This window comes from Brachycentrus maculatus, unplaced genomic scaffold (genome assembly GCF_059751285.1).
Source record: "Brachycentrus maculatus isolate JH-2025_06_01 unplaced genomic scaffold, ASM5975128v1 h1tg000068l, whole genome shotgun sequence".
Taxonomy (NCBI): Eukaryota; Metazoa; Arthropoda; class Insecta; order Trichoptera; family Brachycentridae; genus Brachycentrus; species Brachycentrus maculatus.
The window spans coordinates 715,308-787,396 of NW_028280822.1; the positions used below are offsets into that span (position 1 = coordinate 715,308).

General features: G+C 30.2%; 2 long non-coding RNA genes across 5 annotated transcripts; one reads left to right on the forward strand and one right to left on the reverse strand.

Annotated features, from left to right (window-relative positions):
- Positions 1-18,325: 18,325 nt before the first annotated feature.
- On the reverse strand, positions 18,326-32,467 carry LOC148311293 (uncharacterized). 4 transcript variants are annotated; one of them, XR_015837280.1, is made up of 6 exons: positions 32,393-32,467; positions 26,904-26,934; positions 25,545-25,658; positions 23,391-23,519; positions 22,703-22,804; positions 18,326-20,881 (listed from the first exon to the last, which is right to left on the reverse strand). It is a non-coding gene; the product is annotated as an uncharacterized LOC148311293 (long non-coding RNA). The 4 variants fall into 4 exon arrangements; XR_015837282.1 differs by having other exon boundaries at positions 22,703-23,519; positions 26,904-26,929; positions 32,393-32,460; XR_015837281.1 differs by having other exon boundaries at positions 22,703-23,519; positions 26,904-26,950; positions 32,393-32,459.
- A 30,627-nt stretch (positions 32,468-63,094) lies between these two features.
- Positions 63,095-64,035, forward strand: LOC148311294 (uncharacterized). The gene is made up of 2 exons (XR_015837284.1): positions 63,095-63,288; positions 63,698-64,035. It is a non-coding gene; the product is annotated as an uncharacterized LOC148311294 (long non-coding RNA).
- Positions 64,036-72,089: the final 8,054 nt, after the last annotated feature.

Sequence of the window (72,089 nt, forward strand, 5' to 3'; positions counted from 1 at the left end):
TGACATCAAGTTACCAGGATAACATGTTGATTGAAGTTGAATATTTTCTCTCGTAACTTATGATAATATTCAGATAATTCACCACTAACGTCTCAGAATATCAAGATTTTTATTGAAATACTTTTATTTAATATGTATTAGTACAGAAATTTAACTTTTTTAGTTAAGTTAAGTCTAATAGTTAAGTCAGAGTAACAGTTAAACTGTTAATATTGACGTTAGGCTACCAGGAAAACATGCTTTGGTAAGTTAAATGTTTTCTCTCGCAAGTTATAATAATATTAAGATAACACCACTATAGTCTTAGAATGTAAATAAGTACAGTACGTCCTATTTGAAATAACCTTGTGAATAAAAGATTTTATTGGGCACATAATATTGTGTCCATGTAAATCAACGAAATGTTTTTATTTGATAATTTTAAAAAATATTAATAAAAATTGGTAGCCCTACACCATATATATTTATGTGAGTTAAGTCACTACCGGCTAGGTCCGCATAGGGGTGTGTCCCCCAAACCCCTTCAGGAAGATGTAAAGAGGGACGAAAGGGGAAATGGTCGAACTGTGTGAAGCTAGAGTGGATGTAGAGAAAATTTGGACACTCCAAGAATATAGTACAAATCTAATTTTATATTAATTTTTATATTCTATGCGCTACATATCTTAGGTCAGAGAAAATTTAAAATTTACAGTAAACAATAAATTTATTGTGTTTAAACTTTTTTCATTCTCAGTTCCTTTTTTTATGAAAATTAAAAATGAGTGTTAAATTTTGTCATAAAATGTACAAACTATACACACCATCACATCGATATATTGTTGTCCTTATACATCATTTCCAAGCAAATGTTAGCGGCAATTCGGCGGCTATGTACACAAGTTGATGCCATCTGTTATAGTTGACCGAACGTTATTTATATTTTCCAAATATATTTTGAGATAGACTTAACCTTCTCATGTAAATAATTCATTATTGTAAATTCGTCAAAGGTGGTTGACCAGATTCCTACTTTGCGCAGTTCACGTACAACATTCTTGCTTTTTTTCTTCTTTTTCTTAAATTAGCTTATATTACACTAATATTAACTATTATTTACACTTAATTTACATCATACACATATATATATATATATATATATATATATATATATATATATATATATATATATATATATATATATATATATATATATATATATATATATATATATATATATATATATATATATATATATATATATATATATATATATATATATATATGTATATATATATACTCTTTTCATTCTTCATACCTTCAGGCATCTAATCACACATTTAACACTATTTCGTCCTTAAAATATTTGGGTAATTTAATAAAAATTTATATCTAAAGATCAGCATATTTAATTTTAGTTTTTTTTATAGATAACTAGTCGAGCTTTTCTCTCATTTTTTCCATATTATTATATAATGTGGATATTATTTTTTGGTATCTCAACAATAGTGAAGAAGAATATAAAAGTCAGGGTATTTACAGGGCTTACGACCGTCATAGGCTGGTTTTAGTGATCACTTTATACACGTGTAACATTCATCAATTCTACTCGTGATTGACAACCACACTACTCAAATTATTGGAAGTTCTACACAAGTATATGATTCAATTTTTGAAACATAGTGCTCTAATCTATTTAATTTCACTAGAGATATCTATTGGTGAGACGAAAGAAGCTTTTTATTGAACATAAACTTTTTCATTTGTTTGTGAGGTTTGAATCCTGGATTGTAAATTAGCCTAATAACTGCCCAGACATGCATATTCTTCTTCATCTATGTTAAGATGTCAAAAAAAAACATGAAAAATAAATGTTGTAATTGTAGGCGATCCAGATTTGTGAACAAGTATTTGGACACACTCAAAACGTTGTTAGGCAATTGTATATGATTAATTTTTTCATGTTTACCTATAAAAAATCTCACGCATGACGGACGAAATGTTTTCCCCCTGAACTGAGAAGATAGATATAACTAGATATAAAAAAGGGTAAATGAAAATAACGAAAATTTTTGGACTAATATTTTGCCAAAGAATTTTAATAAAAATCGCTGGAACGTTATTATATTTTATCAGACACATATTTCTAATATTATCGTCGGAAAACTGAACACAAATAAGTTCACTACACACATACGTATTAGATACATATGTACAAACATTACACAATATACAGTAGATGTAAACGCATAATCTATATTTCCCGGCGCTTTCTCGTATCCTAGCTATACTCCAAACTCTTTACGGTATTCTGCCCTACTCCAAATTATACAGGGTGGTCCCTATGTAAAGCAGGAGAGCCAGAGTTAGTGGGTAGTATGTAGTTACCTATCCCCACTCATGTAAGTTCACTTTATAAAAGAAGTACGTACAATGAAAATAAAAGTCCATCTCGTCGACTAATATACACACTCACACACAAACATGGATATGTATTTATGTATATATTGATACATAAAAAAATATATAAATATATATATATATATATATATATATATATATATATATATATATATATATATATATATATATATATATATATATATATATATACATATATATATGTGTGCTTAAATGGTCAGCTGGAGTGTCCCTTAGGGACACTCCAGCTGACCATTTAAGACATGAGCACCTTATCTCTGATATTATTTAGAGAACTAGAGAATAAAAAGGTGTTTATTATTTTACAAAACGTTATTAATGTTAGTGTATAACACAACATTTTGAGTGTATCCAAATACTTGTTCACAAATCTGGATTATCTCCAATAATATGAGTTATTTTTCATATTATTTTATGACATCTCACCAAAGTTGAAGAAGAATGTGGAAGTCTGGGCATTTACGGGGCTGACGACCGAATTTGATTCTTCAGCCCCGTAAATGCTCAGTTTTCTATATTCTTCTTCATCTTTGTATAATCATTCACCAATATTTTAGTCTACATAGCATTTCTTTATCAGGACAATCACCATACTATTTTTTTATGATTTGCATCCTGTTGTAGTAATTGTCCTGACGAACAAACGGGTACGTCTTAAAACCGGTGGATATAAACCTCGGCGAGTGGTTAACTAGCATTACTAAAAAAAAATTTTTTTTTTAGTTGATTATTATTTATTTTTTAATCATAATGCGCTTTTGATTCTTATTGATATATTTTATGTATCTCTAATTATGAAATTTCATGATTATTTATTCAAGATTATTCATGATTATTTCGTGATTTCAAATTATTTCTAATTATGAAATTTCACGCAAACTTTTTTATTTTTATTGCATGGTTATCTCAAACTTTTTCTCAAACGTCTCAAAGTATTTTGATTAATTAAGATTTTTAGTTGTTTTTACTTTTTAGAATGAGTATGCATTTGAAACATCAGGATTATTGTGATGTCCACAAACAAAATTATTTTAAAAACATATTATTTCATGTAGAATCATCTATTAAAGTGGCATTACAGAAAGTGAACAATGTATCATTCATTTTATATATCACACTCTCCTTATCAGGAGAGTGTGATATATTGGATAGAATACGTGTGGAATAGAAAAATACCTAACGTAATATGATTTAAGATTATCACAGTTAAAAAATGGCAGATCTTCTTCTTCTTCCGGTATCATATATGGTCCTGCCGACATTGGCGATGACTCTGGAGGATGCTTCTCTATCCTTTGCTGCTCGAAAAAACTCCTCCATTCTTGTTATTCCGTTCCAATCTCTTAGCCAGGATATCTGCTTTCTTTCAACTCCTAGTTATCCTTTAATTTACCCTTTCATAAGTTAGAAGAAGGCATATTTATCACCTCCCACTATGTGTGCCAGGAGATCTTGCTTTTTTTATTAATTAAGGCTCAGCAAGTCGCATTCATTCCATCGGAGACCACCAGAGAGGTCATTTGTCTGCTCACGCCCGATTTTTTTCAAGAATGTATGTTGGATATTTTTATTTGTTCTTTAGAATAAAGATCTTTTTTCTTTTACCCTTTCAATAATTGTTTTCTTTTCAAAACCATATAATTATTTCGAAGATAAATTTATTTCTTTCAATGCAAAAACGGTGATTTAAGAAAAAAACAATTACGTTAAGTGTTACCTGGATTTGGAGAAAGTTGAGTTGCGACTTAACGAATGCTGGGCATTAATTATTCACGGTCTACTCCGGCTCTGTGAATAACTTTTGAGTTTGTGACTCTATCCGTCTAAAATAATATGGAGCATGCGTCTAGGCAGCCAAGTCTCGAAGGCTTCTAGTCTGTTTATCCTACTTACTTTCAGAATCCACGCTGTACAACAGTACTGACCACACGTAGCATTTGATCATTCTCATGTGATCATTATCATTTGAATGATCAAATGATAATGATCATATTTAAAACATAGGTTTATGAAAACCTATGTTTTAAATATGAATCATCGTTACAGAAAAATGTTTTGATTTTATTTAATGCATTTCAGGCCTTGTTCTATTCGGCATCTCCGTATCTGGGTACAGAGATAATGCTGGGCAGATAAAAAAAACTACATTTTCTGACGACTTACATAAATAACCCAAAACATTTTGAGTGTGTCCAAATATTTCACAAATCTGGATTATCTTCAATTAGGAGTTGTTTTTTTGCATCCCACCATAGATGTCTCTAGTGAAATTCTAGTGAAGTCAAACACCATGTTTCGAGTTTGATCAATATATCTAGGAGTTGCAAGAATTTGAGTAGTGTGGTTGTCAATCAAGGGTAGAATTGGTGAATGTTACACGTGTGTAAAGTGATTTCTGAAACTAGCCTTTGCCGGCTGTAAGCCGCGTAAATGTCCAGACTTTTCCATAGTCTTCTTCATCTGTGCTGAGATATCAAAAAAATAAAATCATGTAACTCAGATATTTATGAAAAAAATCTCACTGATAGATGATTAGTTAGCTAAACTGTCGGATTTTATGATTATTTATTTTTTTATTGTGAGTACCTACATCCTTCAAGCTCTTAACTACATCTGTAGCTTAATACTGTACATACAAAAAGAGTTGCTATTTGTTTTATCTTCAAAAGTCGTGATTGAATATAGAATTGTTATTGTTTAACTCATTGTTTACTGCTTGAGCTTACACATTCATTAATAGCGTATGCCGACACGTCTAGTGAATAATTTCAGATCTGCAAAAGTGCTAATATTAAGTCGCTGCGAAATTGAGCTGTCATGAATCTTTACTGTAAAATCAAATTCCTGATGGCCTTTACTATCCCTTTGCTCCGAAATTTCCTACGGTGACCCATCAAACATTATTAAAAGTGTGTTAAGATTTTTTTCTGCAGCAAAACCTCAATTTCCCTTGTTTTTTAAAATATTTTCTATACCTTTCAGTCAATTTATCAGTCAGTTAATAGGTGAATATCTGTGAATTTGTGTTAAGTAAACTAGTGAATGTAATTTTGAGGGGAGATTCGATAAAAATTAGGATCCGGTAACTCGATTAATAAAAATGAGATTGATCGGTCGTTGAGATCTGGTAATTCGCGAATGATTTGCATCTAGCCTCTATAAGACGATACTTTTAAATGTTATAAATCATTTTCATGCAATTTTTCTTTACAAATGAGATCCGACAAATACTTATGGATATTTTTATTCAAAACTGGATACATGATAGAAAAAAAATCTAATAATGTTAAAACAAGTTACTTATTTTACAATACTTTTGATACTTTTTTTTATACTATGCATATACGTTTAGTGTATCTGGGGAAAGCGTACAATAAATAACTTTATTGAATGAGATGATTTTGCATATACGACTTTACTCGTTGGAAATGGTACGTTGATAAGTTTTATATCACTGTTAGGTAGTCTGTGTGTGTTTTCTACCAGGAGAACATGAAGCTTCTTTAACTGTAGGATGATTGAGAGACATATGTTCCGTCTTTATCATATATGTAGACCCATTTTCAGCGCGACGAGAGAGACAGATATAGAGCATATTGCTTTCGTCTAAACAGTCTCGCTAAAAACTGTTCTTGTATAAACTATGTCTGTTTCAGTTGATGTAGTGTGATACTCTTCATTCGTCGACTGACCAATTTTACCCGACACTCATTATGCTACCCTGGTATTTTCTCATATAAATGCGAGTGCGTTACGCACTTTTCGCAGTGCGAGCTAATCAGCAATAAAATTAGTTTATTATAAAAATGTTGATGTCGGTATTATAAAATGTGCGTATTATATATTTTTATTTATATAAAAAATTAATGGGTTGCTTAAAAATGTGAACGCAGTCTTACGTTTCGTGGGGTCGTTGTAATTTTAAACAATTTATCAATTTTATGGAAAATTGAGTCACGTTTCATGATAGTGTGGCATATTTAATAGTAATGTGTAAGAATCCCAACTTTCAATATAATGAATGATATGTGGCAGCTAAAATATGTTTAGTATAAGTTCGCAAGCCATAAAACACAGGAATAAATACAAATTCCCTGTTTCTCGAATAAAGGTATTGTTGTTTTATCTCTAATTAAGATGGGGCATATGATGCAACGTGGAAACGAGGCTTCAGTCGGCTCCACTACCTGGAGACTAATTTCGTTATTTTTTCGTTATTATTGTTTTATGCTTTTCATCCCTCTACAAATGAGAAAAAATCAATGCGCACCCTTACTGCCCACGAAAATTAAAATCTCATCCCAGCCCCGAGTTTTTGAGGGAGTCTGACGTCTATATATAATTAGTTATCTGTGCGACACCAAACGAATGAACGCAAAAGCGTAGAGACCTTCTTTAGAATTAGCCGATTTCTATAAATTTTCGTCCGCAGTGAGGGATTATCCCTTTATTCTTAATTTGCCAGCTAGAATAATGTACAACATTTAAAAAAAAGAAAAAAAAAGATAAAGCTCGTCAGGTACTTGCATAGAGGAAAAATAATGATAATTAGTACGTTGTTTACCTGAAAACATTATGCGTACGGAAGCAAATGCATCCTCGTCATCATGATCACTCCCCTAGTCGCTTTAGCGGTTTGGAGATCTTATTCAGCTTCATTCTCCTTACATACTATGCGTAAGACTGCTAAGAGGCAAATAAATGATGAGTAATAAAATTTTAGAGTAATTTCGTTGAGGTCAAATTAAAATCAACGAAAATATGCTAAGAGCCTCAAAAACGGATAGTAAATTAAATCAGTTTTGATTAATGCTTATTAATTAAAGAAATTGGTTCTTTATAAAGCCGATTATGAAATTAGTTCTTTATGAAGCAATTGCTACTATCGATTTTTTATGGCGAATGATAAGAATTTTAATAATGAAACATATATTGTCAATTTTCATATTTGACTTTCTTCAAACAAACGAAGATTTACTCGTGTCGTTATCATGATCGACCACTTGTACCTGAGTATATTATTTAAGATAATAAATTTAATATTAACGTATTTTTTATCTCTATAGTTATGACATTTATTATATAAGTACGGAGTATTTTATCACACCATAATAACATATTGTTACTTTAGTTTAATGATGAGTTTACATAAATATATTTATTTTATTTCAATCACTTACTACACATTCAGGTTAGTTGGTTAATTTATATCTTTTATACTCCAGCTATGGTAATATAATTTTATTATAAAACATCGACCAAATTTGCCGCAGAATTGTCTAGAACAATTTTACTCTTTTTGGTATGTAGTTCTCAGATTTATTCCATAACCTTATTTAACTCCACGTCGTGGATTACTTTGGTAGACGCTTGACTGCGAATCTGCTGTCAAGGCTTAAATTCCCGCCAATCGCTAAATTAATTCATAAACTATTTGTTTTTATCTGCCCTTTATGTTTGTGATGTTTGTGATAAACAGCCATAGCATATACACCTTGCAGGTTATTCCTTATAAAAGTGAAATAACGATCGATACTCCCATATATTTACACCAAGACTGCAATATTGCATTCTGATGAGTATTTTTAAAAATAAACAACATGCAAAATATTTGTTTTTCAAGTAATGAAGTATAAAAACATCATTTTTCCTGTTATTGAAATGTCGTTACCCCGTATCGAAAGTTATTAGCCGGTCTTTGAAAATATTGCACATATTGTTGAGAGTTTCCTCGTTCGCTGGACTTTGAGTTTGAAAATCACTAGGCCTTTGAGTCTACCCCTCGCCCACACTGCCTTAAATCTGGTTATGGTTTGAGTGTGAAGCAAAGGGGTAGGTTTTCTCTTCTTCTCCCCCCTTCAACCCCTCCTCGTGAATGTCAATCTCCATCCCCTTCACTTCAAAACTGAACTGTTCTACATTAATGGATCAGCGTGTAGTTTATAGAATGGACCTAGTGGATATACGTATATATCTACTATATACCAACTTGTACATAGCTCTACATATATCGGGCCCGGGCCCGTATTGATTTTACAATGAAATTGGACCGTTAAAATGTACATTCATCTCTACATCTCACGCTTGTCTTGCTTATATATCACGCTCTGTCAAAATGATTTAAGATTTACATACGTTTCTTTACGTCTTTTAGAATATGATGTATCAATTATCATTCGACTTCAACGAAAATATACAATACCCATGCAAAACTAAAACAATAAATATAATTTACGCTCTCGAGTAAAATTATCGTTTTTTCCACCTATTTTAGATTGATCCTTCAAATTTAATATTTAAATCTATTACCACAGACTCTACATTTGTAATCAACCTATTACTCAATACTGTACTTATAACCCTTATCCGCACCCAATGGTGCATAGGGCACTGCATCGAATTGACGCAGTGTTATCTTGATCATTACTCACATGAAGGCAAGGTGATCACTCTTGCGCTTATTATTATTATTATATTGTACTTGCATTCAATTATTAAGTATAAAGTAATAAATCTGACATGATGTCATTTTAGTTGTGGTATTTTTATATTATATGCTTTCACTTTTCACAACTGTCCGCTTAGATAAGAGATAAGATAAGGTATGATAATATTTAAAAATTAACAGTTTATGTTTAAAAAATATATATACTTATACCTATAAATTGCATCGATATAAATAATGTTTCAACAAATAGTTACCATGTTTTTTATCAGTATAATTTGTTTTATTTTAGAATTCCAGGTTCACTTAATTTGCATTCCACATCATTTTCAAACACCGTACGTATGAAAATGATGCGGAACGCATCGAAACACGTGACACAATAGGTTTTAAGAAATGGTGGTATTTACCAAGTAAAACATAAATTATTATTTTTGGAAGTACATATTTTCTAATATAGAATCAACATACAGGTAACATTTTGAGTGTGTCCAAATACTTTTTCACAAAATCTGGATAATCTCCAATTACAGGAGTCATTTTCATATTATTTTTTGACATCTCATCAAAGATGAAGAAGAACATGGAATTCTGGGCATTTGCGGGGCTGATGACCGTCATAGGCTGGTTTAAGTGATCACTTTACACACGTGTAACATTCGCCAATTGTATATTATTGAATTTTTATAATTATTTTAATATTATATTCGCAGCTATGATGTAGACTATTTTTGAACAGTTGCCTAGTAAAATAAAATGTTTTCGACAAAAAAAAAGATGTGTTATAATATTTACTAACAAAAAATGAGTGCTGTTAAAAAGTTTTACCGCACGTGAGAGATTTTTTTAATACTATTTTTCAACCTCTCATATGCTTTCTAATCTTTTTTAGTTTTAAAGAAGCGGTTAATTGAAAATCATCACACAATTTATGATTGCATTACTTTTACAATATTTTTAAAAACAAACAGGTACAAAAACCTCAAAATGAAACCGTGTTCTTAAATTTTAAAACGTTATTTTTTGTTTGGAAATTCGTATAAAATGAGTCATTTAATTGCGTTTTAAATTTACATCGCATTAAGTTTGTAATATTAGTAATATGAACATGAAAAATGAGGACGTTTCTACATTAAAAAATCTCAGATAAAATGCTCATTTCACTCACTCAACTGAGCATTTCTGTGATTTCCTTCGGGTGAATTTTGCGTGATAAATTTAAACTGGTTTTGTTGCTTAATAGTGTAGAAATTTGAATAATATTGACCCATAATGATCATATCGAAATATGAGACTCAGCGTTTTGAGATACTCTACAAAACCCTATTAAATAATTTACATTAACTGAGCAACCTAACTATATGGCTGCTTGGAATATTGAATTAACGATTCGATAACGAAATATTTAACATTATTATGTTTTTTTAAAAATTTATTATAGTGCAGTTGTTAAAAACATTCACGATTTTGATAAAACTGCGACTCCACGACCCTTAAAAATTTAGATAGAATGTGACACACAATGATTCGTAATAATAATTATAAAAACGTATAGGAATTTTGTAATGCATCATACGATCATTGAAGTATAAAAACAATTTGATAATATAAATATGAAAAACCTTGCCACCCACAAATTCCGAAGAGGTGAAAATTATCATTTATTATATGTACATATGGGGAACCTTCCTTTATTCTTGTAAGAAAAAAAAGTAAAGTTATTTAAAACAGCTCAATTATCAGAGTTTACAATGAAAATGAAGAAGAAATTTAACTCAGGTTTGTAGATTTTTTTTATAAACCTAATCTGCATCCAATGGTGCATAAGGCACTGCATAGTATTGAAGCAGTGGTACCTCAATTATTAATAATATTATGGCTATATGGTTAGTCCTGCGCATCAAGTACAGACTATGATTTTATAAATATAAGAATTATTAGTATTATTTATATTATAAAAATAAAAAAAATAAAACGGGATTCGCACTTATACACCCAGCACCGTAGCCAAATGCTTCATCCATACTGCGGAGATAATTTATTATACTAAGTAAAGATATTTAAAATTAATTTTACTTTTTATACTCAAATTATTTATACCAAGTGATCTTATATTTCTTCAACACACACACATATATATATATATATATATATATATATATATATATATATATATATATATATATATATATATATATATATATATATATATATATATATATATATATATATATTTATAAAACAATCTTGTGAATGAGTTAGTTGTTCGTAATAATATTTAAACTTTGAAGGTTTAAACGATGTGCAAACGGTTAAGAATCCGACGGAGAAAGTTAGTTTAGATTACGAGTGATATTTAAGTTCCTAACGAGCTGTCATTACGGACCGCCATGAGATCTGTTGGGACCATTTTCTCTCATTAGACAGTAGTGGAGATACTACTTCTAATGAATTACGAAAATTTTCAGCCTTCTAGTTTTGTCCTACAAATTAAAGAGCAGTTTGTGCTAACTGACATTTATTTATCTTAAAATTACGCAGGCCAGTTTCTGAAAGATATATGTAAAACGTTATTCAGATATTTTATAAATTTATTTCTCACTAATCTTTTTGCTTTTACTGAAAAGAGATATAAAGATTTTTTTTTTGATAAAAAAAATCTTTAATTCTTCTCTATGTGGTGCATTTAGAGTCCAAAACTGCAATTTCATTCTCACCAATCTATTTGCTTTTACTGCAGAGAGATATAAAGATTTGATTGTTTTTTATGTATAAAAAACATCTTTAATTCTTCCCGGTGTGGTGCATATAGAGTCTACAAACTGCATCCAAGCTCTTTTATTGAATGCCAGGTTCTTCGTATTCTCTCAAATCAGGACCACATACCAGACGAGAATTGGCGCCGAAATATCATATATGGACTTCCTGGGTGGCGGGAACCCTGATGCATTGTAAAAAAGACAAACTTGATTGAGACTCTCGGAACTTAAAACATAGGATAAAAATCACCATTTTTTAATTTTATTATGTATGCAGGCATGGTAAGAAACTTAATAATATATAATAAAAAAATATATATAGGCATGGTAAAAATTATTTGTTGATTATTAAGTTTAGTATTATGTCTAAGTGAAGAGACACGATTCGATAGTTTGGTCCTTGTATAAATTACATCGTCGAAGGCATGATAAATATTCTGAACTTCAATGCGAGAAATTTCACGTATTCATACATACTTCACCGTGTTACTACACCTATGTACACGAGCAGGTTTATGACAAGAAATATTTTAGGTTAGGTGGTCCATCTCTTACCGTATACCACGCCAAGTATTCCTTCCCTTGTACTTTCATATCTACCCTTAACAATACCTAGGGCTATCCATATGTAAAGCCTATCTCGGAATGGGGTTGTTAGGTAGCTAGCAGAGGTGATATAAGGTACAACTATTTAAAAGGGACTTAGCATCTTATGCACTGTTACAAAGTTATTAAAATATTATTTGTAAACTTTTTATCTATATTTAACTGTATTGAGATCAGTGTGACTCAATATGTTATCTCACGTATGCTAATTGGTAATACTTCCTACTATATATATAAATATATATATATATATATATATATATATATATATATATATATATATATATATATATATATATATATATATATATATATATATATATATATATATGTGTATAAATATATATGCTTAAATGGTCAGCTGGAGTGTCCCTTAGAGAAAAATGAAAGTTTCATTAATTGAATCGGCAGTCACTTTGTGGCAAAATCTATTCATTTTTAATTAATGTTTTACTTAGTAAATATGTACCACTATTTCTTAAGACTGTGACACGTGTTTCGATGCATTCCGCATCATTTTCAAACATGACGTCACAAAATATTTTGAGAAATAGTGGTATTTACTAAGTAAAGCATGAATTAAAAACAAATTTAGGGTGTAACTTACATTAAAAGTAAGGTAGGGGAAAGGCAATTGAGATGATATGGATACATTGGATGCAGAGGAGAACCTGATTATACTGCGAACCGGGAAATCGCCATGGGTCTTCCCTGAAAGACATCTAGAGGAAGACCAAAGAATTCATGGATGCTAAAGAAAGATAACATGTATCGAAGGGATAGCCTAGGTGACGTTGTCAATGATTGTAGGTCCTATAACTATATTGAAATATTTCTATTTTAACAGTATTTTTTAAAAATAAGTGATGAGTAAGTAATAGAAAGATTTAGGAATTTATGTTTATTTTTATTTTATCAAATATTTTGTTCATTATAATCATTTGTTCTTCGCTTAAAGTATATAAGAATTACTATTAAAAAAAATTAAAAGTTTTTTTTTCGCATGTTTTAAAAGTATTTTAGTTTTTTAACAGTGCATTAAATTTTTGCTGTCTTTGTTCACCTTCTTCGGTGTGTGCCAATTTTACATCCCTTACTTCCTGCTCTGTTCCTTGAAGAGCTCGTGTGGAGAGTAGAGCGAGGGGGGTGAGAGGAGAGCGAATATGAATACGTAAACATGTAGGTGACTGTAGGTGTAGGTACACATCTGGGGGCGGGGGGTGGGAAGTGCGTCCCCAACCCTCGCCGCCGGCCCCTCGGGTCCCCAGAGGAGCGGGCAGGGCAGCGGTCAACCCCCTAGGCAGGGGGATAACGGATCCAATTTAAGGGGCTCGCGGAATTTAAATTATTTCACGAAATAGTTTGCCTTACAACGGTCAATGACGGTGTTGACATGGAACTTCCCAAATTTTTGCCAATTAAAATATTCCAGAATAATTTAGTTTTTAAGAAATTATATTTCTTAATATTAATACATATTGTAATGGTCAGCACTCTCGGCTACCGTACTGGAGGTCCAGGTTCGATTTCCAGGGGGGGGGTGAAATAAATAAAAGTGACTTTTAACCTCTAATATTTATTCAATATTACCCTGGACTAGTACTTGAAGCAGTGCGTTGATCACCTTTCCTTCTAGTGTTAATAATCAAGATACGCTTCGTTTTATATGATGCAGTGCCTTATGCACCATCACATGCCTATAAGGGTTTGAAGAAGATTTTTTTTTTAATTGTATTTACCGTTATTAAAATATTTGATCAGTAATGAATTGTATAAGCGTTTTGTCCTAGTTCTATCTAATGAAAGTGTATTACAAATTCTGCTTCTTCTACCTTTATTCTTACCCAATGGTGCATAGGGCGCTGTATCTTATAACAGTGTTAAGAGTTATCTAAATCGTTAACCACTCGGAGGAAAGCTGATTGGTTCTTCATTTAAGGTACTAGTCTAGGATAATACGAGATGCATATAAGAGTAAAAAATCATTTATTTTTATTTTGACCCTTCTGGAAATCGAACCCAGGACCTCCAACACAGTAGCTTTACGCTCTAATCACTCACTATGGAGTCGGACAAAACTAGTAACTCCAAAGTAAGTTATTTCAATCAAAATCAAATACATATTTAAAAAATAAATTTACAGTATTTAACGTATACGTCCATATTTTAATAAAAATTATATATGTATAATATGTTGTTAGTGAAATATTAACTTTTTTTCAATTATATCAGAAAAGTAAATTTGACCAAACTAAAGTAACTTTATTTTTTGCAAACCGTAGATGATAATTTATTGCGGAGAGCATAAAATCAAAAGTCTTCAAGACCTTTACATGCTGATAGTGAATTTAGGAATTATTTTACCGTTTGTTGGTGTTTGGTGTTGATGTGATGTCAACGTTTCGACCTATGGCGTCGAAATGCGTGAATAAAAATGTGTTAATTATGAAGTGCAATTAAACACTGCATAGTCACTAAAAATATATTCTAAAATTTTAATATAATACATAAAGAAAGATCGTTCTTTATATGTTTAATTAATTTACAAATCGTACTTTAAATACATGTCGATGTCCATTGGTGGAGTTGACATGTATTTCATTTGCATACTCGAATATTTTTCAATCTAGATCAATTGAACTTAGTATTTATTAGCCTTTTATTATTTTAGAGTAAAGAAATGTAAGTTTAATGGTGGAAGAATACATTTTATAAGGCGTGAGAATTCAGAAATTAAGAAACCGCTTATTTTATTTATTGTTTCGGCATTCACATTGTGGTAAGACATGATCAAATTGTAAATAAAGTCACTTATTTATTACCACTTAAAAATTATATTTATTTTTTAACGACTAATTTCAGAAGCTACAGATGCTTCCATCTACGGATTTGAATATAATCTTTTTTATTTAAACCCGGAAATGGAATCATCTGTAGCTTTCGAAAGTAGTTGTTAAAAAATTAATGTAATACTCAAGTGGTAATAAATAAGTGTATTTTGTATATTAAAAGCATTGATAACTTTGTGGTATTGTAATAAAACACTCTCCTTATCATCCATTGTTTACTTTGTGTAATACCACCTTTACAAACATTTATTCGTGACTACTGGTTTCAGAAAATCATTCCGATTTGACAAATCGTAATAATTTTATTTTAATGACTTGATGATGGAATGATTTTTTGAAACCAGTAGTCACGAATTAGCGTTTAGTGGTATTACATAAAGTTAACAATGTGGAGTGAGTTTTATAAACAAGCGTATTTATTTACAATTTAAGAAACCGCTTAATTCGTCTGCGGTTCGTTCGCCACTTCTCTCGCCGCAAGCGGAAAATCCCATCTCTGAAGATGCGGTTTCCTTGTACGCTTTCCACTTCAAAACGGGCCCGCGTGAATTTTGGAAAATGTACTCCTCACCCTCCCCGGGGCCGGGTCCAGGCCGCCCCACACGCGTGTCCTTCGATCGATCCTGCTTTGGACCACTATCCTATCCTATCGGAGGACTGTAAGTTGGCCGCCCCCTCCGCCCGCGCTGGGTAACGCTCGCCCCCTTCGGGTTTTGAATATCGACTCGTGGACCCCCTGGCCGACATAGTTGGCGATAATCTAATAAGGCACACCGAAAACGTCAGCCGGACGGCCATTGTACGCGTAGATTGGCCGACCTATTTGCCAACCCGAATCAAAATTATACATTATAACATCACGTACAATGGAAGAGAGAAGAAGAATAGCCGGCGTTTTACTTGCCTAACGACGTTATGCTAACGAAGACGTTTACTAACGTGTCACCCGTGCCTACCGTGTAGTATTCAATATTCCATTCTCACGTATCTTTACAAACCTACTTTCATCTCTCTAATGCATTTTTTATTTTTTTTTTATTTAAGTTTTACTTTGTAAATACCACTATTTCTTAAAGTCATACGTTTTTTATGCATTCCGCATCATTTTCAAACACGTACAGTATACAGTATTTGAAAATGATGCGGAATGCATCGAAACACGTGTTTCAATAGATTTTAAGAAATAGTAGCATTTACTAAGTAAAATTTAAATTAAAAATGGATAGATTTTACTACAAACTGACTGCCGAATCAATTAATGCAATTTTTTTACTCCAGTTGTAAACATTTTAATTAATTTTCAATATGTTTATACGTATATAAGAATTACCCATACCTTGCAATCAAATTGAATCATATTGAAATAATACTAATTTTAATTTTGGTGAAAATATTTTCAAGAGAAAACATAATTATTACAAGAATTACAAACTATGAAACCCGCGTACCAAAAATGCTCGATTATTATTTCTCTTTAATTTTTAGATAAGTAATTTTCACAAATCAGTAATCATATTATCATCTCAAGGTCATTTTGATAAAAAATAATTCATTCATATTTTTTTTAAATTTACCATCAACGTTATCAATCACTTAGGAAACGCAGTTAAAATTAAACATATTTAACATTGACTCCCAAAATACCACTATTTCTTAAAATCTACTGTGACACGTATTTCAATGCATTCCGCATCATTTTCAATTACCGCATGCGGAATGCATCGAAACTCGTGTCACAGTAAATTTTAAGAAAAAGTGGTATTTACTAAGTTAAACTCAATTTAAAAATGGATAGATTTTACCACAAAGTGACTGCCTAATCAATTATAAAACTTGATTAAATACTTATTTTTTTTATCAGCTAGTTTATTCTTGCGTATTCTTACTATCTACAAGTTGTGAAATCCACTAAACGATAGATTTAAATTAAAACAAATATACAAATATATGCAATAGAGTCAAACTATTGTACTGAGACTTTTGCACTCGAGCGTGGCCCCTATACAACTTAATATCTTCTTCTTCTTCATGAGCCCTCTGACCTCCACTGCTGGATATATGCTTCTTCCCATTCTTTCCATTTCCTCCGGTTGGCTGGTGCCTGCAGCCAGTTTCTACCCCCAACAGGGACTATGTCGCTGGACCATCTCTTTTGTGGTCTTCCGAAAACTCTTAACTCAATATATTTTAATGCAAAGATTTTCGCAATACGGTAATATTCAAACCAATTAAAAACCCTGATTATCTGAGAGGTAATTAGACAAAAAATTTAGTTTGCCCAAATGTCAAGTGTCAACTTGTTCACAACTTTTCAAGAATTTGAGTAGTGTGGTTGTCAATCATAGGTAGAATTGTTGAACTTTATACGTGTGTAAAGTGATCACTTAAACCAGCCTATGACGGTCGTAAGCCCTGTAATGACCAGACTTCCATATTTTTCTTCATCTGTATTGAAATGTCAAAAATAATGTAAAAAATATAGTAAGAATTTAGAGCGAAAGAAGGTTACGAAAAGTAACTAAAGCTTTAAAGCTTTTCTCCCACTGTTGATTGTTTGGAGTAATACGTTCACTTAGTTTTCCTATTTTTGGACCACGTAGTCCAAGTGGAGAAGACTTTCATAGTTACCAATTTATGAATATCAATCCATACATGTTCTAGCAAAGCACCTGCACGAAGATCTTTTGGCCATCATGAGCTCGCATTATGAGAGATTCTGTGGCAGCATTAGAACCCATATTCCCTGAATCTGATAGATTTTACATTCAACTTATTAGTAGTAGTAATTTATACACTGCAAATTAATATGTGTCTTTTGAGGTCAAAACATAACATAAACGCAAAAACGCTAAAAGAAATTCAATACGACTTAATTAATGAAAAACAAATCATAAAGTTCATGCATACTCAAAAATAAATGATGTAGAGATTTCATATCTGTAATTTCTAAAAATATACGTTGAAGTAAGTTTACAACAATTTTGAGTATGTCCTGAGTACTAGTTCACCAATCTGGATTTTCTCCAATTAGAAGTTATTTTTTACATTATTTTGACATCTCAACACAGGTGAGGATGAATATGGGAGTCTGGGTATTTGCAGGGCTTACGACTGTCATAGGCTTGGTTAAGTGATCACTTTACACAGTGTAACATTCACCAATTCTATTTTTTATTTATTTATTGATTTGGCGTTTAATTTGTACAACTCCATTTAAATTTATGAATAAATTTTTAAATCAAACATGATTATTTGAATGTACTAAGTTGTATTTGATCAAAAACACATAAATTCACCAATTTTACCAATGATTGACTACCATACTATTCATCTTGTTTGTTTAGAAGTAAGTTTAGTTGAATACAACAAAAGGTTACAGTTGGTTATTTCGGATGTCTGTAGCTGTTTTTTGGAAAATTATCTGTAATATAAAGTTTTCAAAGAAAATATATCGATATTGTGAAATATAGAAGTTCACTTTCTAAAACTTAGTAATGTAAAAAATGAGAGTAATGAATACTTTAGTTAGTTTCGGAATTGGAATATTCGATTTTCTCCCTGACTTTAAAACATCGTTCCCCTGTTTTTAAGCATGGTGCAAACGGGCGAAAATATCGAATTTCCCTACGCGTGAGAGGGGAGGCGACATCTCGGACAATGTCCATTCTCCTTTAGCGTCCCCCGAACCATCTCAACTAGAGCAATGACTACGCAGCCTCCAGGCACAGGGTAGTAAGGGATGATAATTTTTCAACACTCTATGATAGAAGACATTTTTTAAATATTACAAGTATATTTTTACTGACTTATTTTGTCCGCCTCCGTAGTGTAATGGTCAACACGCTCGGCTACCGTTCTGGAGGTCCCGGGTTCGATTCTCAGAGGGGGTAAAATAAATATGAGTGATTTTTTCACTGTAATATTTATTCAATATTACCCTGGACTGGTACCTGAAGCGAAGGGCTGATCACCTTTCCTTCGTGTGTAAACGATCAAGATAACACTGCGTTTATACGACGCAGTGCCCTATGCACCATTGGGGTGCGGATAAGGGTTTTATTATTTTTTTTATTTTGATATGATTGTATTGATACTATTATGTGTACTTTTTCACAATTTTTTTAGCTGTTTTTTTACCAGTAGAAGTTATTCGGCAATGAGTAAGTTGATTTAATAAGGAATCTCATTTTTCAATACATCGAGCCTTAATGTACCTTTTTGCCATTTTATACAACATTTTTTATTTATAAAAATAACTCAAACGTGTATGTATCATTATTAGAAATCAAAAATGTAAGAGCAAACTATCCACCAACATTGAATAATGAGTAATTTTTGATGAAATAATATTTAAAACTATATATTTACTTACATTCTACTGGTTATTTAAAAAAAATCTGATTCTTTTTAAAAAATTTACTCGTAATGGTTTTTTTATTAAATGGTTGATTGTTTGTAAATATCTCAAAGTCCAATACCGGAAAATTCTAAGTTTACAAATAATTCTACCGTTTTTATTTACATGTAATATATATTTTTAAATAATCAGGTTAGAAATTATTAAATAGAAAACACACTTTATTAAATAGAAAATCTATTTTACATGATTATGTAAAATGTGAGTGTGTATGTAGGTTTTCTGAAAACAAATAAATTTCCTTCATGTAATTACTTTTACATACGGTTTGTAACTAAACAACCTAACTAAACTAAATTATTTATTTTGTAGAACTCCATATTTATACCTTAAAATTTTAAATCAAACACTAATTTGAGTCTACTAAATTGTAGTAGACTCAAATCAGTGTTAAAAGTACAATGTAATTATTAAAAAAAAATAGGGATAACTTGCGTAGTTTAAAAAACTGCTATTGTAAAACACCCCGAAGTTGCCTTTTTAAGGGAGCCCGATATTATTAGTCCTTTCTTTCTTCGCTCGCATTTCTCAGACAGGATTTAGATATGGAAATAGCGCGCAACGTCCGAGTGCCCCTCGGGGTGGGGGTGGCCGGTGGAGGCCGGTGGGGGCCGGTGGAGGCCGGTGGGGGCCGGTGGTGACCGGTGGGGCCGGTGGGGTCGGCGGGTGAGGTAGAGACAGGGGCAGCCGTACATGCGTACTTGTGCACTGTGTATTGAAATCATCAATATTCCGCCTAGTGTGCGGAGATAAGACAGTGTCCGGCACAATTTGCCCGAAATCCCACCCTTCTCGCCCCCCATCCCTGTGGATACGCACAACCGCTTCGAGTATCAGGGATGTCACAATGAATAAATTAAAATGTAAATAATAATTTTTTTTGAAAGATTAAACTTTTAATACTATAACTTGATTAAACTGCGCGTTTAAAATAAAACCTTTTTTTCGGCACTAAAATAAAAAAATCACTAAATATATTTTGAATGTTAAAATTAAACAATGATTTTTATGATCTGCTAAATTGTATGTTTTATTTATATAAAACATAAAAATATTATTCTTATGCTTGGTTAGGCGTTAAGACCTGTTTTTAAGATGAATTTGCCTCGTGCGGTGTTGATTCCCAGCTGTCAATCCATCTCTTTGGTGGTCTATATGGTAATCTCCGGGAGTTATCTACCTTGAGGTTGGCAGTGCAGTCCAATATGGGGGAGTCTGGATGGTTCCATTCTCCTCACATGCGCATACCTTTGTCTTCTTCGTTGTCTTCCCCAACTAACGACGTATTGGATCTCGCATATTTCTCTTATCCTGGTATTCCTTATTCTATTTAGCACACTCTTGCCAGATATGCTCCTTACAGTCTTCATTTATTTCTTAAACTCTTAAAAAAAAAAAACAATTATTTCGCTTTGTTAGGGCATTATCAGATGAGTCGATAGCTGGGAATCGACATCGCAGGAGGCTAATCCCTCTTAAAAACAGGCCGGAAGGCCTATAATAAGAAGAAGAAGAAGAAGAAGGGATCTATCACGCTACTGAGTAGTTTGATAATGCCCTAGCAAAGGGAAGCAATTGTCACAAATTTAATTTTTTATTTTCATGTTTTTATAAAAATAAAATAAACAATTTAGTAGACCCTAAAAACCAGAAGTTGATTTTAATATATAAAATGTAAATTATGGAGCTCTACAAATTAAACGCCAAATCCATAACTATAACAGTGAATGTTGTTGTATGAAATTAATATAAATGTATATTTTATAAAATAAGTGTTAGTTTTCAAGCTGTATTTGAGCCAACGGTTTTTATTTTTAGTAAGAATTCATTTTATATCACATCTTAGGCGTCGCTTCGTTCTATATTATTGAATAAAACTAGTTCTACATTATCAAAAAAACGGTTTTGTTTATTGTTTCGGCATTCACTTTGTGGTATAACATGATGAAATTGGTAAAGAAAACACTTCGGAAGCCATGCTTCCATCTTCAGGTCTAAATGTAAACCAAAACATAATAAACATTTAACTGTTCTATAAATAAACACAGGGGTAAGTTTACTTACCCCTAAAAAAACAAGTGTTTTTCTTTTACAATTTCATCAAAAAAGTAGATATTATAATTTGCAACATGGTTAGTTTCACCGTGTTCTTTCCTGAAGATTTTTTTTTATTACATATCGCCCATTCCTTTCAAGAACGTCATAAATCAAAAATTGGAAATTTTCAGTTGTGCGTGTTTTCGGAATGCCCAGAAAATGTACTATATCCCAGCAAAAGCGGCATATTTTTAACTTAATATTTAACCGCTACAGGGCAGAAAGTGTTGTTTTTGCATTTTGAAGAAAAGGCACTGTTTAATTATTATTTTCAAAAAACTAAAAATTTTGAAATGGAGAAAAAAACATCAGATTTTACCTAAAAAGATCTGTTTGACAGTAAAAAGTTCAGTAAGTGGCTTGATATTTATTTTTAATACATTGTATTATATTCTTAAACTTTAAAAACGTTCTCCTGAAAAATCAAGTATTTTGATTTATGACGTTCTTGAAAGGAGTGAGCGATATGTTACCTGGTTCTCCTTGCAGTTCATGCATTATACATTTTTAATCAAATAATGTTTACGTGAACAAATCACATCTTTAACAAACTCTTTAGGTGTGCAAAATCCTCGTAGGCGTGACATTTTCAGTATTTTTTTCGTATTTTAACAAAAATGGCCTAGTGACTAAATTTAAGTTAATTTTTAATAAATGTAGTATTTTTTAAGAAGTTAAAAGAAAAAATATTTTAATTTAAATTTTATTATAGTGTTTCAATTTTGTATTTTTTGCAGCATAGGCATTATATATACCATATTGCAATATATATACCCTAAAGACAAAAAAAGTACATTTTTGCGTTATATTGAACTGATAAAAAGAAAATGTATCTAAATCTAATTGACAAGAGTAAGAGAACATATATTGACTTATTCCTGTTGTTTCCCTTCTATCCTATTTTATTATTATTATTTTTCATCAATGCATTAAAATAAATTTACATTATTATTGGTTCTTCTTGTAACCCTTATCCGCACCCGATTATGCATAGGACACTACATGGTTTTGACACAATGTTATTTTGATCGTTATTGACATGAAGGCAATGTTATCCCTTTACGCTTTAGGTAATAAATAATAAATGAATATAAGAGTGAAAAATCACCTCCAGTCAAATTGATCCTCTCTGGGAATCGCACCCGGGACCTTAGGTGTGGTATGTAAACGCGTTAACCATTGCATTACGAAGGCAGACAATATATGGTAACTGAAAATACAAAATAAAATTTAGAAAATACAGATATCGTAGTCGTACAGGAGAAAGTGACCAACTAACAAAACGTAAAATGTTTAGGAGGGCCATTTAAGTCACTTTTTCTTTGGCAAGAAAATAAACATCAATGCAGTTTGTCATTTCCACACAAGTTAATATATTATACTTCCATGTTTAAAATCCTTTGGGATTTTTTTCAGGGCAATATTAAGCTAGTAAGATATCAAATAGTCAATGATTACGTTTTTGTACAAAATGCACTTGGTCACTTTCTAATGTATGACTACCATATTATATACAGTACATTTAATTTATTTAATGAGATTCATAAATCAAAATCCTTTGTTAATGCAAATATTAAATTACAAGATGTTCACATTTAATAAATCGAAAACTATATAATTTTATATGAAAATAGTGTGGTTGAAATATTTTTGTATGTGATAATATTTTCGGGAGAGTTGGCAATCCTGGTTCTCTTCTCTAGGTGCGTGCGATGCTGGAGGGGCGATAGAGGTGGGGTTGGAACGCCGGGGGGGTCGAGGGGCGTTTGGACCCCCACCTCTTTTACGATACCTACCGGCCATCGGAACATTTTATTGCTCCGAACAAATAATGCGGAAGATTAAAATTTTACAAGTCTTCTCCTCCGATCCGTCCATGAATAAATAAGGAAGGGCAATGTACAAAATTAACTGGCTCACGTGATCTGTAAATGAAAACGAAAGTACATTAAAATCAGTAAGTTGGTTTTTTATTATTCACGATGCACGGCCCATGAACGTATCTATCCAAGCTTCGATATGAAACTATAAATTGAACGCTCTGTTACGTTCGGTACTTAAAATAAAAATAAAACTATGTATTTAGTTTTTTTCAAATTTTATTTTATTCGACCAGTGACTGGCACCAGTCCGATGATTTAGTTAACGACGAAACCCTGTAACTCTTCTTCAAACCCTTTTTTGCACCCCAATGCTGCATAGGGCACTGCATCATATAAAAGCAGTGTTATCTTGATCGTCAACACATGACGGAAAGGTGATCAGCCCTCTGATTTAGGTACCAGTCCACGGTAATATTAAATAGGTATTAGAGTAAGAAAATTACTTTTATTTATTTGATTCCCCCTGGGAATCGAACCCGGGACCTTCAGAACGGTAGCCGAGCGTGCTGACCATTACACTACGGAGGCGGACAACCCGAACCCGGTAACTAGTCAAATAAAAAAGTTTAAAAAAACTATATCGTTGTGGTTTTATTATTGTACATATATAAAATGCAGTTCCACCAGTAAATGTCAGTATATAACTTAAAAGTTTGATACTTGCACTAAACGAAAAATACCAACGATTATTTGACTTAGGAAACTAAATTGCAATGAAAAACGTGTTACAATAAAGGGTTTATCTTTATGTGACACGTGTTTAGATGCATTCAATATCATTTTAATTTTTATGCATTGCATTGAAACACGTGTCATGATAAATTTTAATAAAATAACGGTGTTTACCAAGTACAAGTTAAATTTTATAAAGGATTTTTTGATTGAGTTTGTTGCTTTGTATTATGCAGTAAAATTTTTAACTTATCAATGTATTTCTTTTAACCGATTTATCGGCAATGTATTTTTATTACCAAGTTAATGTTTAACTAAAAAAATATATTTTAACTACATAGTTACTATAAAGAACTTTGTTGGCAATTTATAAACCTATTATGTCTATGACTTTTTAAATTTTAATAAGTGGTTTCCTATTTCTTATACCGTCCTTAAAAACCTCGTACACTGTCAGGATTATTTACTTTTCATTGATTTCTACGATGATTTTCGAAACTACTGAACTATTTTTTTAAAACTTTTGCAGTAGGTACCTATCGTTGATCACTTAAATTAGCTACAACTGGAAATGCCATCACAAATGTCAAAAAAGAAGATTTTTTTTTGCTTAGTTCTTATTTTCAATATCAGTAAAATATAAATTCTTATACCTACCATACTAAATAATTAATAAATCAAAAATTGAATCTTCATGGTAGCATAGACTAATGTACAATAATTTATTTTTATCAATTGAGTTTTTATAGGACATCCGCAAAATTCCATATAAATAAATCACTTTACAAAAGGTCTCAATGTTCACGCATTCTGTAAATATTGTCACAAATCAATAAAAATGTCTTGAATGTTTTTCGCAGATAATTTGTGGCACATTTTATAAACTTTATAAAATAAAACAACTTCGTTTTAACCACTTTTTATTGATACACTTTATGTAACCGGTTTCGACAAGAACCTTGTCATAATCAGGGTTTATGTACTAAATTCTAAAACCTAACGATGAGTATTTCAATGTTTTATAATTTAGTACGTAATCCCTGACGATGACAAGGTTCTTGTCGAAATCGGTAGGATAAAGTGTACCAATAAAAAATGGTTAAAACAAAGTTGTTTTATTTTATAAAGTCAATAAAAATGTGATTAATAAAGGATTTAAAAATCGTATCTAGACATAAAAAATTATGTCTTGTGAACTACATATTTTGATTTTGACAGATAACCCAAGGAATTTTATTTTTGTGTCTGAAGTTGAATTAAATTTCAGGAAGCGAATTTTTAATTTTGAAATATTAATTTTATTTTCGCCTCGACAGTAAATGTTTATGTTTACGATGACCTCTCAAAATTTAAGCGTTTTTTTTCCATTTGTTACATAATGAGTTGAATTTTTACCTTAAATCTTTTATTTAAAAATGATGAAAATATAGTCTTCATCGGTATGATTCGGTGCGTCTCTTAACCACGAATTTTTAGACCAAGTTCACATGTTCCTGTGACTGCAGCATACTGAAATGAAAGGAGTATTTTTGTTTATTTATAGGAAAAATATATATGTTTATGTATATATGTATATATATATAAATTTATATTATATATATATATATATATATATATATATATATATATATATATATATATATATATATATATATATATATATATATATATATATATGTATATATATTTACTGTAAAAGAAAGGAAATTGTACGTTGGTATTCAAATCGGGTTCGCAGCACTTAAACCCTGCCGCAACCCATATTAACTTATTGTATTTAAATCGACAAAAGTAAAAAATAAAAATATGTAATTTGGACTCAACAGTGAATCCAGTTTCGTGCTCTACAACGACCGACTTATGGTAACGGAAAGCTATCTTCATTGTTGCAACATGCAAATACCTTTTTTGCTTTAGCTTTGCAAAAATCTTTTGTCAGGGGTCAAGGTAAAGAAAGGGTCCTAGCTTCAGTAATGTTTTAAGTGCCTCAAAGGGTAAAGAGTTCAAAGGCCTGACCTTTTAATAAATTGTTCCATCGCCCCAAACACGTCAGATAATGACCCTTTGCGAAATGGAGTATATTGGTAACAAAGTAAATATATTTCAAACGTTTTGTAAAATGATGATTCTTCGATTCAAACCATAACAGGTTATGCGATATCTATAAATTCATTATAAAATGTCAGTATAAAATGGGAAAAAGAGTAAAGGGTTGCGCGTGGATTTATAATGCACGTAGAATATAATTGTAAGAAATAATGTATCTTTTGTAGATATATGAGCTTAAGGGTTTATTTTCTGAAATAAAGCTTGTAACTGTCAAAAGAAATCGTTAGTTCTACCTGATGCGTGTACCTGTTATTAATGTAGTTTTGATGCCAAATGACTACCACAGTGCAAAGTGTTGCTATGTGGAACCACAGTTTTGCTCTGTGAAGGATCCAATCTTAGCTTGCTCTTTTTTTAATAAATAAATGTTTTTTGGTGTTAGATTTAATAAAAACTGCTTTAATTTACATCTAGTGTATATACTATTCAATAATTTAATAATTGTAGAACTAATTTCAATTAGCATCGTAAAAAAATTGATAACAGATATGTTAAAAAACCGTAAGTTATCTTTTTAATGCACGCTATCTTCAGACTTTTAAAGACTTCATAGTTTTTTTTTAAATATTTTTTTTTTTATAAATAGAAATCCATATTTTAGAAGACAACACTAACCGGTAGTATAAAAAAAAATACTCATCTTACCTGGAATACTGGGTAAGATTCCTCTTCTAAGCTAGAAAAAATAACAACTGTTTAAATTTATATATACATATATATGTATAATATGTAGAGAGAGAGAGAGTAACGGAATGGGCGTCAATCAATGGGACTGTAAAAGTATTTTAGACCGTCAATTCGCGCAACAAATGCCGCAAAGAAGTGAAAATTATTTGGATTTAGAGCTACTCCGCCCTTCCATGGTTCAGGTATATGGTTATAAATTGGTTTACCAATATTATTACATAGTTCTATCTTTGAGCTAAAGAAATGTTAACTCTTGTCAATGCCATCAGATCCCTATTGGATTTTCAAGTATAGTAACTATGGGCATTGAACGGATATCATTGAAATATCTCAATATCACCGCGCTTATAATAAATAACGGACACAATATATTACAAGATTTTTTTTTAAGACGAATTATTAAAAAAAGGTGTCACTCGGATAGCCGTAGGATTATTTGTATATTTTTCATTACATTCACGATGCGGTGGGCGAATCAAATGTCTTTAAATTTATGTAGAATGGAGATCACAATTGAATATAAATAAATTGAGATATTTTAAAACTCTTGTTCATTTGTAAATCGGCGATCGATGATTAGTAAGCTTAAAATAAAGTAGTTTCTATGAAAGCGGTCTCTATGAAGTTTTTAATTTAGCTATTCACAGTTTGGTCCGAATACTCGTGTTCACAGAGGACCTATACAAAATACGTTAAATTATTCATAACTATAAGAAAGAAAGAAAGTTATTTTCATAATATTATAATAAAGTATTTGTAATAAAATAAAATATGAATTAACTTTATATTTATTCGTCATTATTATTTGCAATTTATTTATTTAGATAACAGTTTTATTATCACAATGACCCGAGCCGTTGAAAATAGCTCCTATTATCAATATAATACATGAGTAAACACATGTATGTACATCTTTAGACACAACATTGTTGTTCTGTTTTGCATCGGTATGATATTTTATATAATGAATTTATAAATGAGTAACGTATTTAATTTTCATTATCTTTTATTATTCGCGTTGTCCCTCTGTAATGATACCTGTTTTTTCCTAGATTGTTGACTGGCTTTGTTAAATTCTTCAGATTTATCTTCTTATCTAAAATGAACTCCTGTTACATACCAGACTACATTTGCTACAATGTTGCCCAGTTGACATGACATTTTCTCTATTGCGCCTGTGCGATACGACGCCGGCTGACTTGATATTTTACCTCCTCGATTATCATCGTCTCCTGTTCCCAGGCGTATTTTTTTCTGTTATACAAATGAGGTAAATAACAATGAACAAGTGAAAAAATAAATACTGAAATGAAAGGAGTATTTTTGTTTATTTATAGGAAAAATATATATGTTTATGTATATATGTATATATATATAAATTTATATTTATATATATATATATATATATATATATATATATATATATATATATATATATATATATATATATATATATATATATATATATATATATATGTATATATATTTACTGTAAAAGAAAGGAAATTGTACGTTGGTATTCAAATCGGGTTCGCAGCACTTAAACCCTGCCGCAACCCATATTAACTTATTGTATTTAAATCGACAAAAGTAAAAAATAAAAATATGTAATTTGGACTCAACAGTGAATCCAGTTTCGTGCTCTACAACGACCGACTTATGGTAACGGAAAGCTATCTTCATTGTTGCAACATGCAAATACCTTTTTTGCTTTAGCTTTGCAAAAATCTTTTGTCAGGGGTCAAGGTAAAGAAAGGGTCCTAGCTTCAGTAATGTTTTAAGTGCCTCAAAGGGTAAAGAGTTCAAAGGCCTGACCTTTTAATAAATTGTTCCATCGCCCCAAACACGTCAGATAATGACCCTTTGCGAAATGGAGTATATTGGTAACAAAGTAAATATATTTCAAACGTTTTGTAAAATGATGATTCTTCGATTCAAACCATAACAGGTTATGCGATATCTATAAATTCATTATAAAATGTCAGTATAAAATGGGAAAAAGAGTAAAGGGTTGCGCGTGGATTTATAATGCACGTAGAATATAATTGTAAGAAATAATGTATCTTTTGTAGATATATGAGCTTAAGGGTTTATTTTCTGAAATAAAGCTTGTAACTGTCAAAAGAAATCGTTAGTTCTACCTGATGCGTGTACCTGTTATTAATGTAGTTTTGATGCCAAATGACTACCACAGTGCAAAGTGTTGCTATGTGGAACCACAGTTTTGCTCTGTGAAGGATCCAATCTTAGCTTGCTCTTTTTTTAATAAATAAATGTTTTTTGGTGTTAGATTTAATAAAAACTGCTTTAATTTACATCTAGTGTATATACTATTCAATAATTTAATAATTGTAGAACTAATTTCAATTAGCATCGTAAAAAAATTGATAACAGATATGTTAAAAAACCGTAAGTTATCTTTTTAATGCACGCTATCTTCAGACTTTTAAAGACTTCATAGTTTTTTTTTAAATATTTTTTTTTTTATAAATAGAAATCCATATTTTAGAAGACAACACTAACCGGTAGTATAAAAAAAAATACTCATCTTACCTGGAATACTGGGTAAGATTCCTCTTCTAAGCTAGAAAAAATAACAACTGTTTAAATTTATATATACATATATATGTATAATATGTAGAGAGAGAGAGAGTAACGGAATGGGCGTCAATCAATGGGACTGTAAAAGTATTTTAGACCGTCAATTCGCGCAACAAATGCCGCAAAGAAGTGAAAATTATTTGGATTTAGAGCTACTCCGCCCTTCCATGGTTCAGGTATATGGTTATAAATTGGTTTACCAATATTATTACATAGTTCTATCTTTGAGCTAAAGAAATGTTAACTCTTGTCAATGCCATCAGATCCCTATTGGATTTTCAAGTATAGTAACTATGGGCATTGAACGGATATCATTGAAATATCTCAATATCACCGCGCTTATAATAAATAACGGACACAATATATTACAAGATTTTTTTTTAAGACGAATTATTAAAAAAAGGTGTCACTCGGATAGCCGTAGGATTATTTGTATATTTTTCATTACATTCACGATGCGGTGGGCGAATCAAATGTCTTTAAATTTATGTAGAATGGAGATCACAATTGAATATAAATAAATTGAGATATTTTAAAACTCTTGTTCATTTGTAAATCGGCGATCGATGATTAGTAAGCTTAAAATAAAGTAGTTTCTATGAAAGCGGTCTCTATGAAGTTTTTAATTTAGCTATTCACAGTTTGGTCCGAATACTCGTGTTCACAGAGGACCTATACAAAATACGTTAAATTATTCATAACTATAAGAAAGAAAGAAAGTTATTTTCATAATATTATAATAAAGTATTTGTAATAAAATAAAATATGAATTAACTTTATATTTATTCGTCATTATTATTTGCAATTTATTTATTTAGATAACAGTTTTATTATCACAATGACCCGAGCCGTTGAAAATAGCTCCTATTATCAATATAATACATGAGTAAACACATGTATGTACATCTTTAGACACAACATTGTTGTTCTGTTTTGCATCGGTATGATATTTTATATAATGAATTTATAAATGAGTAACGTATTTAATTTTCATTATCTTTTATTATTCGCGTTGTCCCTCTGTAATGATACCTGTTTTTTCCTAGATTGTTGACTGGCTTTGTTAAATTCTTCAGATTTATCTTCTTATCTAAAATGAACTCCTGTTACATACCAGACTACATTTGCTACAATGTTGCCCAGTTGACATGACATTTTCTCTATTGCGCCTGTGCGATACGACGCCGGCTGACTTGATATTTTACCTCCTCGATTATCATCGTCTCCTGTTCCCAGGCGTATTTTTTTCTGTTATACAAATGAGGTAAATAACAATGAACAAGTGAAAAAATAATTACGATTTCAATTTACATATCGAATTATTAGTAAATAAGCTAAATAAAACACTTTAAATTTAAAAAAATAATATACAAATTATATAATTGCTAAGAAACTAGATATCATTTTGTAGAATCTCGACTGTCATCTTCATTTTTATTTTCTGTCGTTTCCTGTCTCCCAACAACCCTTTTATTTATTACTTTATTTACTTTTTACTATTTTTACCAATGTTAAATCATTAAAAAAATCTTCAGTAGTAAAAGGGCATCTATGATTTGTTCACTACGCTATACATGGTTCCCTGATCTTCCTGAATCCTTAACGTCATGATATAATGAAAGGTTGTATACATATATTTAGAAATTGCAATTAAGCAAAAGACTGACAGATAGATACATGTTGAAAAAATGGCACGATTCTCAGCTGTGACACCAAATTGAAATCTTGGGGATTTATTAAGAAAAAAAGTAATATGTACCATGATTACTACGCAATGAAACCTCCACAAATTTAAAATCTAAACGAAAATTAGATTCATTATTTGAAATCCATTGCAACAGTTGATAAGCAATCTATTTCATTCAGACCTTACTTTCTTATCGTTTTGCGAACCCTATTTTTGTGCCTTGGCCCTTCCTTCGCGTATTTTCCAATACCTCTTTCCTTTACAATTCCTATTTCCCTATAGAATTGCCAAGGGCGATCGTAAAATTGGTACCCACCTTTATCTGCACTGGACAGAACTAAAATGTAAACATGGTTGTAAACGCGAAGGGAAAGTTCTACGCTATTCCGATGCATATCTACATCGATTCAGATCCCAATTTATCTTATTCTGCGCGCATTGTCAACTCAATTGATGCAATTAAGGTATTATGTATTTTACTATTGATTTATATTTGTTTTTGTACGGGTTTAATATTTTAATTGTTAAGACAAACAAAAAATACATTCGTGAGATGAATTTACTTGATGATGATCCATTGTGATGATATTAGCCGTATGCACTGTACACGTTTCACTTTAACGCTGAATCCTTCACCCCTTTTTTTGGAATTATAATTAATAATTTATAGATTTACTCATTAACTTAAATCTTCGTTTGCTGAACTTTTTACACATTGTATTGATTTCTTTGGAAACAAAAATTGCAAAATAGGCATTAACTCATAATGCAGTTCTTAGTAGCGTACAGAATATGCACCTATAAAATATTTACCATATATAGCATGCACACTAATTTATTTAATATTGCATGTATAATCGGCTTGACGAAAGTTAATTACAATTTTTGAAAAAATACTGCCTGTTTTTATTTATGAAAGGATGACAACATTATGGGAATCATAAGATCATTGTAAATTTATTCTTCAAAGTTAGAAGCATACAATACACCACCTTTTGAAAAATATTTAAACCAAAAGGTTGGGGTCTTTGCTAACATCCCTTTTAAATATAAGATGCCGCTAGTAAACTGTTAAGTTGAAGAAATATTTACAATATTGAGGGTCATATAACCCTGATATACTATAAATCATAAATATAAAGTCAATATAAGTAATTACCTTTATTATTTTTGTGCTCAGAAAAAAACCTTATTTTTTTCCACCGTAACCACACTTTTACTTCTTAGCTCGTATTGCATTATACTGAAATTGTTGGTATCAATTTCAGCAAATGCTGAAACGCGAGACGGAAAAATATTTATTAAGCCGGCATGGCAATGAGTAGAAAGGTAAAATGTGAATGTTTGTAATCCTGATTACATTTATATTTTATGTATCAAATAGTAACTTTTTATAAACTGTAGAATTTTACAACCACTTTCATAATATTATAAAGATTTGTGTTAACGTCTCAACTCATAATATCTCTTCACGTTTTTTGAGCTCCTGGGAAATAATATCGGGAATTATGCGAATAGTTGATGTGCGTTTATTTGTCTTTTCCTGCGTGACCTCATAAAATGTGCTGTTTGTTTCACACAAGTTTACGCACAATCAAGTTGTTGAATATCAGAATGAATATATGCAAGCACGATTTTAACGTGGTAACTAACGTATTGACGTTCGTATACGTGCTTTCAATACTTGTTAGAAAATGTGAAGTAACATCAAATAAAATGATAAAAACTCTGTCAGTTTTATTTTTATTAGATTTCTATGTATAAAACACAAAGTTTTACACCAAAAAATATCGCTATTTTATAGTGTATGTATGAAATTATCGCCCGAATAATGATCTTGCACAATTTTAGGGAACTTAACTTCATGAAGTTGAAATGCAAATACGGGCTTAAATTAAATCTGAAAACTCAAAAACATCTTTTTTTTATAAGATTTCATCAACATGGCTGCCATAAAAAATGTGATGTGATTACCATCACATACTTTATGGCAGCCGACGAAGATAAAATATACCCACTTTGTAAAATAAGCAGATGTTTCAGATTAGATGAAATGAGCTTTTTAACCAATTTCAATTATAAATTTCTACCTTAAACATAGCGATACAATTTTTGATCCTCCGACTGACGTTGATATTGAGGTCGTGTATTTAAACCGATGGATAGAATGGATCATGAAACCCTGAAAATGTTCAAAATGAGATCAGCCATATGAACCTGAAAGTATATTATATACCAGAATGCGTGTGAAGGTATCTCTGGCTGATATGACCACTGTCCATGATGATGCTACTCACATGTGCAAATATTATCATTCCAAATAGGTATGATCTTCGAATATTTTTAAGCGAATCAAAAATATATATATACTTAGTACAAATACGTACGAAATAAAAAGTATTCGAAAAGTACTTACAGTAAGTTAGATTGCCGTGAATTAAATTTAAATGACGTTAGAAAGGTACTTTAATGAAATTCAGTTCACGGTTATTTTTTGTATTTTTTAAATCAAATTTTATTTTTGTTCGAAATCACGTACACGTAGATTCAAACAGGTGTATTTCCAATATGAACTACCAGGGTGGCATAAAAGCGCGGGATAATGTCTACGATATTATCCGGTGAGTACTACATAGAAGAGTATCACACTGCTTCTACTGAGACAGACATAGTTTTTCCCAGTACAGTTTCTAGCAAGACAATACAATAAGAGACCATTGATATATGTCTGTCTCTCTCGTACAGTAATCATTGATGTTTGCAATATAAAGGACGTTCAAAATGAATATACATATTTTCAGTTGTTTTATTACTATAACGAAATTTGGTATACTCTATTGTTATACGTATGCTTTTATTTTTTATCTAATTTTATATTTTTAATACATACTTATATATTTATTATTTACAAAAAAGTAAGGTTTAATTCACAAGAAGCTATACTTCATGAATTTTTGTATTTTGAATTCTATCACTTTATTTACATTTTGCTATTATTGCAAAGACAGTTTAAAAACGACAAGCTAAAACAATCGACCGCAGGTAGCATATAAGCAGTGGGGTGCCCAGATAATTAATTAGTGCAGGTAGTAGACATAAGTAGTAAGGGAAGCTGGTACTATATACTTACTAGGGTAGGCAGTAGACGTATGTAGTAAGGTAAGCTAGGTACTACTTAGTAAGGTAGGGTAGGTACTGGTAGCGTTTTTATATGTCACGCGGGTAAGTTAGGATAGGCACTGCTTTTCTGCCTATATGGAATGCGCACTCCTGCACATTAATGACCCAGGTAGCATAAATAACACTCACTGTATAAATTTGCTCTTACTCCAATTTATTTAAAAATAAAAATAAAGATGATCCTTAATGTTGCTGTAGCAATCTGGTGTTGATGCATATACCTATTATTTTAATATAATGTAAGCAACATTGTTCCAACATACTCAGATAAGTTGATTTAACTATTCTGGGTAGGTTTTTTTATTCTGGGAATATTTAATAATGTCGTCCATATTATATCGATACATGACGACAGCATAGTTAAAGTAAATTAATTATCTCAAATCGCATGAATTTGTTCTAATTTAAAATTAAATTTAGGACAAAAACCCATCCTGTATATTTATCCCGAACGGTTAAATTGCGATAGTTGGTTATCTACTTTGTTGCAAATCGTCACATTGAGAGTGAACAGATCCCCGCTATACTCTATTCACGTATGATATCCTGGTACGTCGCCCTCTGTTTGTCCGCATTACGGTACAATATGGTTCGTGTTTTCAACAGCTATTGCTGTTGCCATGCAACACTGTAGGAAGGAACGTGAATAATGAGGATGTAGACCATGATGTGACATGTCGAATATTTTAATGTGCATTTTTTTTTCAATTAAAATATAATAATATACTTTTTAGTAATTAAAAAAATCATTGCCTAATATTAACTTGTTTTGTCCGGTATACGAGCAAACGCTTTAACGAGAATACATCAAATCATTAATAATATTCAACCTCTTCGAGTATTATGTATTCCTGGTAATATTTCGATAAAAAAGCTTTTGAAAGTCGCTCTTTGTTTGAAACTTTGTTGCTTTCATGTGCTTAAAAATTGTCAACCAGTGTAAATAAATATATATATGCACTCTTTGTAAAACAGCCTCGATTTAAAGCTCTTTAAAAGTTTTTCTCAGATTCATTTAAGCGTACTTTAAACAATTTAACTCTACAATTTTTTTTAAATAGGTATTTGTGAGACTTTTATTTTATTTTTTAATGTAGTTGTGTTATCTAATTCTTACGGTCCATTTTTACGGTTCACCAGTATGAGGTTCCCATCCCATTTGTGTTATCTAATTCAATACCAGGAGCTCATACGACGCTGAGAATGTCTCTGCGTTATTTCTGAAATATATTTTCAACCAATACATCCTCACTTTTCTCCTTGATACATTAAATTAATACATCTTCACATTCGTATATGTACATTTGCTACAAATAATAATATTATCAATGTAGTTCAACGTAGTCTTAATGACAGTGGAAGCAAACCGAAGTTCTTCAATATAATGTTTTTTAATTATTTTGTAAAAATATTCAATATACACATAAATTTTAATCAGTATTTCATGAAGTGTGCAAAAGCGACCCCTATTGAGTACTGGTATGAGATATGTGTTATTGAAAATTTATTTATAAAACTAAAAGTGAGATGCTGAGGAAAAGACGGACTTTTGTTGTTTTTCAATAAAACATTATTTATGACATTATATTATATATTCACAGTGAAATTAAGAAAACTCATGTTTTTGTAACGCTTTGTTTAAAATGTGGTTCTGAATGTATGGATGTATTTTAAGTTAAACATCTTCAAAATCAGATGGTGTCGTTTTGTTTCACAACGAAGTCATAGTAATAAAGTAATAAAGACAACGTCAGAAGCTGCGTAGAGCTCCTAGTAGTTGTCAACGGATCACACAAAAACATTTTTTATGACAGGTTACGTTACATCGTTTTATTTTTGCACTGTGTACGGAACATGCGCAAAATGCATTATATTGAGTGGTTTGAGTAATTTCTTATATTATTCTGTCGCGTGACATGATGACTGCAATGAAGTTACTACTCGTTTTCATGTGATTCTGGTAATCGTGACATTAGCAGAGGACAAGTCTTGCAAGAAACGTTTCTTAATTTCATTTTAATCATATTGCCGTACCGCTCTGACTATTATGTCCTCCTAGTCATTATGACCGTAGTAGAGGACAATCTTATTCTACAATAAATAACCCCTTAAACAGCTGATTGGGGAGACACTACCCAAGTAAAAATAGACAAGTAAAAATAAGCACTGCCTCAACGTCACCCTTGGTCGAATGATTGCAATTTTTTTTTTATTGATAAGATTTATACAATTTACGAAGTGATAAATAAAACTCTACCACCAAAAAAAAATCTATCGGATTTATCTAACCCTGGACTTGTTCCTGAAACGCAGGAGTGATCACCTTGTCTTCATGTAAGTAATGATCAAGATAACACTGCGTCAATACGGTGCAGTACCCTATGCACCATTGGGCGTGGATAGTATGTCATTAGTTAACAAATAATTCGTATTTATCTTCTTACAATACAAACAAATACGTATTATTTAGCAAACAAACAAATACATATTTAAATACAGTACAAATTTCAGGTGAGCTTTAACGGCTTAATAAAAAATAAATATCGGTGTGTTGTAGACTAAGGGTTGAAACTCATATCTTCAGAATCTGCTACTCAAATAAGGGCCATAACCCAGCTTTTATACCGATATCGATAATGCTGAAACTAGCAATGGAATCTATCACACCGTTGGTCTGTTTTTCTTGTTTTCTGACTTTATTTTATTAGTAGTAGTATCTTTTTCTTCTTCGTGTGGCTTGTTAGGTCCCTCCGTAGTTGGCGATCACTATGGCAAAAGCTTCGCAATCCTCTCCGGAACAACTTCTCCACTCTCATCCCGGTCCAGTCGCGAATAGTAGTATAATTCGGTCGAGTAGTAGTATAGGTACTTAAATATTTTATAAATGAATTAGAGGGCATTATTATTTATGGAGCCGAACATTAAAAGTTTTTTTTCCCATCCATTGACAGTCATTGAGTCATTTACCAACTATTGCGTTTGTTGTGCTTGTACTTAATGAGAGCCTTACTTTCGCTGAAATTATAAATTTTTATTATTTTTTTAAATCGGTTGAATCTTTTATATTTTTTTACTATTTATATTTTATGTCCACCTACGTAGTGTAATGGTCAGGATGCTCTGCTATCTTGATGGCGGTTCCGGGTTCGATTCCCAGGGGGGGTAAAATAATATAAGTGTTTTTTTCACTCTAATATTTATTTGTTCAATATTACCTGAAGCGAAGGGCTGATCACCTTTCCTTCATGTGTTAACGATAGAGATGACATTGCGTTTATATGATGCACCGTCGCGTGCGGATAAGGGTTTGAATGAAAAATGATTTTGTATTTTAAAATAAACTTTTGAATGCTATAGTTGAGATTTTCTTTATCTTTTGGTCTTAATAAAATTATTGTTTATCGTCTTAATGTTTTACTTAATAGAAAATTGTCTTCAATGACGTTATTCTTTCATATGTTATGTACAACACGATGCATAAAGTTGAAATTTTCCCTTTTAAAATTGGTTTAGTCCTTGGAGATCCAATTTAAATTATGTTTAGATTATTTACAATGAAATCTTATACAACTTATCTTTTGTTAAATACGCCATAACTGGTTGGTAATTATTCCTTTAAAAATTTCTCGTTTTCTTTGCATAAGTTTTTTTTATTATTTAGATTTTTTTAATAAAGCGGAAATAAATGAAGCTTAAAGGGTTAATTGATATTTTATTATTAATTTTACATTAATATCGTCATGAACTCCTCGCTTTTCTGTGATGCTGATACTTGTGACCGTAATAGAGGACAAACTTATCTCCCTCCTTTCGATACTGTAATACAATTTACTTTACCTGCCACTGAATATATTGTTTATTATTTTTATGTGTTCCTGATATCCGCGACCGCAATAGAGGACAACCTTATTAATAAATTGCACTCGTAGCATGCCATCAAATAGCGTTAACTCTATCTTTGCTGCGTTCCTTGTCTTAATGACCGCAGTAGAGGACAGAAAAATGCTTATTCGCAATTAATAGTGTGATTAATTTTATTATACTTTTTTACTTATTTTGTACTCCATATTTTTTTACTGAAATTCCTATCAACACAAATGTATATAAAATCATTATAAAATATTGTTTTCACTGAATAATTATATATATAAGAATGAAATGATACGAAACCATGGAAAATTATATTTACGAGAGGTATAAAGGCAAACAGTTTGATAAACTAAGCCTTGACCCTGTTTGTTTATATACCTTTGACATATTGTACATATATATATATATATATATATATATATATATATATATATATATATATATATATATATATATATATATATATATATATATATATATATATATATATATATATATATATATATATATATATATATATATATATATATATATATATATTACACATATTATTATTATGTATATTGTAATTGATATTATTGAAACTGTTTTTTTCCTATTAAATGTATTCTACTTATTTTATTAAACTTAGATATTTATTCTCATTTCAAATGATTTAAGGGTGAGCTTTCTTAAATATTTATTTTGCGGACTAATTCCATAGGCGTGAATAAATAATCAAACTTAAATCGTGACGTCACCAAACATTGTTAATATTGTTTACGACTCTTACAAGCTTTTCTTTATTCCTGCTAGTAATAATCGCATCGAAGGACAACCAAATCTTGAAAGATCATTTTCAACAATTTTGATTAATAAATATTAGCATCACATATTAAATGCACGTTTAATGAGTAAATTTAAAATTGATTAATAGTGTCTGCCTTTTCTACACTTTGTATGGAATTAACTCATTTAAAAGTAGTAATATTTTATAGTTTTACTACTAGTTTCGAGAACAGTTTTCCTATCGAAAGATGATTTATGTGAATAGAATTTAATATCTTATCATTAAAAACAAGATACATAATTGACATACTCCGCCTATGTGAGTTAATAATAAAATCAGGTAATTAAAATAAATTATCTATCACTATCACCTTTCTGCATCGTGACTCACGTTTCGCATAAAAACAAATAAAAATATGCTTACATGTTCATAACATGGATGATATACTATCTTCGTAAATATTTAAAGCTATATATCAGTAAAATAATGATGATCAAAATTATTAATTTAATTTCATAATACTTATCAGTCTAAATTGAAGCGTTAATAATAACGCGTACACATGCAAAATGCGATAATGATTAAGACGTTGATACGGTACTGATAGCTTCAATTTGTTTGAACAAACACAAATACAAATAAATGAAATATACAAAAAATAAAAAAGAGTAGCCAAAATTGTCGAAGTATTTTTCACTCGCCACATATGGATCTCAAAGAAAATCTATTTATGATTTATTTTTAATTGAAAATAGATATGAAGACTGTTTCTGACCCCAATCTAAACCAATTGACTTGTAAATTGGTTTTAATTGATTGAAGTAGATCCTAGTAGATCCTTGGATATAAGATAGAGTAAGGATATTTGTTAAATAATATGGGTAAAAATTGATTGAGGAGAATTTGCAATGACTGAACCTTGTCTGCAAATGTTTTGATACCGCTCCATGCCTGTTTGCTGTGCTGATCGGGGTTGTGGAGGCCTCAGTGTACTAGTAACCGGATTGATACTCGGACCTACCTTACGGAACGAACTAGCTACAAATCCTTGTTGCTACCACTTCTAGAAACACAATGTTGTATTTTTTTAAATCTTATTTATTTAAATGAGACATTGATAGCTATTATAGTTATCGTAGAATAAGTTCACAGTAAAATCAGGATATGTTGTATAATTTTCGCTACTTAATTCATTCAAATAATAGTTTTGCATGTGTGTTTCGATTGAAAGCTTATAGCTTCTGTATTAGATCAGGGATATGGTAGGTACATTCATTAGATGAGGATTATTGGACAATATATAAATGACGTATGTTGAGTTCATTATATTACTGCTACCTTGAAAAGGAAATGGAGAAGGAGTAGGAGCTAGGAAAATAAGACTAGCATCAATGGTTAGGGTAATTCCGGTTGCATGGTTTCACTTGTTCTTACATTTAAAGACACTACTACGTAAAATGTAATCGAAACCCATGTCGTATATTTGAAAAAACTATGTTTCTAAATTTTTATGAATAATTGATGATTGATGACATTATAGCGCTCACTCCTTTCAAGAACGACATAAATAAAAAAACTTGATTTTTCAGGAGAACGTTTTTAAAGTTTAAAAATATAATACTATGTATTAAAAAAAATATCAAGCCACTTATTCAACTTTTTACTGTGCAACAGATCTTTTTATTAACCTGAAGGTTTTTTCTCTATTTGAAAAATATTTAGTAAGTACATTAAAAAAATAATTAAACAAAACCTTTTCTTCAAAAAGCAAAAACAACACTTTCTGCCCTGTAGCGGGTAAGCATAAAGTTTAAAATATGCCTCTTTTGCTTGGGATATAGTACATTTTCTTGGCATTCTGAAAACATGCACAACTAAAAATTGACGATTTTTGATTTCTGACGTTTTTTGAAAGGAGTGTATATGTCTACAAAACTTTTATGTCAAAGAATTTGTGATTCAAATGCGTTTGCACAAACATATTTCATTGTTTTTTTTAAATGTTTGTAACCATATTTGTGTAATAACAGTTTGAAATACATCAAAACATTTAATACAATTCAAGTCATTTTATCATAATCAAGGAAATTTGTTGATATATTGTAAAATAACTTCAAATTTATTTCGACTGAGAGAAGATCAAACTATTAATCTAACATTCTTATGAGCCTGAAGGACACAAACAATACTTTTTCGCTATTTGAATTATTGAAAGTTTTTATGTCTATCAATCGTACAATTTACATGTTAGCAAAATTGTTCTTGAAATGTTCGTAAGATAAGGTGGACCTATTCATAGTCATTGAATATGTTGCCAGGAGAGCACAGAAGTGAGATAGTAAGTATAATTTAACTGGCGAATTGTGGTGTAAACATGCTATTTTTTCTCCTCACTAAAGAAAAAACTGGTTTAATCAAATTGCTAATTATTGAGACAATATTGCGATTAATATATTTTAAAAATTATTAACAATATTCTTACAATGATTAAAGAAAACACTTCGTTTTTTACCACTTGAGTTTTATTATAGACTACATGTTTCAGAAGTTAAACTTCCATTATTCAGGTCTGTATAATAAGGCATATAAGGCAAATAAATGTAAAAAGCTAAGCGTTAAATATAGAATTGTATCTTTAAATATATATTTCAACCAAAAGTGTCATAAAAATAATGTTATTCCAAATTATGTGCGTGTAAATATAAAAAATAATAGTGTATCTGCTAAAAAATCATTAAAAAGTGCCCAAAAAACATGGCTAAAAGAAGAACTGAAATCATGTTACATTGTACGAAATAATATAAAAATTCTTTTAAAATATCTTCATTGTGAATTAACCCATATATTACACCCTATTGAATGGGATATCTTTGATGATAAGGTTCGATATTTCGCAAGTATTGCAGCATTTCAAAAGAAGATTAAATTAGATAAAAAACTGAAATTACTTTTAAAAAAATACAGACCTGAATGATGGAAGTTTAACTTCTGAAACATGTAGTCTATAATAAAACTCAAGTGGTAAAAAACAAAGTGTTTTTTTTTAATCATTGTAACATGTCTTACCACAAAGTTAATGCCGAAACAATAAATAAAATAACAATATTCTTGTTCGAGTTTTTTAATATGGAGCAAAGTTTAGGTCATTTAAGTTACATCGCGATAAATACTTTTACGACTTAATTTACTAGTTATGGTGAATGTCATTATTGCCGCATTTGAAATTTCTTCACTTATTTCAGAATATTTTTTAAAATTTACCTAAGAATAATTTAACGATTATTAAAATAATATATTTCAAAAAGAGATAAAAATAATTTCTTCATTCAAGAAACAATGAGAAATGATGAAGTCAGCATCTATAAAATGATTTGAACAATATTTCTATAATAACAGATTGTATACAATCTGTAAAAAATACGGATTGATTGGTCCATTAGTACCAAAAACATATTTTTTTATGATAATGATTTTCGTGGCGACTAAAAATTCCAGTATTGCTTGTTAATATATCCGATTTAATACTTTGAGTTACTATTTTAAAACGGTTCATTCTTGTAGAGATAAATGGTTGCATTGAATGGAGAAAACAGTATCGTGAAACTCAAATTAATTTATCGAAGGAACTTCCGAACTTATTAATTCTTAGGTGTTTCTAAAACCTTGTAGAAATACGAAAAGTAACTCATTATAAATTTGGTTAAAGATCTACTAAAACTTAATTTATATAATATTTATTATAAATACCGATAAAAATTTCACAAAATCAAAATTTAATAAATTTTTCTCGTCCTATTTTTTTTAAGTATAAAGCTTTCGCTTGTATCAGGAGCACATACAGTTACAGAGCACTAGCATCAAAACAACCCAAACCTGATCGGTAACCTTAGCAACGGAGCTGTATTGGATTCCCGAGCGTTCAATGTAGAGAGCAGAAGACTGAAACTGTATGGAAATAGAGAGCGTATAAGTAATATATTTCTATATTTGTGAATTTTATAACTTTCCATAGTTTATTTGCATTTATATATATATATATATATATATATATATATATATATATATATATATATATATATATATATATATATATATATATATATATATATATATATATATATATATATATATATATATATATATATATATATATATATATATATATATATATATATATATATACATATATATATATATATATATATACATAATATAAAATATATATCAAATTGTGGTAGAGTGGATTCAAATCCAGAATCTTTGACTCGAGAGTCCGCGACACTAATCACGGGACCATAACCCGACACTATTCTAGCACTAGTTAAACACTTTTTATGTCTTGACATCTTATGTGTGCCTAGTAAATAGCAGTATTAATGGAAATTAAAGGAAATGTGAACATCATAAATATGCAGACGTTTCGTATTATGCGTCATCGTTGTTTTGAAACAAGAATAACAATATTCTTATTATAGGTACCTCTTATCTAGCCTAGTTGAACATGTTTAATATCATGACATATTATATATGCCTGGTAAATAGCGTTATTTACAAAATAAATTGTTAACGTCATAAATATAATATGCAGAAGATTTAATATCGCATCATTTTTGGTTTGGGACTAGAATAATAATTATTTTGTTATAATTAAACACTTGTATAACAACCACTTTATGAGTTTTATTTCATTACGCACGACTAGTTTCGAAAACTAACAGATGTATTCATCTATAGGTGAAAAATAAAACTAATTAGCAAACAATATATATGTGTGTATATATATATATATATATATATATATATATATATATATATATATATATATATATACATAGGTTGATAGAATATATGGTAGATAGGGAATAAATATTTCGCTTAACGAGTTAGATGCTGGAACGAATTAAACTCGTTACGAGAGGTTCCTCTGTAGTATATCCGTAGCTTAAAATCTTGAAACGTTGTGTACGTGTAGTAGTTAGTCTTTTTTGGGGCGGCAGCAAACAAGGTTTAAGATTAAAATTGATATGATTGCGAATCTTTAGCGTAGAGTGGCACAATTATGTAGAAGAAAATATATTAAAAACATCGTATCATCTTTTTAGCAAGCTTAGAAATTGTTTATTTTCTTTTTGAAAAATACAGAACATATTTGGAGGTAAACAAAATTCAAATGTGAGAATGTTCAAGGTGTAGAAAATGTTTCCTTTCAAAATATTAGTGATTGCTTATTTGAGTATTCATGTCATTGATCTTTTATGAAGATTAAGTTTGCTTTGAATAAGAGGAAGGGATTCTGAATCTGGAGCTGAGCTGTGCAAATTAAAAAAGAAGTCATATTTACTAACAAAATATTATTTATAGATTTGGTGTTTATTTTTTATAACTCTTTTTAAATTTATGTATTAAATGTTCAATCGAACACTGATTTTTGAGTCGACTAAATTGAATTTTATTTAAAAAAAAAGCATAAAAATCAATTTTGTGACAATTATTTCGCCTAGCTATGGCATATTCAAACGAATGTGAAGATTACATGCACTGACAGTTATTATATAGCTATAAAATTCTAGGTACTTAGATAATAGTTTTGACATGTGCAGTAATAATTTACGGGAGACAACAATAGTAAATGGGGCATACCTACATACCCGTTTCATCAAACGCCTGAATCTAGGCAATCTCCCAAGCACAGAGTTTTTCCGTATGGATTTACGGATATTTCTACCAGGAGCGCATAAACACCATGGTTGAAACGCCGCTTTGTCAAATAAGGAATGGAGAAGGAGATACTATTTACAAGGTTATAAGATTTATTTTTAAGACAGAGGGTTATTTATGAACCTTAAATTCTACCAACAAACAAAATTATATATTTTATTCTCTTTTATAACGCTTGTATTATTTTAATTAATTAATATTTCAATTTATAATGGTTTTGACTCCATAGTTCTCGCGTTTTAATACTGTTGTTATGTTTATGCGCCTATTATATAATAATTTGAACGTCTTTCGAGATTTCTCGTACTGTTTAATAATTGTTAAACACATAAATACATACATATACTTTCCCACGTGGACACGTCAATCTGATTTTAACATTTAGGTGACGTTTTGTTTGTTTTGCCAACATATACTTGCGCGTGCGCGGAATGAGTTTTAATGAAGTGTTGCCATCGTATAGGTGTGGTCGTAAGATAAAAATATTTGCAAAGTTTATTTTATTATTTTAATTTGCACTTATCAAACTACGCATTGCTATTAAAAATAAATGCATACTAAAATTGGGCATATTTTTTTTGTTTCTAATGGTACTATTTGCTAAACAGACTTCATACGCTTCCGCATATGAAGTCTCCTTTGTACCGGTATGTTATTTTATAACCCAACTTCTCTGCTCTCCTGGTACAAATATTGAATCGACAATTGATGGAAATTATTAGAGTCAATCATTGATTTATGTTATTTACATATTTTTTTTGTAATAAAAAAGTAATTGAGTTAATTAGTCACCTGTCGATGACAACATCTGTAGTTTTCGAAACTAGTCGTATGAAATGAAATAAAACTCATGAAGCGGTCTAATACAGATGTCTAATTTTTGATAATCTACATGTCATTTCGAAAAGTTTTTTATAATCTACATGTCATTTCGAAAAGTTTTTGATAATCTACATGTCATTTCGAAAAGTTAATGTTTATGTTTAATTTAAATAAAAAATTTAAATAGTAATGATATAAAACGGTAATTTTGAGATACATTTTATTGTTGTTTATTTATTGTTTTAGCTACGTAAATTTCGTTTGCGGAAATGTTTGAAAGGATAGTGTGTGATTTCATTAATAGATTTTGGAAATTGGGCACATATTTTTTTGTATTTTAAAAACCATATATCCTACACTTGGGCATATGAAGACTTTATTTTATCAGTATAATATTTTTGGGCCTGATCTTCTCTGTTCTATAGGTATTATATCATAATGACCCTATGATAGTTTTAAAGTTATCTTAGTTAATATCCTAATTAGGATATGTTTTTATTATCCTTTTACTGCTGGTGTTTAAAAGAAATACTGTTGTTATATATGTAAATAGAAAAGTGTGGTTAAAATAAAGTTTATGCCTTGAAAAAAATTCTATCCAGACAAGGGACCACACTTAATTTGAAAAAAATGTCCGTGGTTTACAGAAACTTTTGTCCAAGGAACATCAAAAATTGCAGAAGTAACACTGTTATTTAATGCAAGTCATTGGGTCAGTTAAAAATGATTGCCCAAGATAGTTAATGAGAACACATCGATTGAAAAAATATATTCCCGTTTAAATGGAAACAAATTAATTTCCAAACCATTTGGAGTACCAACAATGATTTATATTTTCCAATATCTACAACAAATATATTGTTAATATGCACAATGTATTCGCCGACCAGGGACTAAATAAAACTTTTTGTATGCACACAAATGAGAATTCTATACTTCGGGTACAAATGTATCAATCGTGATTTCGTAATGTGCAAACAAACAATAACTTTCTTTTACGTGTAAATCAGATGTAAAAAATAATTTGCTTTTCGGAACATGCCAAATCTTTGGTCCTGCGTAACGTTTTCTGTGCTCGCGACAATCATTTAGCCGCCTGGCTTCTATGTCGCCCTGGTAATTGTATTGATTATCTGAAGGTAAGAAAGAACTCGTAATTTTAACGTTAATTGAGGAACTCATAATTAACGTAAAAATAACATGAACCTCAAGACATTCTTAAATAATCCACACTCACGTCATGATAAATCAATATACTTTTGATTAGATTTAAGTTTTGTACTGACATTTCTTGGTGGAACTACATTTTATATAATAAATAACAACTAGGTACTTATATAATTTTTTCCACATTAATTTTATTTGAACAGCAACCAGGTTTCGTTGTAACCGACATCATCAGACTGTTCGTCTGTCCAGTCTGATAATGTCGGTTACGACGAAACCCGGCTGCTGGGCAAATAAAATTCATGTGAAAAAATTACATAGTTGTTATTTAATTCTATAATATACTTTTTGTATGCGTTTGCTTGCATTAAAATATATAGTTTTTCTCTACATTTAATAATATTTTTTTTACATTCTAAATTATGGTAACATACGAACGTTATACGAAGATTTATTTTTGTAATTTACTGAAAAGAAACCGTGGCATTACGCATAGAAATCGTACTACTTGGGAACCAGGAGCACATAAACTGTAAGAGTAAATGTGTTCTTCTCACTCGTTGTGTTTCCAGCTCGTATGGAACAAAATAATATAAATTTTACTCTTTTTATACGTTACATGAATAAGCTGGCATTGTTTAATCCATTGATACATTTATGAAATTATAATTTTAGTAAATGTACATATACGAATGTGAAGTTTAGTATATAAAAATTAATATACTATTAAAATTTTATTCATAAAAATAACCCACTAGTTTGAACAGTTGTTTCGAAATGTTGTTTCATCTCAACATGAACTTAGTGATTCGTAAACCACTTATAAATCACATTATTTTATTTTGAACAAATAGTTTCCAAAAAACCTAATAAGTACTCAGTGGGTAACACCTATTTTCATCATGTGCATGTTTACATGCAATTAAATTTTATATTAATACTTCATGCATTCTTTCTGATACGTAAGTATTGAAGTAAAATAAAAGAAAAGAAAATTGCCAAGACAATAAAAAAAAAACAGTAAAAAAAACAATAAAATATTTGTATTTCGACATTATAAATAATTATTTGTTAAATTACTCACATTATTTTTACTGATTGCTATTATTTACTTACTATTATTTACCTGTTTAAATAAATATATATTTAGAAAAAGAAGGTATCCTTATCAGTGTGATGTGATGGATAACCTAAAATTTGACCTAAAGTTGTCGATTTCATAATACCAGGAGAGCAGAAAAGTTTGGTTGTAAAATAATATACAAAGAAAGCTTCATATGCGCATGCGTAGGGTTGGTGCCATTGAAAAGAAAAGCTAAGTTTACGTGTTGCTTTCAAAATATATTCAGAAAACTCCACATTTTAATATTTACATTTTCGTGCTCGTCATACATGAAAACATACCTATAAATCTCTGCAGGATACTAAAAAAAATCAAAGGTCTTAACTTGAATATCATTCACGAGATCTTCGTATTTAAATATATAATTTTTATTTCGTACGTATACACTCGTTTAGTATTTTTTTTTTATATGGTACATATATTAAAGTATACTGGGTCATATATAAAGTCTCCGCGGTTTGTGGTACATTTTTTAGCAAACATTTTCCTTATTGAATATCAATTTTAATCGAGTACATATTGACCACTATTATCTGTGATCTTTTGCCATTTTTCGGATAGCTTTATGTTTCCGTTGGTGTAGAACTTCTGTGATTTATCGTCGAAAAACTTTGCCAAGTGTTTTTCAGCGGCGCTTTGGTCGGCCAATTTTTTATCACCAAGAGAGTTTTGGAGAGACCGAAACAAATAGTATTCAGATGGTACAAGATCTACGGTATATGGTAGATGCATCAATTTACCAACCAATTCCGTCAATTTGTTCAGAGTCATCAAAGATGTCATGTCAGATTCGCGCACTGTCATGATGGAACACAATTTGCTTTCTGTTGGTCAATTCTGGTCGTTCTTTCTAGATTGCTTCATTCAAAAGGTCAAATTGTGCACATTACAAGACCGAATTGATGGTTTCGCTAGGTTTCAGCAGCTCGTAATGGACAATTCCCTTCCAATCCCGTCAAACACTCAACATAACCTTGTTTGCCGACGATTGATGAATATAAATTCGTTTTTGGAGGGTCATCAGCCTTATTTCATGATCGTTTGAGTGTGATATTCTCATATTCTTCCTATTTTTCATCGCCTGTAATGATTTGCTTGAAAAATGGTTCAATTTCATTGCGTTTCAGCTGCATTTCATTGGTGGTAATTCGGTCAATCAAATTTCTTTGCGTTGATTTTATGTCGCGCCCAAACATTGAGCTTCTTTTTGTACCCCGCTCTTTTCAAATTATTTTAAACTATCATCAAGTTCATGTTTAGTGCCTCCGCTATTTTTTGACAGCTTGTGTGGTGGTCTTGCTCCAGTTAGCTAGTTACAAGATTTTATCGACTGTTCAGTAACTGACCGACAAGAGCGAGGTGCATATTTGACATCGAAATTTCCGGAACGGCATCAAGTAAACAATTTCTGGGTTCTTTTTTTTACTCAAAACATGCTCATAGTATAAACTTCACAAAAAAATTCGGCAATTTTCGAAACGATTTTACCTTTTTTATATTAAAACAGCATCATATAGCGTATTTCTTCAGATATTTTACTCATTTTCAAATCAATATAACTTTTTACAAAAGAAACAAATTAGAAAACATTTTAAACAAAACATGTAGATTAAAATGTCACCTTTTAAGCACACGTTCATTTAAAACAAACGAGTGAGTGTTGCCTGATATATGGGCATCATCACCATCTGGTGGCAAAAAAACACGGAGACTTTTTATCAAGGATGAAGAAGAATATAAAAGTCTAGGCATTTACGGGGCTGACGACCGTCATAGGTTGGTTTAAGTGATTGATTTACACACGTGTAACATTCACCAATTCTACCCATTACTGACAACCACACTACTCAAATTCTTGGAAGTTCTATATATATATATATATGAACCAATTTAGAAACTTTATTCTTGAATCACTAGAACTTCACTAGAGACATCTATTGGTGAGATGTAAAGAAGCTTTTTTATTAAGCAGAAACTCTTATATTAGTATGTGAGATCCGAATCCTGGATTACAATCACACACATGAGAAATGCCAGAAAATACCATTTTCATTTTTATTATTAAGCTTATAATTTGACCAGATAATTTATTTACAACATTTTGAGTGTGTCCAAATACTTGTTCACAAAATCTAGATTATCTCCCATTACAGGAGTTATTTTCATATTATTTTTTGACCTATTATATTGTACTCCTAAAGATAATTTTGGTATTTATGTGGATCTCTCTTTGTTAATTTTAATTTTGATATGAAATTTTAAACATCATTACTTCAATATTTGAGTAACGATTCAGAATAGTCCTTAAATATCCAGTATATCAAAATTACCATTATGTTATGCTTTTTAAATTATGATATTGACTGTGAAATAATTATAATAAACTTTTGCTTATTAGATAATATTTTATAAGTCATTCAGAACAATACAATCTAAACACTCATACCAGGAGTGCAGTTAATATAAAGAAGAAGTTAAATAAATAATAAGAAAATAATCGCATTGGACAGTAGGCTGAAAAGAGATCCAAGGTGTCAATTGAAATTGTATTACATGTCTCAACACGGAGAAACGTGTTATTATACCGAAGAGATAAAGAAAATATCAAGTTATAATTACAGAGTTGATAAAAGTATCGGGTTGTGGTCCCGTGGTTAGTGTCGCGGACTTTTGAGTCTGAGTTCATTGGTTCGAATCCACTCTGTCATTATTTGATACCTATTTTTAATAATGAGCCGGTTAGGCTCACATAAACAGCATGAAAGTATGAAGTATTTTTGTAAATAATCAAAAATATTTATTCTTGTAAAATAAAAATAATTACCAAGCCACAAAAAGGTGGTCGTTCATCCCATGAATAACTTGAATTTTATATTCCTTCATATAAAATATGCTTCGTCTTTGTTTTATCCTAAAATAACATATACCCTGATTAAAAAAACACTTGTTTTTTACCACTTGAGTTTTATTATAGACTACATGTTTCAGAAGTTAAACTTCCATCATTCAGGTCTGTATAATTACTAAAATATAAAATTATACAGACCTGAATGATGGAAGTTTAACTTCTGAAACATGTAGTCTATAATAAAACTCAAGTGGTAAAAAACAAGAGTTTTCTTTAATCATTGTAACATGTCTTACCACAAAGTTAATGCCGAAACAATTAATAACATACCATATACCCAATAAAAAATCACGATTATCGGGAATATTATTTATGTGACATAATATGTTTGTAATATGGTTTTAAAAAAAAATCATTTAAAAAAAATATATATGTTTTCTTATAAAACAATTTTTTATCAAGCCCCACCCGTTTACAACTGATTAAAAAAAAACTTAAATTACGCATTCGAAATGATTTTTTGTTGTTGCTATGGATGTCAATAGAAGACGCCTGAATGGAGGCAATCCTCCAAACATAATTTTCAACTGATGTACTAATTTAGAATTGTCAAAGATGAATGTTGATAAATTCCAATCAATATTCCTTTATTTAAAATCTCACTAATCCTATAATTTTAATTATTTAATCTCTATATTTTAATACCGGGTACAGTCAAGCGTTGGTCGTTAGTATGAATATGAAAATATATATTAAGAACTTTTATCGATGATATTTAACTTAATCGAAAGTCATAGTTAGAGTTCTTTCATAAAATTGTCATTTTTTCATTAATCAAAACTCAGACGCTTTCAGATTATTTATATTTTTGTTATTGACATATTCTTAATACTCATAACATTTTTTATTTAATAAGTTTTATTTTTATTTGCATATACAGTATTTAAAATTACCATTTTTTTAATTAAACATAAAAACGATTTGATCTTTATAAAGGAGGCCATCTCAAACTGTGAAAATCGATTTCATTTCTAGGAATGTATAAGAGCGATATGGTAACACAGTTTCCAAGCTTTAGACGTCTTCTACTTGCACTCCTACGCGAACACTTGTTGATTTATTATTTCACAGTGTAATATTTCTTTCATTTTTTGTCACCAATATTTAATTATACATCAATGAATCAGTTAGAATGCAATTATGTTTCAAATTTGAATTTTTATAAACGGCAGCAGCCTTAAAATTTCCATTGTAATTGTCAATATTCATACCAGGAGAGTGGAAGAGTTTGGTTATACGGCTTCAAAGAAGCCTTGTTAGAGCACGAGTTAGATCGATATAACTGCCAAGAAAAGCCAAATTATACGCGCAATTTTCAAAATAAATTAAAATATTTTGTTTTACTTGTTATTAACAATGCCTTCATTTAATGCAAGGTTTTTAAGTTTATCTTCTGATGGTATTTCTCCGGATGGTACGGCATTCAATTTATTATATTTAAAAATAAAAAACGTTTTTAATATCCATTAGCTTTTTACCCTTAGCTGTAATATGTTTTTTTCGATAGCCAAAACATCAAAATGAATAATTTATAAGCTGATTATCCCGTAGATCAAGAAAACAATGTTTATGATATCATTTTAACTTTTCGAACAATGAATGACGTACCAACGAAATATGTTTTTAGATTTCTATTAAAGTGGTTGGAGCAGTATCGATAATTCTCAATATTTATTTTTTTTGTAAATGCGACACAGTGTTCACATGTTTTATAACTCCACTTAATAACGTTATCTATCAAAACATACGGTTCAAATAAAAAATAAAGGGATTGTTAAATATTACATTATTTTTAAAAAATAGCATCCAACAAACTCCCTTTGTTGAGCGCCAATAAACACTAAATTATATCAGTGCATGTAAATATTCATAGTTTCAAAAACAGTCTGCCAAAGACTTCTCATATTTATATTTTCCTGATATCTAAAAGATATTGGAAATATTTGAAATAATGCATTGTTATTTTAGAAACTGCGATACAACATCCTCAAATCTCTAATCTCTAATGAGTACTGAAATATGTCAGTATATTCATAGTTACAAAAACAATTTGCTAAGGACTTCTCAGATACATGCTTTCCTGGTATCAAAACAAAAATCGGAGATATTTGAAATAAAGTTTTTTTTTCAGAAAATGCGGCACAACGTCTTCACATCTCTAAGCTCCAGTGAGCACTGGAGTGTATGTCAGTGCCTTTAAACATTTATGACCAAAATAATTTCCAAGAGCCTTCTCAGATTCATGTTTTCCTGGTATCAAAACGAATATCGAAAATATTTGTAATTTTGCCTTTTTTAAGAAAATGTGGGTACAGCGTCCTCACATCTCAAAGCTCCAATGAGCACTGGAATACATGTCAGTACATGTAGCATTATTTATGGCTACCAAATGAAATTCTCAAAGGCTTCTTAGATTCATGTTATCCTGGTATCGAAAGGGATATTTGAATTTTTTTTTTAAAAATGCGATACAACGTCCTCACATCACTGAGCTCCAATGAGCACTGAAATATGTCAGTACATGTAGGCATTTGAAGCCACCAAAACTCGAATTTATGTTTTCCTGGTATCTTTATGAATATCGAGAATTCCAGAAATTATACATTTTCTTGAGAAAATTTGACACCGCGTTCTTACATCTCTGAACTTCAATCAGCACTGAAATACGAGTACGTCAGTGCATATACACATTTACACCTAACATACTTGGATTTACGTTTGCCTGGTATCGAAAGGAATATCAAGAAAGTTAGAAATTGTGCATTTTTTTAAAGCCGCGCAGCTTCCTTACACAGTAAAAAAAACTGAGCACCAAAGAACTCTAAAATCTATCAGTGCTAGTAAATATTTACAGCTGCCAATTTTCTCATGAATTGCCAATACGTCTGATTTTAGTTTTGCTGGTATAGAACGGAATATTGGGAAAGTGGTAAATTACTTTATGAAAACATTATTATTTATGAAAATGCAACACAAGGGTTTAATAAAGATAACCAAGTTCAAAAAATGCACTCGACTAAGTTATCGTTTAAAAAATACCACTCTTAATAATGCTGGCAGATTTTTATAACATATTTATCGGAAAGTTTGTTATGTAAGATTTTATTTTGATTTTTTTAATTACAAAAGATTGGAAAAATAAAGCATATAATTTTTAGATCATCGAATACAGGCCTTATAAAAAAAAACATATTTTTATTAAATAAATTACAAATATAGAAAAAATGCATAAAATAAAAGTGTCTCCAAAGGAACAACTGACCTGTTAGTTCGTCCAGTTACACCACGAAGCTATGGGTTCGGTAAAGTCGGTAAAAGTTATAAAATTGGGATTTCATATAAATGATTTGTGGCACTACTTATAATAGCATGTGCACTAGCCCCTAACTACAGAGAAAACATTTTTTCCATGGAAATATCTTGCAGGAAACTCACAAAAATGGAAAAATCTGTCACTTAAATGAATATTTGTTGTCTTTTAATACAAGAACTACTTATTACTTTTAACATTTTTTGTGTCTACGTGTTTGTTTTATAGATATAGGTTTTCGGATTATGTACATAGTTATACAAACAAATTATGAAGTTTTTGATGCTGAAGGTTTCATTGTAAATGTGTGTAAAAAATACGGCAATTCCATTTTTTTTAATTTCACCAAAAGCGTAACAAAAGAAGAAAAGATTTTTTTGAAAGACTTTGAGAGTGAAATAGTTAAAGGAGAGTAAATAATAATTTCATTAAAAATAATCTGTACACATTAGCAAAGTCCAAGTAACATCGCTAAGGTGAGAACAATGAGTAGTAGTATGCAACCTTAAATTTCTTAGACATTACTACTACTCTCTTTTTGTCAACTACTATTCAACCTCTATTACCATAGCATAATCTTTTGCTTAGTGTAAATTTTTTGAACTCGTATATTGTGAACCGTTTTTTTCTTCTTCTCGAAATGGGAGTTTTGTATTTATAAAACACCACCACAAACTTCATAAAATATAGTACAAAGTTTATATAATGTCGTTGAACCAAGATTATTTATTTATTTAAACTTCATGTACAGAAAATAAATAAGTACGTTGGCGGGCTTATTGATAAATAGCAATATCTTCCTACCAATCAAAAACAGACTAGTGATATTGATCAAGACTAGTGATATTGATCAAAACGTTTGATACCATATATAGCTGTTTGCAATCAGAGAGTAGATAGTACTTGAACATTAAAAAAAACTACAAATTAACATAAAAAAAAACATAAATTACAAAAGATGATAATAAGAAGGGCAATAAAGGGAGTTTAAGGATGGAGGAAGAGGGAAAAACTAAGGGAGGAGGAATGATGGACAGTTAGGATTCTTACTGTCCATCAATAAGAAGCCAAGCTAGCGGTTCACAATGGCGTACTGGTACCGACACTAATGTATGGAAGCGAAACAAGCGTGATGATAGTAGTAGTAGTAGTAGTAGTTATAATTTATAATTAACTTAAAAAGGAATAACCCGCAAAGTCTCTATTTTAGAAGCTTGCCTGCAGGTAGGATAGTTAGGAAAGGGAAGGTATATGTGAAAACCGCATTACAAATACAAATTTAAATTAATATTTCTAGAATTCATTTTGCAATTGACGGGAATCGTACCGCAACTTCAGTTTCGCAGTCGATCGTCTTACCTGACTACGCCGCGGCACTACTTTAGTTACTGCAATAGTTTATTTTTTTTGCGAAATTTATATTCACATTTCCAGTGGGGAAAAACATATTTTCAATGATTCGATAAAGTAAAAAGTGGCAATTTTTATTAAAAACTCGTCCAACAGTATCAGGAGAGCAGAATAAAGCGAAAGTAAAGCTTTCTGCTACGCGTTGTTTACATCCAGCTAGGCAATCCCGGTTACTAAGCAACCTTCGATACAGCTACCACGTACAGTCGATTATTAGACACGCTTTAGTGCTAGGAGTACAGCAAGTAACAAGTTAAGGTAGGTATTGGTAATGTGGAAAACATATTTTTCTTCTCGATTTGCGTATCCTGAGTAATAGCGGTTTTGTAAATGTTTTTTTATACATTCATAATTATATATTGAAATATATTTAAAATCTTTAAAATACAGCATTTGTGTATCAAAAAATTGTCATAAAATATTTCACGTTAATGTATATTTTCTTCGCGTAAAGGTAGCTTTTATATATTTTAGAAATATACCTATATTTTCTTAATTTTTTTGCTTGTTTGAGAATTGGTAGATGTGTTTTATTTAGAATTCATTATTTTGCCTTTTCAGGGCATTTTAAATGTTTAGCTTATTATAAATAATAACAACTTTTGGTTTTACGATTGGGCCTAGTTAACGAATATAATATAATAATATTGTAACTCTCATTAATTAGTAATACCAACTGTTAATATCGTTAACACCGTTAGCTCAGGGATATTGTCGTGCGTTACCTCAAGTTGCGTAAATATTGCGTAAATATTACTCACACAAAAAATAGATAATATTCGTTATTTAGTTTTAAGATTCTACTAATAAACCAAATAATTATACGGATATTTTTTTAAAATTCCTCCCTCGCTACACACATATTTTAATGGTGACATAAGCAAAATATATTTGTGTGACCTTATTTATGTCATGCTTCAAGGAGTGTTGCGTTTGTTTGTGAAAAAAGTACCGCATTTTAGAACAAAAAAGTAAATTCAGGGTCATCTGTGAGTTCCTGTAAAAATTAGTATATTAAGATTTTCATAAAACATTATTCTTCCTGCTTATAATATGATTGAATGGCCTTGAACTTTTTCATACGACTAAGGATATTGATGTGTTTTCATTTGATCAACAAAAAAAGTAGAATTGTGATAATTTAGTTAATTCATGTTTGAGTAAATTGAAAACAAAACTCTTCTTTTATCAGTATTTTTTTGTGAAAAAACACGTTTTTTCGCGTTAACACATTATGTGTGATTATTTATTTAGTTTATTTATTTTTAAAACCAAATTATTCGCTGTTCTTTCAATTACCAACCCCGATTGAAACCTCTGTGCACTGCTCAAAAAAAAGCACCTATAACTTTGATCAAAGTTGGACAACGGAATCAATAAATGTTTGATGTTTTTAATCAAATATCATTCCTTTTGTGATGGATTAGACAGGGGTTGATATAAATTGAAAAGCGGAGTATTTATACCTTTAAAGGGTTTATTTAGTTATACAAATTGTTCTCTCCAGGCAAGGAAATAATAAAATCTTGAATATAAGCCGCGAGGTACTTTAGTTCAAATAAACATGTTCATATGAACAATGCTATTTAAAATAATATCAAATAATAAACGATTAAAATAAATGACATTTTTCTTATCTTATATTATATACACCACTTGTTTAAATTAATTGTCTTATTAATTTGATGTAGATTTTTTTTTATCATATACTAATACGCGTGATACATGTCAGTAGAAATATTATAATAAATTAAGAGTGATAACATATGTATGTGGTAAATTTTCGATAAGGACTGTCAGAATGGATGTAAACGTTAAAAAACTTATTAAAAATAAGCGAGATTCAATGTGAGACGCATAAAGTGGGCAGAATGGTGACCGTTACCAAGTTTGTAAAATAATCACTAAAGCCAGCTAAAATCAGGTCATTAGCCCTGGAATGCTGGAATTTCGATCTTTCTTCTTTTATTTTTTTAAAATGCTTCGATTAATTTGAAACACCTACCTATACATATATCTTGATATATCAACCATGTGGTGAAAACTCCAGTGTTTGATGCATACAGCACTGTACAAAAGAAAAGAAAGATTTTGTGTGATAAACAGAGAAAGAGATATATAGAGAGAGACATAATGTTTATTTAATATTTTCAGTTTCATTAATTGGTGCTTCAATTGGCAACACTGACGTCAATAGTTTGTCATAACTTATATGTTTGTGATTTGATATTTTCGAAGTAACGAGAAAAAGTTTCATCTATTGTACTTCCAGATTTTCAACAAAAATCGACAAAGAAACATCATTTAATTTAAACGTTTGTTTAACATAATCACGCCGCTTATCGAAATCGTTTACTTTTTTATCAAAAAATTGTATTGATATAAATATTGGTAATTGCATTCGCCGTGTGCAGATGGCGCCACAATCGTTCCCAGTACGCTTGCAAAAGTGCGCTCCAAGTCACGTAACGATGCCTAATAAAAGTGATGCATCTTTAAATTTTCCTCTAAATTCTCGTTAAATTATGGATTATCAAATCGCCGCCTAAGAAGTTTTATTTTATCAAAAGCATTGGAAAATTGGCTGGTTCTACATATATAGCAATTCCTTAAACAGTCTGAAACGATCCATGATACCAATCTTTTATCGTACATGGATAGGTCGGACGGAATCACAATGAGAATGAGAATAGGCGGATTCTTGAAAAATTCTACCCAACGATAAGTAAAGTATATCAAGGTGGAAAAAACTAGATTTTTGAGTCAGGAACAATCTCTGCTGATTTCAAATGAAAACGATGACATCCTAGAAAAGGTTTAAAACATATATTCAACTTAAACTTTGTATATATCGCTATATATTAATAAATCTAATATTACCGGTATTTCGATGTGCTAAAAATATCGTTTGTATGTCAAACTAACACTTGAAATTTGTGTTTTTGCTACATTGAAGGATGGGGAAGGTACAAGTGCTATTATTCTAATGAATCATTTTTTACTTTAAGTTTTATTTAAAAATACTAAATACTTTGGTAAATTTTAGGTTATTTCATCATGATAGATATAACGACTCATCCATTGAATTATTAATACCCGTACTAATAAACGTATTCAATTGATGTACTGTATTTACCTTTTTTTTCATACTTATGTACAAAAATTCCAAATCCAAATTCTCTCTTTTCTATTAATTTTTCGTGTTTTTTAATTCGTTTTATTTCAAATTAATTATGATTAAATAATATATTTCTTTTCTGAATTCTGTTAAAGATTCTTTGCAATTTCAAGATCGGTTTGTCGTATTTTATCTTTTACAGTTGTGACAAATTGATGGTAGCAATGAAACGCCTAACTTATTTCATTTTATGATTTCCTGGTATCCAAACAATATTCATAGCGCTGGAAATAAAAAAAATACGACACAGACTCCTCTTGTCTCAGAGCTCCGAAAAGCACTGAAACTGAAACTGAGTGGGCGTGAATATAATCAGTTAGGAGTTATCCGGACCAAGGATGGCACATGAATAGCATTTCATTAAAAAAATATATTACTGAAAATATAACGGTGTATAGTAATTCCATTTCCAGGGGGCTCAAATAAATATTGATTTTAATAAGTGATTTTTTAATTCTTATATTTATTTAATATTACCCTGGACTGGAGTACTTGAAGCAGAGGGCTGATCACTTTACCTTCATGTGTTAACGATCAGGAAAACACTGTGTCTATATGATGCAGTGCCCTTGCACCATTGGTATGGATAAGGGTTTAAAGAAGAATATTGTAATAAGATGAAAGCTTCACTTTATCACATTACAACCCCCTTACGACTTCAACCATCGTTAAAAAAATATATATTTATGTTCAATTATATACTCGTAATTATTAGTTAAGCGTCGTTTATAAAATCATTAATCTATTTGCAAAATGTATTTACATTTCTATTTGTAGGAAGGTTTGATTTTCCGCATGAAAATTAGTGACAAGAACTTGTATTATTGACGACAAATTATTGTTATTTTTATTCAATCGGGAGGTAAATTCATAAAATCCTATTTGCCAACCCTGTTTTTACAAGTAACTACGCATTACTCTTTTGAATATATGTTATCCTGGTACCCAATGTCGATGGATACATGACGCGTTAACTACATAGATTACTTTAACTTTATTCCTAACCGCATTTGAAACTTGTAAATGAAATTTGAATTCACAAACAATGGATGAGAATATAGATGAATGATATACATATTTAACCTAAACATCAACCCGACTTATTTAGATAAAATATTATTCCTTATACTGATGTTAATTTATTAATGTTATTATTTTTTATTGTTTGTTTCAAATTTAAATGTTGTAGTGACTTAATTTGCTATTGGTGGCAGCACTGTCACACAACATATAGACAACTTCTATGCGCAGCCGTTGTGAGTCGCCGGCGTTATTTTATCCAACTTTTCATGTTATCCTGGTACTAAAATCGACCTCCAGACCGACAACATTACGGATATTTTGGCGACTCGAGTAAATAAATCAAAACCGAGTGATTGATGAATGAAACATGCAATGTTTTTAAAATCTTTAGCGAATATAAAACGAAATAGAATAAACCGGATCCTATGACAGTCTGTGTATTCTTTAAAATACATTTATCTAAGCCACACTATAAATAATTTGTCTCATTCCTGGTTTATAAATATTTTAATTCCATAAAAGAGATTTGTGAGATAATTTTGGTAATGTTAGGTTAAGTGGATCGAACAATTGAAATTAATTTCGTAAATCGTTGAAATATCTAAGACGGCAGACAGCAGCCTGTAGTGTACTGAAAATATGTCAGTTACAGTACTCGCGGTAACTCACTTCACACCGCTTACGTTTCACCGGCTAATAGGTACCAGGGAAGCATATTCGAATGGCTTCATTTCCAACGCAATCGCGTTTCCAATAACCAATGCGCGTTACAAAGAAGTAGAAACGTAGAACCAACTAGTTTCTGTAAAGGAGAAAATTTAAAGGAGAAAAATGATTTAGGTAGAAAGAGTTATTTTATGTATGGTTTATCAAAATATTCAAGAATATTACATTTTTATTATGAGTCTATTATGGATTATCTTTCTCTCATCCTCAGAATTTTGGATCCGTACGTAAATACGAGAATGTCTATAGAACATAAAAGTTCATACCTGTTATTTTCGCTTTATTATATAAGTATAATTTCGTACTTATCTAAGGTCTCGAAGCTACTATGTTTAATAAACTTTTTTATCTTGCTCAGATATTACTGTATATATAAAAAATAATAAGAAAATAATTACATCAAAATAAAATAAGTAGTCATTAAAACGAAAAATAATAAACCATTACCACAGTGAATTACAGATAACCATTAAAATATACAAGAGAATCATCATTATTAATTTTGCTCTCCCGTTTTGATTACGTTAATATTAATTATATGTGACGCAAATATAAAAAATCTATATTATACACATACTCTTACACATATTTAACAAAAATTATTTTTAATGCCCGTTTACACTCGCATATTTGAATGTAGTTTTTACTCTTCTCCCTGTGCGCTCCTGATACAACTCGCTTGTAAAATCCGATAATCAACGCTATTTATGTACACTTCTTATCTCTTGTAATTCTAGTTTCTGAGTAAGACACGTTGCTCGACAAAATTAGCAATAGTTTAAAATGTACTTAGAAAAATCTGATACGAATAGTTTATTTAATAAAAAAGTATGATTCTATAATAATAAGTTAACCTTTCCGGGAGCATGGACGTAAATGAATGTCGGTGCGAATTTTCCTCAAAGGAGTATCCACGTTAATGAACGTCGAAATCTATCTGTCAGTTGGTACAATGTAATTTGTATAGTAATGACATCTGTGGATATTTGTATTTAACTTTGTTATAAAATAAAACCTTGAGATCGTGAGCTTTATTTTTTATTTCAATTATTTTTACATAATTTCTAACTTCATAATACAAAGATTTTATTAAAAAAAATACATATTTGATGTAAAAAAACCACTCCCCAGAGAAAGTCGGAGAACATCAATTGTTGTACTCCTGGAAAGGTTAATAATTTATTAAAAATGAAATTGTAAAACATGCAACACAACAATAAACATTCGTTACGATAATTTATTTTTACTTTTTTTACTTGTTCCTTTGAACATGTAAATCCATAAGATAAAAGAAATAAATATAATTTATCTTTAAAATGTAATTATTTCATTTATTGATTCGGCAGTCATTTTGTGGTAAAATCTATCCATTTTAAATTAATGTTTTACCTAGTAAATACCACTATTTCTTAAAATCTACTGTGACACGTGTTTCGATGCATTCCGCATTATTTTCATACGGTGTTTGAAAATGATGCGCAATGCATCGAAACACGTGTCACAGTAGATTTCAAGAAATAGTGGTATTTACCAAGTAAAACATTAATTAATAATGAAATTAGTTTGTCTTTATAATACAATTAACAATATTTTAAATTTAATTATTATAATACATTAAGCACAGACCTCGAAATTTCCCATTTCACAACGTAAAAAATTACTTGGTTATGAAATCGGGTTATGAAATTACTTGGTTATGAAATCACGTTTAAAAGTTATGTTAAATTTTTGTTTAAAACTTCGTTTCAAGATAATGTAATGCGTATTGTGTATGCGTGTGGTAAACATGAAAATTACGTAGAGTTTAAATTTTATAATTAGGTTCAAATATTTGAACGTAGATGCCCTTGTGGGATTGTACAGTCAATGAAATGTATTTTTTTCTCAATATCATGTTTCTTTAACAAAATGAAATACCTTTTCTTTCTTTTTTATAAATAAAGTAATCAAAAACCATTAATTTCACATGTCACTGTCTTTTATTGTCACTATGTGGTAAAATCTATTGACTTATATTTTAAATTTTACTTAGTAAATACCAGTGTTCTAAATAATGGTATAAAACTAAAGTAAAACTAAAATAAAATATAAAAAACTATAATTAAGGTTAAAATTTATATTTGAAGCACTAAGTTTGTGATTTTCAATTTTATAATTAAAATGTAACTTTGTTTTAAAATCACTTTAAATATTTTGTTATAACTTAATAGTGATTTTAAAACAACGTTACATTTTAATAACAAAATTAATGTGTTTATTTTTGTTGGTTGGATTTATGAATTATTTTAAATTTTTTAAAAATCCCGCTTCGAACAAATATCACAGGGTCGGGTTGCAAACAAATCGGGCATTCGAAAACAAAACATCCACCCACTTGTTGATCTAAACTTTTGAATATGCTATACGAGTTTGTTCTACATGCTCAGATCTTACAATACCAAATAACAGGTGGGTGCTTAAGTACTTGTTGAATATATTTTCCCTCAGAACCTGCATCTGAAAAGTTGAATTATTTTCAATTGGCGCCAATATTTCAGGCCGTACTTTAGGATTGCATACGCCTGTGCAGTTGACGTACGTCAACCTGGAAGAGTATTATTGATTGCTCAGCTCTCCCGGGCCAAGCTATTCTTTGTTAGAACCACTACGGAGCGCGAGGTTTGACGGTAACGTTGGTAGTACGACGTTCTTTGTGTTTTTATTCCGTTTGATGTAAAATATTAAGCTGAAGTCTTACAATACGATAACTTATATATTACAACATTAATAAGACATTATTCTCAAGAAAATAAGTCATAAGCTCATAAGCTTTTGCAGTTACCGAAGATCTTGTGGTTTCGGCATTTTTCAGGTATTTAAATATTTTCATAATGTGGACTTTTTACTTTATGTTTTTATTTTTTTTTATTTTTGACGATTATTTAAAAAAAAGTAGCTTTATGTTGTATTGAAAAAATTATGGTGTGTGGATTTGATATACGTGAATATTAAAAAAAAAACAGTTTTATTTGATTTAATTTACTTATGTTATAAGTTTAACAATAGTTAAAATGTTATGAGGAAGTTTTATTATTATTATTAGCTGGAATAAAGGATACAAACATCTGGCATATGCCAAGAGTTTTTCGTGCTTGTGTCGATGTTATTGATCTCTACGTGACCTTTGTAATTGTAAAGACTTGCACCCTTTGTACTTGAACAGTAAAAAGTATTTAAATTATTATTGTGAGTGATAAATTGAGTATTTTTATTATTTTCAGATTGCTGAACAATCATTTGAGGCATCTGTAAAGGCTGACGGAGAAAAGTGACTCCTGAATCTTTCGGTGTAAATATTGCGTAAAAGCTGTTATTCTAATGTGGAGCGATACTGATGTTGCGTTCGGTAAAATTAGTTAATTTTGAGGTGGACAGTTTTGTTTAAACCGTGTGATTCTTACTTAAATCAAAATCTGCTGAAAACATTTAATATTTTCTCTAACATAAGAACTGTGTGCTAAAATATAAAGGACCTTCGTGGAACTTAATAACACACAATAATCGTGTGATTAGTGAACAAATGTAACGTAATTTTTCTAATATTCTTCTAAAAAATAAATAATTAATAAAATAAGTTATTTTATTATTCAGAACATTGTTTTCAAAAAAACTTTAATTTCGGAGATTTTTTAAAAGTTATTTGTAAACTTCGTTTTATTTAAAAATGTATTAAGTAAGTTGATTTGATTTTATCCGAATTAAATTATTTTTTATATATTTCCTAAGACAATATATTTCAATAATGAATTAAACCCTCTAAAAAATACGTTACATATCTCTTCGAATGGTTTTAAAATATTTTCTCTAATAACTTATCATTTTTTAGTATTTTCTATTCCGAATTATTATTTAAAAATGTAGAAATATGGAAGCATGAAATAAATGAACTTGAAAAGTTATCATTTAAACATTTGAAATGATTGTAACAAATGTTCAAGATCTTTGTTTTTAGGTTTTGATAAATTGCATATTACTTAAATATTTTTTTATTTGTATTTTGTCGATACTATTATCGAATGTAAGCGTTTATTTTGAGTACAATGTTTGTTTGTAAACTTTGAATTTAAAATATGTTTATTGTATTTTTAACATTATTTTCATTTATCCTGCTGATTTATCAATTTTTATTGTTCGTTGAAATTTATGTATTTTCATGTTTAATTTCATTTTATAATTTATTCAAGCAGATGATTCTTTACGACGTCATATATTTTTGATGAATAAGACTGGATTAAAATATTTACTACTAAAAAATATTATTACTACTTAAAAAATATTTTTACTACTATAAAATAATTTTACTACTAAAAAATATTTTTACTACTAAAAAATATTTTTACTACTATAAAATAATTTTACTACTAAAAAATATTTTTGCTACTATAAAATATTATTACTACTAAAAAATATTTTTACTATTGAAAAATATTTTTACTACTTTTTACTGATAAATTTGAAATATGACTGGATTTAAATATTTTTACTACTATTTGATTTCATTAGTGATTGAATGTGCGCTATTATTGATTCAGTGCGTTAGTTATTTTATCAAATACGCGATATTGTTAAAGGGTAATTAAATTTACTTTCACTACTTCTCTTCAACATGATATTCAAAATATTGAGCTTTCTCTTTAACCCTTACTGCACAACTTTTTTTACATATTTTATTTTGCATTTAAGAAATTTAAATTAAAATTAACAAACATCGCTGAAGTTAATCCACGAGTTTTTATCTTCTCTTTTTTACCTTGTCAAATATCGTTATTGCTTAGGATGAAGTCTTTAAAAATACTTAAATATTTAAAAAAAAAACTTAAAGTTTTCCTCCTAACAGTAGTCTTTTAGTTTAAATTTATTCTTCTTTAAAAAGGAAGTTTTGAAAAAAAACAACTATTTTTAAAATTATATATTATTATAATCTTTCAGAATGCCATATACTTATGTGAAACACATATATTTAGAGCTTCTTTTAAAATGTCAATTTTAATGTCCATGTTCTTTCATTACGATTTCGTTGAAAAAAATACTTTATGACTATTAAAATTGGATCCATACAAATGTAGTTTTGAAATTATTGATATGCTCGATCAACGAATACTAATCTATTTTTATTATAATAAAAACTAAATATTAGAAAAAAGTAAAGTTAGTTTGGATTTGGTAATAATACTCTTAAAATATTTCAATAATTTTTTTATAAATTATAACTTTGGTATTGGAATAATTAAGTATATTGGTGTTACTTTGAACAATTATTAGCAATCCTCAGATAGACTGCTCTCCCGAAACTATTTGTAAACAATTAAAAATAATACGATTAATAATACACGTGGTGAATTATTTCTTAATATTTTAATTTGAATTTTTTTGTGATACAAAATGGTAGCCAAAAAACTTTGTTAAAAATATTTACGCGTTTATTTGTAAGATCCCAAAATGAACAGCCGCTTTGCGTGTTCTGTATTATTTATATATGTTATACATTATTTAATTACCTAAAAATGTGCATTATTTGTGAAAAATATGGATTTTAATAAATGTGTTGAAAACTAGTGTTCGTTTATTATTTCCCCCTATAAAATATTTATGATACTTTCGCTATTTGATTGATTCTCGTATTTGTTCTCAATGCAGGAAATTACTGGCATTTCTTCAAAACAGATAAGGAATCTCTTTAGTTGGCGCATTATAAATGGCCAATTACTTCGATTTATAATGATCTTTTCTTTCACTTCCAAAAGTAGATAAATAACCGATTAGCTTGTATGATTTTATTTTTTTAAAGTCAGTAGTAATGTGGTTAGCGTGTTTGGCTAACAAATTGTTTGAGCACCGGAGGGCGGGGTTCAATTCCCTGGGGGTTTTTTTTTAAATTGTGATATTTATTACACACCTTGGACTGGTTGGTACCTGAAGCGAAGAACTGATAACCTTGCCTTCATATAATTAACTATCAAGATAACAGAGCGTCGATACCACAACTTGAGGTTATCAAAAGAGGAGAGAAAAATCTACAATATTGTTATAGGTAAGCCTTAAGAAAAGTAGAAATATTAATTTAATATATTTGTATGATATTTGCATATATTTGTATGTATGATATGAATTTTTATGTCAACGGTAACGTGAATAAACAAAATTGCAGATATTGGGCATCCAATAATCTGCTAGAACTGCATCAGCATTGCTAAATGACGTAATAACACCGCCGAAATTGTTAGGGTTGCCATATCAAGGCAAGGCATTATCGGCCCTTACTTTTTAGTGGTCGCACTCAGGCAGTTAATTCTGATCGATATTGCCATATGATCATGACTTTTCTAACTACAGAAACGTATTATCAGATTGGCTAGAACCGCAACACATTTTTCCAACAAGATGGAGCCACTTTTCATGTTACAAATGACTCCCTAGCTGCTCTTCACGAATTATTCCCTGAAGAGACATGTTGCAGTCACATTAATGCCTTTATCGAAGATATGATAATACGGTTCAAAGGCTTGCAGGAACTTGGTGATACCAGCTTGGTTAATTAATCCATCTTTATCAGACGTAGAAAGTGTAAGTCAAAATTTAAAAGAGCAATTTATTGATGTGCAAAATGACTTAAGCCAAAATAATATTTGATCAATGTGGTTATATTAATTTTTTGATACGTTTTCGTCATCAATACCCTCTTCCGTGGGTAGAATTTAAATTACCTATAATAGCCTTTCCATCTTCGTATTTAGTAGAAAAGGGTTTTAGTGCAGTAATGCATATGTTAAAAAATACGCAAAATCGATTATAAATAATACAAAATGGAGATTTGAGAATGTTTTTAACTAAACTTGAACCAAATATAACGAAATTGACGCAATCTCATCAACTTTTTTTTAGTAAAATAAAATTTTATAAACAAGATTTGAAATTATCACGGTGTTTAAAAATTAAAAAGGTGTTTTATTTTGTAATTTGCAATATTTTTATTTGGAGTAGGAAATCCATTGCATAAAATTGCAGAAAAGTGTAAAATTGATAATTTTACTGTGGAAAAGGGGACGATTCTTTCAAAAGGGTTAAGAAACACTGCTCTAAGCGGTAGTCGACGTCAGGGGGACCTGAAATGACACGCACAGAAGAATACATTTTTCATTATCTAATTTTGTTACACAAAATGTCTAAAATAGTGTATTCCATAATCTGTCAAAAGTAGCTGTAGTTGCAATACTTATTTAGTTTTATTACATATTAAAACACATAAAACAAATGAGTTATCCAAATATTTTACTTAATTACTAAAGAACGGAGGCGGCGATAAGAATTCGAATAACAGGATATCAGAAGTATTCAGTAGATGTTTTGTTAGTATTAAAATAATTAAATAGAGATAAGTGCGGGGGAGGGTACCAATGATAGTCCCTCCTCCAGTTTTGTTTTTCAAACGTGCCTGATTGCAATATAACCGTTGGGCATTAATTAGTGAATCATCTATATAATATAATTTTAAAAAATATATTGTAAGGTTCATGCCGGAAAAGTCACGAGAGTTTTTAAAAATTTGAAAAAACTGAAGAGTAAAAGTGCGTTTAATTACAACAGGGTAGTATAAACTGGTTTAAACTAGCTCGCTTTAAGATATTCCTTTATTTGCCGATAGAATCTTTAACTCGTTAATAAAGGCAATGGATTACTTTAGAAAACTGGAGGGTGGGACAATTATTGAAACCCCTCCCTCATGCATAATAACTTGTCTCATTTCAATATTTCCTTTCTCTATCGCACAAAATAACAAATTGTGAATATTCTTGATACGTATGTTCTCCTAATATTCAAATCCCTCATCACCGCCTCCGCAAATATTACGTCCAGGTTCAATATGTATTTTTCCCTGTAATTTTTACATGTATGTTTTATTTTCCAAGAAACCAGTCTTATTTATTTTCCACCAGATTTGGGTTAAACAAAACTATTCATCTAGTGAGGCTTTACAATACGAGTTTCTCTTTTATCGTAATCTGTATTTATATTAATATTTACATATAAGTCATAAACGATGGTTTGGACATTTTATTTTCCGATTATTGAGATAGTTATTTTACGATCGGGTTTATTAATTAATAGCAGCTATTTCTTTACACATTTCATTTTAATTTAATTTTTGGAATTATAGGGAATGTGATATTAATGTATCATTATGAGTCAAGCGGTGGGTTCCGAAGGTTTCTGTACGTTTTTTTTGTAGTCTATAACATATATATGAGATGTTATGATTTCATGTTATTCAAAGGCTTTTTATGGGTTTTTGTGTTTTAAAATTGATATTATTCACTGTGTATGTGAATTTAAGGCCAACCAAATTTTGTGCGTGGGTCAACGCACTATACGCGTGAATATATCAGGAAAGCATAAAACCTAAGAAGCACAAATTCATTGCAAGAAGAAAGCCTTTATTAATGAGGTGATAAATATTTTTTTTAAATATTAACAGATTTTCATATTTAGCATAAATTTAAATAAATTTTTTAAATTATGTACGTGTCGTTGCATCAGCAATTTCTTTGTTTACATTTGAATTTTTTTATGTGTACCTATTTGTTTTTTCTAAAAATTTTATGTTTGATGTAAATATGATTTGGTGTTTGATGTAAAAAGATAATGTAATTTCAGTAAAATCAAATCATTTCTGTCGTTGTCAGAAGTCACTTATATCAATATCATTCATCAATTTCAGTTTAAACATTATCTTTTATATTTTCTTTTAAAAAAACATTTTTTTTAAATGATATCAAACATATTTCTCCTATTTGTCAATGAAATTTACAGTAAACATTTTTATTAAATTTTACTTTTAGATGTTGATTGTGGTATAAATTCGCTAGATTAGTTTCTGCCAGCTTAACCAAAGATCGATTTAGAATTCAATGAGAACTCCCGACTTATAACGGTATATCTAAAACCGAGCTTTATAAAAAAACTTCACTTCCCTTCTACCCCTCCAAAAGCTGCAGTAGCTCAATGATAATCTCAAATCACCGAGCAATTTTATTTATTAAATAAAATATGTTTTATGTTGAAAATCATAATTTACGACCTATATTGAATAAAATATAAGTCACTAATTACGGCCCACAGGTTTTATTGCAATTTCATGAGTTTTAAAAACAATACAAGAAGGTGGGACTATAATTGGTACCCTCCCTCGCGTAATCTATTTTTTGTTTCATTCTCCGTCATATTCTTTCTCTATCTTATTATTATTTATGTGTAAACATAAAATATCTGCTGAATGTTTCTGTTCTCCTGGTATTCGAATATTCCATACCACCTCCGCATAGTTATCGAATTAAGAAAATAACAATTATTCATTTTTTTACCTTGTGTTTTACGTTCCGCCGAATGTCGCATTGACGTTCTTTGAGTAAATAAAGGTTTATTTAATAAGAGACCGTATACTTTCTTTTATTTATTTTATCATGTTACATCTAGTCTGTTAACTCAAAAATTGCTGGAATCAATAAAGATATATTCTTCTTCTTCTTCTTTCCATGTTCACTCCCTAGGTTGAGCATATGGCCAACACCAAACGTCTCCAAGTGACTCTGTCACGCGCCATCTCCTTGGCTTCCTCCCAGGTCAGTCCGGCGTCTCGAAGTTCCGCCGAGTATAGTCGGTGAATGGTCGTCAGCGGCCTGAGGACATGAGGGGTTGATGCTCTCAGGTGGCATTCTAAAGACATGTCCCAACCATGTCCACCTTCTCCTCTTTAGGACTTCCAGTACGAGGGGCTGTTGAGTTCTTCTCCTCACATCATCATTCCTGACGAAGTCATACCACTTTATTCCCAGTATTCGCCTCAGGCACCTTTTTTCAAAATTTGCTTATTTCTTGCTTTGAGCTTTGGTGAGGTGCCATCACTCACAATGATTTATAGAATAATGTAAAGATGTTTAGTAATTGGCGGAAAAGTGACCATTACGCAGTGTACAAAATGATCTCTTTAGCCAACCAGTGGTAGGTTGTAAGTCCCTATTTTTAAACTTCCATATTCTATTTCTATTTAAGCAAAAGATGCTTTGTCACAGTCAAGACACTTTATATATTACATTTAGCGGTTCGATCCATCGTTTGGTGAAATAAATAAAATTTATTCGAGCGTTTTCAAGTGTGTATTAAATAATATGTGATGCATTTGGGGAACAGTTAGCTTAATTGAATATTTCATACCAAGGATACGGATGGATGAGCAAACTGCACAGTACATGTATTTACATACAGTAGTATTTACGTTTTATTGTACATATAAGTTAAGTAGACCGTGTCCTATATATATATATAGGACACGGTCTACTTCGATCAAAACAAACAGTTTTTTCCATGCGTAGGTTAGAATTATTGGTTTTTTTTCTAAGGTAAAGCATTATTATTTTTTTTAAATATAATAAAAGTACATCACTAATTACGGCCCAAAGATTCCATTACAAACGCGTTAATCAATAAGAGAGGGTGGGACGATCATTGGTACCCTCCCTCGCTTACTTAATTTTTTGTCTTACTTCACTATACCCTTTCTCTATCTCACACAATGACAAAACTGTTGATCTACTTATTAATTATGATCTCCTGGTACACAATTCTTTCACCGCCGCCTCCGCAAACATAATCCAAGCCACGTGTAATAAGCCATCTCATTAAAATGTTTTCTTTCACTAATAACAAAACCGTTGACGTACTCAGTAACTATGTTCTCCTGATATCAAATCCTCCACTACCGCCTCCGTAAACTTAATTGGAACGATTTTTAGTACAAATGATGTTTTACCTGAAATATTTTTTTTACTCAAGTGGTAAAACAAGTGTTTTCTTTAATCATTGAAATTTTTTTTATGTTACCCATTTCCAATATGTATTTACATTTATTATATATACATTCGTACGTAAATATATGTGGTATGTTGGTCACAGAACACCTAACGTAGTAGGTGTGCTATAGTCAATTGTTTTTAAATAAATAAATAGGTAATAAACTCTTATATGATACATACATTGAGATGCTGGGTATTCGTGATAATAAGAGTCGTTTTACATACTTGTGTCTGTTAATTTTGTAAATTACTTTGTAAAATCATAGGTCGGTTGGTGATCGTTTTTATGGTAAGGTGAGAATGGAGTATATTTTACAATTTTGTTATAAACTAACTAACTAACCATCACGCCGCTTCCCCGCAGGGGTAGGCAGAGTTCTGTCTTTGCAAATATTCCTCGCCTCTTCCACGTTGATGCATCTCCTCATACACACCCGCCGATTGTTTCGACTCCTAACCTGACCGATTTCAAGTATTTGGCATACCTGATCATGCCAAGTTTTTCTCGGTGTTCCTCTGCTCCTTTTTCCAATTTTTCACCATTTAGTTTTACCGTTCTTTCCTCACTCATTCGTTCTACATGTCCGAACCATCTCAACACACCTTTCTTAATTTTATCGATAATGCTTGTCTCAGCTTTGCATTTCTACCTTATTTCACTATTCGAACATCTATCATACATAACAAACAATTCTGTTATCATTTTGAATACACATTCAAATGATCTATTTAAAAAGGACAACTAGGAAAACATGAAAACATTCTT